The following is a 72,089-nucleotide window of genomic DNA, read 5'->3' on the forward strand; positions in this document are numbered from 1 at the left end:
CGTTGAACAATTAAAGCCAACCGTTCAGCAGCAGATGAACGTAATCAGAAAATAATAAAAAGACGAAAACTTTGAAGAGCAAGCAGCTGCTCTAAGATGATGAGGACATACCTGTGCGCCTGACCGAGTTGGGTTTTCCCAGTGCTCTCACCGTCAAGCGCACCTGTACACAGGGTGATTCAGCGAACACTTTCAAGAATGTTTAATGATTGCCTGTGGCAGATAGCATAATTCTAGTTCATGAGCTGGCCTACTCGAAGAGGTGGACATTACTTGCACAAAAAATTTAAATGCATAGTCGACTAATTAAGTAAGGTTCACTAATTCAGTTTTTAACTAATTATCTTATCGCCCCTATTGGAATTTACAAATTCTAGCCTTGGAGTTCGCAAGGCGCGAATTCGCAGGGTGACACCATTTTCGAGATAATGATTCCCGAACTTTGCGGAGAAATGAATTGGCGTTCCAGTCAGTTTCTTAATATAACGTCGTTTCATGCATTGAAGCACAAAATTAACTGGATTATTTAGGTCTTTTCTGAAAAAGCGCGGCATGACTGACTGTGGAATAAATCGAGATTTATGCAATCGACGACTCACCAGGAAATGCGCAATGAATCATCCTGCCGCCTAGACTTTCAGTGTAGCTTGCGCGTACCATGGCATAAAGGTATGTATGTTCGACACCTTTACTGGCAGTGCATCAAAATTCTTGACTGAAGTGGATATGTATGATATGCCCTGTCCAGTATTATCGCCAGCCCAGACGGACTGCTGGAGCAACGAGCGACGGCGAATAGGTCCGAAATTGTAACGAATAGCGCCTTGGTGTTAATGTACAGGTATATGCAAGAGGGTTTACAAGGCACTCTTAATAGAGGAACGAAAAAAACACCTCCCAAGCACTCCGTACAGATGGTTAACCAGCGAAGCTGAAACGTGCGGCCCCGGTTTTTAGCAGTGGTTTAATGTCGACGCTGTATTGAAGCGTTTTTCAATTATTGGTTACATGTTTGTGTTTCTAGTGGAACGCAAGCGCCAATGGCGGGCGGATGGTGCTAACCACGACGCCGTGCTAACTCGAGATATGGAACGCATGCGACAACGGCGAGCCGAGGAGGAGGCGTTGCGGACAGATCAGCGTCAACGGGGCAATGGCGGGAACGCGTTCGCCTGGGCCAACGCCCGCTTTCGGCGGGAGTTTCTCGAGCGGCACTTTGGCTTCGGCTGCGACGAAACGTCCACGTTGAAATCGCGAAATGGAACGCAAGCGCCAATGGCGGGCGGATGCTGCTAACCACGACGCCGAGCTAAGTCGAGATATCGAACGCATGCGACAACGGCGAGCCGAGGAGCCGGCGTTGCGGGCAGAGCAGGTACGACGCAGAGAACGACGTCACTAACGGCGCTGCCAATGGCGCGCGCGCTTGGGTGCGACGTAGAGAACGACGTAACTGACGGCGCAGCCAATGGAGACGTTTAGCGAAACATGGGACGAACGGTTTTTCTTTTCGCCTAGCCATATACAGATTTCGCTGTAAAAGTGCTGTACCTGGGAATTAAAAATGCTGTTTTGATCCTGCTTGGAAAAACTTTAACCTGGTGGGCGAAATTGTAAGTGAGCTTATCTGGATACCAAATGTTCTACTGTGGCAGCAGTTAAATGCTCGAAACTGGGTCTGCCTTGTCCATCCGTCCGTCCCGTCTGCCAGACCTGTCCGTCCATTCTGTTAGGCTGTCGACGGCCGTTGTCGATGACAATCCACAACATGATTTTTATTGCGATTATATGGACCCTCCAGGCGCATTTCTGCCATCGCCGTCATCGTCGCCGTGAGGTTTCGTATAAAGCCCACGGGAGATAAAATCGTCGCCATGCGCCGTATACTGTATGTGCGTGTGAAAGCGTGCGAGGGTGAGACAGCGATCGCGGCTCAATCTCGCGCACGCAAGGACGGGAAGCGGGAAACAAGCGCACCGTCTTCCAGACGCGCGCAACGCTCCTGGTGGAGAGATAGGGAGGGGATGGGCCGCCGCGCGCGCTGTGTTTTTCGCGGCGTAGTTCGCGTTGATGCGAGCGGCGGCAAGAAGTTTGCCGATATTTATAAGTTTACCAGCCGATAAAACTGTAAGGGGGTTTATTTACAAGCAGGGTCTACGTAACAACAGCCTTGGCCCAAGAGCATCGGTCGCTGTCTCGCACTCTCCGGGCTGCCGGACGTCGTCGTCCTCTCTCAAGAGTTCGTGACCCTCTTCCCCACTATATTGGCCCCGGCGGCGAAGAGGAGTCATCCTGGCGATTCAAGGTGCTGGAAGCACAAGAGGGTCGTAGTAGGGCTTTAAGCGGCTCACGTGGACTGTTTCATGACTGCGGCAGCGTCTTTCGGTGGGAGGTGTCACAGGCTCGACGACGTCGTTCACCGGCGACTGGCAGTGTACGATCCGGTAGGCACCATGACATTTCGCTGCAAACTTTCGGGAGAGACCAGGGGTCTGGCATGGAATCGAAAGCCACACGAACGAGCCAACAGGGAAGGTAGGGGCAGGTTTAGCCGGGTCACAGCGTTCTGTTTGGAGACCTTGTATCACGGAATGTAAACGAGCGTGCTAGTTGGCGGCACTCTTCGGCACATTGAGCGAGTTCTGAGGCTGGGCGGTATTCGGACGCATCCGGGCGGTACGGAAGTATGGTATCCAGTGTGGAAGAGGGCTCACGTCCGTATAGGAGAAAGAAAAGGGAAAATCCAGTGGTTGCTTGTGTGGCTGTGTTGTAGGCATATGTCACAAAAGGAAGCACCAAATCCCAATTAGAATGGTTGGAGTCTATGTACATGAAGAGCATACCACCAAGTGTTCGCTTAAAGCGCTCCGTCAAGCCACTAGTTTGTGGATGATAGCTGGTAGTGGTGCGATGAATAGTATTGCACGCACTCAGAAGCACTTGGACGACTTGCGAAAGAAACACACGCCCTCTGTCACTCAGCAGCTCGCGTGGCGCACCGTGGCGAAGAACGAAGCTGCGCAAGATGAACAAGGCAACATCACGAGCTGAAGCTGTTGGAAGAGCAGCGGTTTCGGCATGAGTGAAATAACTTTTATTAGAGGTCCGGCGACGACGTGAACTCGTCGCGCACCCGGCTAGTCCCACGTCGGGACCGGCAGGTCTAGCCCACCGGTTTCGGCATAACGAGTGAGATGGTCGACGGCCACAATAATCCACCGATTGCCGGCAGGGGTGCATGGAAGGAAGGGGCCCGTACAGGTCTATGCCGAGTCTATCAAACGGGCGAGCACACGGCAAATGTTGTAATGGCCCAGGCGCCTGACAAGTTGTCTTCCAGCGTTGATACTCAATGCAGGAGCGAATGTGCTTGCTGATGTGTGTGTACATTCCCCGCCAGTAGAATCGCTGGCCAAGTCTATCATAGGTTTTCGAAACGCCAGCGTGCGCGTTTTGTGGGTCGGCGTGGAAGTGCGTGCACAGATCGGAGCGTAAATGGCGAGGTTTAGCAAGAATCCATTTCCGATCATCTGGCTTATAGTTGCGGCGGTACAACATTGCGTCCCGGAGCGCATAATGAGCTACCTGGCGACGAAGGGCACGAGAGAGCCGTGGGGCAGGTGTCGTCGAAGGCGCAGATAGAGCGTCGATGAGTGAGGCGATCCAGGGATCCTTGCGCTGTTCGGAAGGCATGTCAGTCATATTGATGCTGGCGAAGGAAGTTGCGGAAAGGGAAACAGGCGCAGCGTCAGAAGACAAGGGCGAGCGGGAAAGTGCGTCGGCGTGCATGCGACTGTGCAGCGTGTGCCGCGCAGGCCTGTGAATTTTTCAATTCTTGTTCATTTTCATCAATCCTACTTCCAAACTTTAGTATGCTTTCAAATGCGACCTAAACACAAAAGAACATTGCGTAAAACGCGATTAGGTTAGACACATAACTGCAAGTGATTTTAGTCGATCATGCCCGCCATAAAGCTAAACTTTGAAATTTGAACACAAATTGCAACGCATTAGAAGAAACCTTTTAATATCCCAGCAAAAATGAGCAAGAAAAACGTAAGTATGTATAATTTACAACGCATTGGAGATGTAAATTTTGACAGAAATGACAGTCTACGTGAACTTGTCACTCGTGAACTCTCACTGCGGCCATTGATGGGCTCGTAGCTGGAAATCAAGAGCTACAAAAGTACATTTGAAACAGGGAGAGTACATTCGTGTTCACTGAACACTTCTTATTTCCTTTCTGAAAAACAAAAACGTAAAATATGCGGAGCTACACATTGATGACGTAATTAAGAGTTCAAGTAAGGTTACAGGTAGCACGCGTGCTTGCAACCTCGCATGCAGCGCTTCTGAGAAGCAGGTTACGGTCAGTCGACAAATAGCTGACAAAATTATGAATGATCAATTTATCGGCAGTGGCACACTCTGAGCGACACACTCGACAACTAGACCAATTAGCGGATTCTCCGGCAGCGCAGAAACGTCAGCGACGGGCAGCGGAGAACCACCCCACTTATGCAATTTACAGAAAATCCACCGCCCAGCCGGTGTCCGGCTCGCCGGGAAGCTTGCGATGTGCTCGCGCCTCAATTTCTGTTAACGCGTCTCGATATGTTAAGCCATCGATATGCTTCTCAAAATTACACTCAAAGATTTATGGTCACTCTTTGTGAGGTTTAATAACGACCATTTTATTACCTGTTCACCTTTCATGGTGAACAACAGATGACACTAGTTGTATCAGATATCGGTTCTCGTAGCATCGTTGCTCGATGCCCACGTTCACAAGAGCAAATGCTAGACAGGGATAGGCTCGTAGTGTGAAATTATTTACTTCGGTAAATGCCCCTTCTAGCCAGTAATGTCTGCCGAGCATATACGCACACAATAGGGAGCACACGCAATGCAGAACATCTACATTAATTAGGCGCTAAATACTACCGCAGACACAGCGGTACAATGTACAAATGCCCACGATACAATCGAACACAGCAAAGCCGTTCACAGATTGCATGTTGGTGCACCGCGCGACTGCGAACACCGCTCGCTTGACGCCCCTGCACAACAACGCCAATCATCTTACTCAAGTTGGAGATTAATACGCCGTAACCACATTGATGCGCCACTAACAGCGTTCTAAATGATGAGAAGAAGCATGGTGCAAAGTGCACAGTCGCAACTCCCAGCTCACCAAACCCTTGCCCGAGGCAAAGTGGCAGCGGGCACGGAGAGAACGGTGCAGCTCGCGAATATAATAAATAAATATCGTGCGAATTTGGCACTTGGACACAATAAACAGAACAATCAAGAATTCAACAGTCTGGCGTTAAAACTTGTTAAAAAGGCTCGAGGCTGACTATAATCTTTATTTCGATCAAAGCTATACTGCTCGCGTAGAATGTTCTCGCGCGCTTTCACTTAAAATGCACCGTTCAGACAATTTTGCGCCAAACATGACGCACGCGGACATCTCAAATCATGACAAATAAACAGTTAGCCGCCATTTAATAAGAGCGAACCATGACTAATATTCCTAGCTATGTATTTAAATCGTCCATGAATGGCAGGGGAGGGGGCCGCAATAAATGCACCAATCATATGGAAATGCTGTTCCTGAGCCGTCAGACCTTGGTGGCTTTTCTCTCGTAAATTCGGCACAGTCGCCCTCTGTATCCATGCGCCACACGCAATGTACGCCAAGAATGTCTGTAGAAGTGAACATGGTAAAAAAAAAAAAAATTCTGGGGTTTTACGTGCCAAAACCACGATTTTATTATGAGGGACGCCGCAGTGGGGGACTGCAGAATAATTTGGACCACCTGGCGTTCTTTAACGTGCACCTAAATCCAAGTACACGGGTGTTTTCGCATTTCGCCCCCATCGAAATGCGGCCGCCGTGGCCGGGATTTGATCCTCCCGCTAGTGAACATGGTGATACACAACAACTTTGACAATTAGACCGAAGGCTCTTTGCTGCAATGAACGCACGTCGTGACAGTCCGCCAGAGAATCCACACCGAAAATGGCCGAGAACAGTCTTCAAAAACCCCACGGTCTTCATCAGCCTCCTCAAGAAAGGTTTCGTATTCCCCGCAGGGCGGTGAGGATGCGCAGTGTTGTAATTCCTCGCCCATGCTTCGTGCAGATCACGTGATATATCACGGTTATATGCGTGATCGAAAGTCCTGCGTGCGACCGCTCCGCGGGATGTCAAGCGTGTTATTTGCGTTTCTCACGCGAACGCGGCTCGCTCACGCTCACACAACATCGAACCATGACACGCAGTCTTGTCCTCACGTCTACATGAAGGAATGTCACGCTTATTTTCGGTCACGTGGTGCTTGAAACGTCAGACATGTATCATTTACATATGGGTCACGCTTAAACTTACTGTTTAGCGTGATATTAAGCGTGGAATTGTTTAGAGTGTATGCTTGGGTATTGTGAAAACTAGAGCTAACACCTGCAGCTCCTTTTGGGCAGCTTAAAAAATATCTGTTTATGTATCGTAGCATAGTTGGTAACTAGTAGGCCTGCTACAGAATTATTATATACTGAATCAAGTATTTGACATTAGATGTCAGATTAGATGATCATAATGATGGGTCGCAAGAAATGTCGCTTAAAATAAGCGAACTAGGAAGTTGGGCTTTTCTTGTGTCATCCTTGTTTGCTTTTTCCGCCAGAATGAATGATACGCAGCCGCTGCAGCAGTAATAGTGTGGACAAGTATACCAACCACTTAGGTCAAAATTGATTGTAAGTGCGCAACAGGTATTATATAGCTTCTTCAGACCCTCCAATAGGCCGTCTAGCGCATCTCCTTGCAGGCCGCGTAAGCCGACTGGACCCGAACATTTGCTGAAATTAAAATTGTTGGGCCCCGGCCACATCCGCTGATGGCGCGGAAAACTACTCGTGCGCTAATGCAGTTTTTGAAGAACGCCGGCCTCAGTGACCGATTGTAGTTTTGCGTGTGTGTGCTATGCTCACTCTCTCCCACTTTTTCGCTTCATTTACCCCTCCGCGCAAAACCTCCGCTGCTTGACGGTGGAGGACATCTTGCACCCCTCGGGCTGCACATCGAGCCACGGCAAACTTTTCCGCGCACTGCTGAACTTTGCCGAAGGTGTCCTTTTTGTACCCTTTGACTTACTAGGCGGCATAAAAAGAGTGTGAATGTGAGGTATTGGGTGACACTCTTGAACACCTACCAAACTATATTCCTTCCTTTCCTTTACGTTTTTGCAACCACATCACGACAAAAATGACTGGCTACCTAAAGCCAGACTCATAAATATATTCGCATTGCAACTCGATCGGTATACTGAGTACGGTCTGTGGCTGTATACAACCAAAAAAGCTTATATGCCCCATAACTATCATATCCATACCATGGGAACAAACGGTGTCTTTATGTATAAACCGAAATGTGCACATGGGATTATTTCAGTGGTTCCACCTGACACCACCAGCAAAGAAAGAGTGGACGCAGTCGTGAACCAAGCCCTGTCGAAGGATTCCAAAATCAAAGCATACGAGAAACATCATCTATTCAAGGACACAATTATCCGCAAATTCCACTTCATCGGGATCTCGCCGCACGTGCCATGTGTTATATAGAGGGCGCAACCCCAATTACGCTGCACTATACTGCACAGAATCCGGACCGGATCTCACCCCTGCAGCGTGGGGTTTCAACACCGGGCTGCCATAAAGCGGTTGACAGGAAACGCTATATCTGGCATTGGTGGTGCTTCAATGCCGAGAGGAAGAGGAGATTTGCTGAACTGGGGAAAATAGTATTTTTACACGTGTGTGTGCAATATCCGGTGTTTTCGAAAGAGGCAGGCGTAGTGCGAAAGAAGGTGTCGCATCTTCTCGCGTTTTTTGCGCGACTGCGAGCTACCGAATGAGTGGTAGCGCGACTCATGCTCTGGACAGATATATGCTCGCGAGGATAGATTGTTGGCACTGAATGAAAGGCTAACGCCGCCGGAAGCAACACCACCGCCACCACCGCTGCCTATTGGATTTAGATGGATGGATGGATGAAGAACTTTATTAGTGTCCTTTAGGGCGCGTGCTAGCGCGCAGCGGGCCGCTCCCACGTCGGGACAGAAAGGCCGAGCCTCTCCGCCGCGTCGTGGGCCCGTTGGACAGCCCATAACTGTTCTTCGAGGTTGGGGCTGCGTAGAACCGCATCCCAACGTGAAGAACTGTTGCTTTCATCGCCGCGTAACGCGGGACACCGCCAGAGCATGTGAGGTAAGCTCGCTAAGTCATTGCATAGTGCACATGTGTTTGTTGTCTGAATTTCGGGGTACATTTTGTGAAGAAGTAGGGGGTTTGGGTATGCCCCCGTCTGTAGAAGCGTAGAACCGCATCCCAACGTGAAGAACTGTTGCTTTTATCGCCGCGTAACGCGGGACACCGCCAGAGCATGTGAGGTAAGCTCGTTAAGTCATTGCATAGTGCACATGTGTTTGTTGTCTGAATTTCGGGGTACATTTTGTGAAGAAGTAGGGGGTTTGGGTATGCCCCCGTCTGTAGAAGCCTTAGTGTTAAAGCCTGAGGTCTATTGAGTTTACAATGCGGGAGGGGGTATATCCTACGAGCCAAGTAAAAATGCTTGGTAATTTCGTTGTACGAGAGAGGAGAGTCCCGATAGTCAGTACGCCCAACGTCACGCTGCCCGGTGGTACTCGTAGCTACGCGGTTGATAATCCCTCGCGCAGCATTGTGTGCCGACTCATTGAGGTTGGGCGGGGCACCCTCGATCTGTCCCATGTGGGCTGGAAACCAGATCACTGTGTGTGGCTTGATCTGCTTGCTTCCTAGTATCCCTAGGGCCAGCTCGGATATGGTTCCTTTGGCAAATGCCCGAACGGCTGATCTCGAGTCACTGTAGATTGATGTCCTCTTGTCATCCAATAAGGCCATCGCTTTTGCAGCCTGCTCTGCGGTCTCAGAGGACGTCGTCCGAATCGAGATTGCGTTCGTTACTTTACTTTCATGGTCTACGCTAACCGCAGCGAAGGCCTGTCCGTCGGCGTAGCGAGCTGCGTCTACAAAACTGTTCTCCGAAGCCCGTTCACGAGCCTTTTCCAGGAGGGCCTTCGCGCGCGCCCGACGTCTTCCCACGTTGTGTTCCGGATGGACGTTTCGTGGGATCGGGGCGACAGTGATGCGGTCCCGCTGCTCTCGAGGGATGCTGCAGAACTTTGTTTTGACTACTGTGGGGGGAACGCCCAGCTCCTGCAGGATGTGTCTTCCAGCTTGTGTGGTAGATAGCCTGACGAACTGGGCCCTCTCCTGCGCTTCCGCCAATTCCTCGAGCGTGTTATGCATGCCGAGTTGAAGTAAGCTTTCCGTGTGTGTGTATATGGGGAGGCCGAGGGCTCTCTTGAGTGCCTTCCTGATTAATGCGTTGAGTTTATCTCGCTCCGATCTTTGCCGGTTGTGCATGGCCGCGACGTAAGTGAAATGACACATTACGAACGCATGCACCAATCTCACGAGGTTGTCTTCTCCGAGGCCTTGCTGCCGGTTGGCCACTCTTCTTATTAATCTGATGGCATTGTCCGTCTTCTTAGTGAGTCGCAGCACTGTCTGGTTGTTAGAGCCACTCGACTCGACCATCATGCCGAGAATCCGGATGGCATCCACCCTCGGAATATAGCCTCCGTCGTTTGTCCGTAGTTTGATGTCGCATTCGGCGAGTGGCTTCCATCCCTTTGGTTTGGGGCCTCTGCGCTTGGGTCGATATAGTAGCAGTTCCGACTTGTGAGGTGAGCACCGAAGGCCCGTGGACTCGAGGTATCTCTCGGTAGCATCAATCGCCTCTTGCAGGGCCGTCTCTACCTGTCCATCACTACCTCCCGTACACCAGATGGTAACGTCGTCTGCATGCGTATATGGTATGACTGATACCGTCGATAGCAGAGAGTTTCCTGGATAGACCAATCATGGCGAGGTTAAAGAGGGTTGGGGAAATGACTGCCCCTTGTGGCGTCCCCTTAGACCCCAGCTTGATCATGTCTGAAGTCAGGTCCCCGATCTTAAGGGTGGCTTCTCTGTCTTACAGAAAAGATTTCGTGTAGGAATGGAAGTGCTTCCCCAGGTTAAGGCTCGAGATTGTGTCTAAAACGAACGAGTGAAGAATGTTGTCAAAGGCCTTTTCCAGATCTAGACCTAGTATGGCTCTCGTGTCCCGCGTACTAGAGTCAATAATGTGATAATAATTGGATTTAATGTCCCGCGTATTAGAGACAATAATGTGATAATAATTGGATTTAGAGGCCATGGGAAATACCGGTTGCTTAAGTTAACGTGGCTAAATAGTTCATAAATGCCAGTTAGTTACGAACTGCTGCTCGTGGCATATTATATGCACCAATTTAATAAAGTAGCCAGCGTATACTGACGGAGCCATCTCGACCTGGCCCGAAGAGCGCGCCAGACGGCCGTGGCTCGAGGGTTACTGGACTGAGAACTCCACTCGTGCGCAGAGCTCCCGCAGGTATCCCTCACCTAAACACAATAAATGCATCATTTATCAGTCTTAAAGAAGTGTATGTCGCATCAAGGCTGTCTAACGATTTTGAAGAAGTTAATTCACGAACGAGAAGTCAAGGGATTTTCTTTAGTTAACCTCGTGTCGCCGCAGTTATAGAACAACCATTCAAAGAGCTCTCGGGGTTTACAATGCGGATCCAAAGTGTTATTATTAGGGCAGGGCGTCGACAAAAAAATTCAGCCAATAAAATGGACATTTAATAATTTAGCAATTGTACGGTTAACAGGTTGGGTTGTTTTCTGCAATCGACGTAAAATAATAACAAAAAAATTCTTCGAGGTATGGCTTCAAATACAGTTGTTTGAATAAAGCTGTCGCTCCAATTTGAGTGCTGAGTTGTTCATCCTTAGGGATACCTTTTATACCATATACTATTCCAGTGCTAGCTAGAGTCGCGCAGAAACAAAAAGGCGCGAACGCATAGAGAAATACCAATGTCGAAAATCACCAGAACGTTCACGACTACGTCTTCGTGCTCTCACGGCCGTTTCGTTAACTTGGTATGCACCAAAATTGGCATAATATGACAAGCGTGTATGACGAGCATAAATGGGAGGTCATGACATGAATGTCATGACATGCGTGTCATGTAGGTCATGAAACAGTCGCATACATCTTGGTACTCTCATGGTCGTTTCGTTAACTTGGTAGGTACCAAAATTGGCATAGTATTACAAGAGTGCATGACGAACATAAATGATAATTCATCACAAGAATGTCATGACATGCGTGTCATATAGATCATGAAACAGTCGCCTAAAATGACCATGTCACAGCGAAAAAAGATTAACACTCAGAAACTACTGAAATGGGTTCGAACGTGGGTAAACACTAAGGGATGATGGTAGAAGTCATAGTCATGAGTATATTGTGCTATATATATAAATATAGTATATGGCTAGTTTCTGACCCGAAGTGCGTGCGTAGACAGGGTGTGTAGAAAAAAGTCGCAGTTTCGCCCGAAAGGTGAAGCATCGATTGCGATAGCCAATTAGTAGACAGCTATACGAAGTAAGGATGGTAGTTTTATCGCCCGCATAAAGTTGTAAACATTCGCCTACTAACTAAATAGACAAGCAAAGTGTCACGCGCGCATAGGTAAATATGAACACATCTAGCTCGATGACCGCGGAAACTCGGTGTGAAAATGCCGGAGTGAGAAAGCGCGCCAGCAGCAGTGGGCAAATTGACATTCACGCTGTCTCTCCTCTCGCTTCAACGCGAACCAAACGTCGAAAGCACAGCGCATACGAAGCTACCGGCGCTCGGCGCAAGCACTTTGTCTCCATCGCACATCGCTTTGAAACTTCGCCCACATCGCAGATCGCTTTCAAGATACGGAACCCGCGCGACCGCGCTGTGAGCAGCAGCCGACGGATATAACGACCCCCCCCCCCCTCCCTCTCCGTCGCCTCGCCCCCATGCCTCGCGCGCAAAGGAAGACCGCGCGCTTCCGGTCTGCCTTCCTCCTTCGCGTGCACTACATTGAGCCGCGATTGCCGGCTCACCCTCGTACGCTTTCACTCGTACACAGAGCGTACGGCGCACGGCGACGATTTTATCGCCATTGGACTTTATACGGAACCTCACGGCGACGACGACGGCGACGGCAGAAATGCGCTTGGAGTGTCCATATAATTGCTATCGCAATAAAAGTCGCTTCGACAAAATTTAATCAACAGTAATCTTCTGCACGCCGGCGGTGCTCCATGGCTCCGGAGGGGAATGTCATTGCATACCCACACATGTGTGCGCCTCTTTTTCTTGTGACGTCGACATCGCTCTAGCGACGTTATCAGCAGTTGTACTTTGTCCTTGCTATAGTAGTCCGCACTGAAGAACGTTCATGGAAAGAGCGCCGGCGTGAGCAACAACGTAACTGGGCGCGAAAGTGATGGGAAGCCGCTATAACTGATCGCGTGTCGTCCGAAGGATCCATAACGTCGGATAGCCGCGCTGTGACCGATGAAGAAGAATATTGTGCCCGTGATGATCGCCTTCGCGAACAGAAGCGGGAATGGGCGTGAAAGCATTGGTAACCAATTGCAGTACAGCACAGTGACCACAAAGCAATGGTTACCATGATGACAAAGTAAAGAGGAAATAAAAAAACGATAACAACAACGAAGTTATGTGTATGCGTCTTTATTTAATCAATATAGCAATTAACCATATATAACTCAATATAGTTATCAACAAGTACAGCTTCACTGGTCTTCCATCTTCGCATAGTGCAAGGGCTTTGAATTTTTTCTTCACACTGTGAGGCTTCTGTCGCAATGACCGTATCTATACAGATAAACTCAATAAATGGTCTTGTAATAGGCCATTTAATATATTGAGAGAGAAGTTTTGCGTTCTTTGGGTAGGTGTCATCATATCATATCATAGGCTCTCACGCACATCACAAATAGGTGGAGCCTCCCAGATACGTACATTTGAGGGATTGAACAATGTTTCTACAAAGACGTTCATGTGCTGCTGAAAGGTTGGCCTTAATTGTTCAACGCAACCCTGTCGTATGTTGCTGCCCATGTTCTCGTTTTCGCTCGACGAGGTTATCGACGAATGCGCGTGTGCTCTTGGCGCGGCTTCGGTGGATACTGCATTAAGCTGTGCGCATACGACGCAAACATTAGTATTGTTGTTCTTGTTAAAACGATTAGTAAATTACCCATAAAAAATGTGACAGCCCTTCGGCTGGGGTGGAGATGGAAGACCAGCGAAGCTGTACTATGGTGGGAATTATGTATTTCCAATTATGACTATTAAGATGTGATGGTGTAATTGGTTATTTGAACTATTAAAGAATGAGAAATATATACATTTCTCTACTCACGAACTGACTCGATCTCAGTAGTTTCCTGGTGACGCTGTGTCAAAGTACCCCTGGAAGTGCAGTCACACCAAAAATGTCGAAGTGAAATTATAGGTCAAAATGTGCTCCATAGCACGTCCGCCGGAAACAAGGCATCGCATTCGCGTACTATAGTGCTGGTTATCGCGTCCTTCTAGAGAGAAAACACCTGGCGCTATATTAAAGGCTGGCATAAGAACTGCTGCGTGCACGCTGGCAGTGCGGAAACTAGTTGTTAGCGAAAGACAGACAATTAGAAAAGCAGGCGGCATTCCGATAACAATACTGCAGAGAAAACAAGAACGCTCTGTATATGCACTCGGCGGCACATAGACGGTTCAAAGCAGGCATCGACTAAATACTGCGCTTGCGTCTCACGCCTTTAACCTGAGTAAGTAAAATTTCATTTGCTTGAAAGGAATCCGTAACGACAACTAACTTGCGCTGTGATTTGTGGGTCGCGCGTGGCACCTCAGGACGTGGTAGCTCAATCGCGGAGTTCTTATTCCTAAAAAGTAGGGTTCCAAATCGGCGGGAGGCCTACAAAGCTGTTGAATCCTTTTGTGGCATAGTAATCAACTCTATTGTGTAAAGCTACTGCCCTGTCTGCGTGTGATACGGTGTGTTGTTATTCCTCGATGCTCGATTTTTCTTCTTTTGTTTTAATTTCTTCAAGCAGGTCGGCTAGCTATCCATTCCAGGAGACATCTGCTAGCCTGCGGATCTTTCTCTATTGTGTGGTGTTCATGGGTTGTTGGGCTGATATGGCACGAGCCGTAATAATGTCAAGCTAATAATAATTATTATTAAACTCTCAGATCCCCTACTCTGCCTGCCATGAGTGCACAATGGTGGGAGGAAACCGATAAGCGGCACGGTGAATCGTTGCTCTGCGATACAGACAGTTTTCCCGTTAAGAAGACAACGGTAAGCAATGTAATTAATTCGCCTTCATTAGTGACCTTGACTTGCTCCTTCTATGTTTCGTTATTGAGAGAATAATTTGCGTTCTCTCGTGAATGTTTAAAGCTGCTCTTGGAGGAAGTTGATTTCAACTCTGTGTGATGCCGTTTCATTCTCATGCCGTTTTACTCATCTAATAGTTCAAGGCACGACAACGCTTAAATGGCGCACAGTCTCAATTAATAGAAATCACAAGAATAATGTTTTTTTTTACACAAGCATTCATAAACTAAGCAGCACAAGCAAGTTTTTGCGCGTTGAAACGACTAAATATATATTTTTATTGGGATACCAATTATATGGACACTCCAGGCGCATCGCCGTGATGTTCCGAATAAATTCAGAGCCCTTCCAGTATGTGAAGAAGGAAGACCAGCGATGCTGTACTTGTTGATAACTATATTGAGATATATAGGGTTAATCGCTATATTTATTGAGTAAAGACACATACACATAACTTCGTCGTTGTCCTCTCTATCTTCCTTCCTATCTTGCTTTATTTCCTTCCTTCTTTCTTGTCCCTGTCTCATACCCGAATATCCATGGCTCATACCCGTATTTCCGATGCGGATATGCGCCACACGTGATTTCTTTCTTTACTTCTCACTTTCTTTCCTTCTTCTTTCTTTTTTCTGCGGTTTTACGTGCCAAAACCAGTTCTGATTATGAGGCACGCCGTAGTGGAGGGCTGCGGATTAATTTTGACCACCTGGGGTTCTTTAACGTGCACTACATCACTTTCTTTTAACAACGGAACTGTTCAAGACCGAGGTTGAGCCCTGCCGATCGTTGATCAGTAGTAAAAGCAGCGCATAGGAGTGGAGATACAGAGAGCGAGATAAATAAAGGAATAAATAAAACAAAACGAACTTTCTTAGCGAGGCGGGATTCGAACTATTATCCTTACTTCGTATAGCTGTGTACTAATTTGCTTTCGCAATCGATGCTTCGCCTTCCGGGCAAAACTGCGCCTTCTTTAATTAAACTCTTCTGTTAGAGTTTAATCATTTGCGTTACGTATCATGCACAGGTATCTGTTCGACATATTACTCATAGCAAACATATACTGTGGTATATATGATTGCAGTGCATATTCCGCAACATAAGTTACAAATGCGATGTACTGCATGAAGCAGTATTTCTTTTCTACGAACCTCAATAGCGCAGCTTTATTATTTGAACAAGCACCTAAAATATGCGCTATCATTTTTAACGATGGCGCTGTTATTAAGCTTCGTTCCCTCCTTCCATAAATTCAAACTTTACTGTTGTCGGAGGCACGCTAATTTTCTATATCTCTCGTAACGAGAACACGTGCTTTTAAATATCGAAAAGCACAGTTGGCTGCCTCTGTGCTTCTCATTTACTTAGCCGGAGATGGAACACAGGCCGCGAAGCCCACCTCTTCGTTTTCGTCGACACTCCGCCAGGCGCGTAGCCAGGGGGGGGGGGGGGGGGGCTGTAGGGCTTCAGCCCCCCCCCCCCCCCCCCCCCCCGAAATTTTTTCGTGCTGTCATGCATCGCCGACCAAAACAACCACCGGCGCCGGAAATTATTGTGGATTTTGTCTACAATGTCTTTTTGACACTCGAAAAGACATTTCGGCGCGAAAATTGCGAACTCGGGCTGGATTTCGTGGAAACGCCCATGCACCTGGAGTCACATAACGTAAGGAGCCCCAGCCGAGCACAAAGTTTCAAGGGATTTTCGATAGCGAGCGGGCGCGTCGCGGCATCTCGCAGCGGCACCGGAATCAACGGAGCGCATAGATTTTAATTCCGAAACTTGATGTGTATAAAGTTCTCATACACTTTTGACGCGAAAGCGCACTGACATTTCCAAAGGCGTGCTTCTGATTTTTAATTCTGGAACTTTCTGGGTTTAATGTTTTTATAAACTTGGGCCAACATGCACGCACTCGAACGCGCGTGTCTAAGCCGCTCCAGAAATGGAAGCACGCGCTCGCAATCTTGCACGCACAGGAAAATATTAAATATCACCGTGACTGTCAGCTGGCATCTGATAATTTTCTCCAAACATTTTCAGAAAGCGCGTCCAATGTGATCGATAAGCTGGACCAGGGCAGGCAAAGTAAAATAAGAGAAAACAGAAGAAACTCAACGGCCTATTTAATTTGAGACAGTTCTTTTTTTGCGGGCGGCAAGGTCTTGCTCTCCGTGGCGATAGGGACACTGGTCCTATGGATTTAAGTAAAGCCCCCGCTGAAAATACTGGTATTTCCAGAACGCTTCTTCGCATGCGAGCTGATTGTGGAGATACATATCTGAAGAACCATTTGGAAAGTTGTCCCAGTGATGCCTCGTATTTAAGCCCAGATGTACAAAACCAAATTATAGAAATGTGTGGTGAAATTATCAAAGAAAGCCTAGATGCAAAAGTGAACGCTGCAGGCTGCTTCTCCGTACTTGCTGACGAAACGACGGATATTGCTGGAATCGAACAGCTTACTGTTTGTGCAAAGTACGTAAACAAGGATGTCAACGATATCGAAGGAAGGAAGGAAGGAAAATAAGAGGTGAAAGGCAGAGAGGTTAATCAGGTTAAGTGTCCGATTGGCTACTCTGCACAGGGGGATGGGGTAAGGGCAGAAAATATTAGAAAACAAAAGAAGATTAAAACGAAAACTAAAAGAAACGTATCAGTCCGCACATTCTATCGTTTTTCACTAAGTCCTGTTTCTTTTAAAAAGCGTAATAGCGCTTTTAAAGCAGTTCGTTCCGACGTCGGCTGGGACCAGGGACCAAGAATTGTGGCTTCCGTAAGAGGACGGCTGTCTACCTTGTCGAGCGTGGTGCTGAGGAAACGATATCGAAGTGTTTTTAGGTTTCAGCACAGGAATAGATGCCCTCTCTCATTGAGACTGCAGGTTATATGTACATGTGTACAAACTAGAGCACTGCACGGGCTCGGGCTTACCCGAAAGCCCGGGCCCGGCCCGGCCCGTGGGCCGGGCCGGGCCGGGTAGAGCAGTTTTTTCACGGGCTCGGGCCGGGCTCGGGCACGGCGTGTGCTTTTTGACCCGGGCCCGGGCCGGGCTCGGGCTTTCTGGTGGTGTGCGTGTAACGTGCAGCGAGTTATTCTCGGGCGTCTCAACTCTGACAAACATGTATTTTTCGGTATCGGGCCGGGTTCGGGCCTGAGGTAAAGGGGTGGCGGGCCGGGCCGGGCGGGTAACGTAGATTATTTCCGGGCCCGGGCCGGGCCCGGGTCTCGACATGAAAGTTTTGTTCGGGCTCGGGTGGGCAGCCCAACGTAAAAACGGGCCCGGGCCGGGTCCGGGCTGAAAAAATCGGCCCGTGCAGTGATCTACAAACTGCTGCATATTCTAGTCGCCCTTCCAGTGCCACTGCCAGCGCAGAGAGATTTTCAAACATGAGATTACTAAAAAAACCACTTGCGCTTTACAATGAGGAACGCATGGTTATGCTGGCGGCCTGGCGCTTCTATACGCCGACAGAGACGTCGCCATCAACGTGTCCGAAGTTACTGAACGCTTCACTAAACCTCCCCGCCGAGTAAAGTTTATCGTTTAGATAGCGAAGCAGCAAAAATCAATGCCTGTAAAAATATCTGTTCCTTCACGTTCCTATATAAGATCGTAATTATGAAAACGTATGACTGTTCATTAGCTTTTAAAACCACAGAAATTTTCACCGTTTGTTGTAACAGTTAGCATGATAATCAAAATTATCCTGGGAATACAAAAATTACGGGGACATCAATAACCAATTTTAACAAACCTTGCTCTTTGAAAGCCCGGCACACGCGGCGTTTCCCCAAAACGCACTCGGATGTTGGGTAAATCAACTTGCCGCATCATCTGTGGCTTTCGGTTGTCCTTTTCTTTCCCTTTTAGCTACATGGATTTACTTCTTTTTTTAAACGAAGCAATAGCCTTCTTTGAGTTGGGTGCAGAATAATTGTTGCCGCTGTGCAGGCAGTTAAAATACGCGTTTTCGTATTGCTTTCTGCATTATTTTTCTCTTATTCTAGCCACATGGTGCTGTCGCGATCGCAGCATGGCCCAAATGCATATCACAATTTCTGAGATCATAGTTTTGTTCTTGTCTGGATCAGAATCAGAATCAGAATTTTATTATTAAAGGTTGGGATCGTCTGTCTTTATACTCGTATGCGTGAAGTTTACTATCTGTGACTGCGCAACATGTTTATTTGTTTTGTTTGACGCATTATATACAATGACGTTTCCTTAGATACGTAGATTTATTGCAGACTTATACGTATATTTAAATATCTTGTTGCGAGGTTTTGTGTATACAAGCAGTGAACTTGGTTTCACGCGACACTTTCTTGCCGTTTATCTTGCCATTTGTATATTCCATTCTATCTTCGCATTTCTAATGTATATTTTGCGGAACTTCTGCTTTTTATATGTACTCGTTGTTGCAACTATAATTTCGCTGCAATTACAATATACGAGCGGCAACATCTGCTGCTGCGCAATCCGTTGCTGCTGCTGCTGCGCAATCCCCCCCCCCCCCCCCCCCCCCCCCCGAAAAAAATTTCTGGCTACGCCACTGCACTCCGCTGAACCAGTGTTTGCTTTTCGCTGATCAGGTGGCAAACTGAATATTCCCTCCGGCGCACAGAATTAAGACGTCGCTAGCTGTATGTCCGCTCGCATCTCCGACTGGATGCGTGTCTGTAATTAAAACAGAGCGGGTCGACCACAAACCTTGCTGCCAGGTGGTTGAGGTACTGTGGGGATGCGCGACTCTCACACGTCCCCTGATGTTGTTTTCCCCGCATGGCTCCCATCTCCTGTAATCCGGCTTTGCCGCGTAGATTTACGGCGGCGGAGTTGCAGCGTATTACTAGAGATGGCACTAGTGTTGCGCTGCTAACGCCACCTGACGGTAAGGGGGGGGGGGGGGGGTTATGCGGGCGAAAAAAGGAGAAGGCTGTTCCTCTTCGGCTTGGGGTCTGTGAGCGATGCGGACGTCCGGCGCGTGCGCCGATCCACGCTTCGCGAGACCGTCTCGCGTGGCTAGGAGCAGGGCACCGGTATGGACGAACACGGAGCGTTCGAACATGCCACCGTTCGCGTGACCGTACACGTGAACGACTAGGCGATGGTGTCACAGCATGGGGCGAACATATTCGCTCGCTATCCGGTCGCGGTGAGTCGGACTTCCTTGACTTGTCGTGCGCCCATGTGAATGTTCTATGCATAGTAATTCAGCTAGCGTGTATTAGTGTATGAGAGGTGCAATAAATGCCTTTATGATTGTTTGCACTGCTATGTTGTCGTTCCTTTGTCTCAAGAGCACGTATGAGACCCCACAGTACGTGCGTCGTTAGACCAAATTTCCTTGAGAAGACCGCGGTGACGGGGAAGGTTGGAGAATGTAGAGTGTTGGTAACTTGGTAGGTCGAAAACGGGGCACTACATACTTACACAAATGGCATGAAATAGGGCAATCTACAGCGAAGCAGTGATAGATATACATGCGCCAAATGTAGTCTGATTCATGGGATCGCGGAGAACCGTACACAACAGAGCGACTTATCGACGTCGCTGGGAGGGTTTGTGGGCAGACCATACGGTCAGAAACTGCCAGTGTAGAGAGCGTCATTTACCAAACGAGTGTTGCCGACATGCTGATATGTTGTTGCCATATAAGAATAGACACGATATGAAAATTTCGGCCAAATAAAGAACTTTGCAAATGGTAGGACACGAAATTGCGACAACCCGAGTTATTCGTGCTCTCCTGGCCCGTCAACAGTGTTTTACTGTTTTTCCCGTCACAGATGAAGGCAATAATAAAGGACGGAGTCATCCACTCACCCTATCCAGACGTCCACGTTCCATCGAGCTCCCTGTTCGGCCTCCTTGCGGAGCGAATGCTGAAAAGCGGAAGCAAGGCAGCGATTGTAAGTTTACCCCGCAGACCACCTCATCTTTTATCGCAGCCAAGCAGCCGATTCTATGCTTCATGCCTGCCATTTACTTCCTCAAACATACGCAAGGTGTGATGCCCCGGAACACCGCCTTGTATCTGCTCGTGTTCAGATTTACCACATTTTCACTTCCTCCCTGCCCTATTTTCTCCCCCGCCTCCTACCCTCAATGTGAACATATGTTCAGACACGAGCCTCTACAGAGGAGGTAATTACGCAATCCTCAGGAAGCTTTCCTTTTCCACGGCCCATTAGCCTATCAGTCAGTCCTTGAATCAATTAACCAGCGTATTGGGCGTGTTAAGTACGATGTACAATGTACAAGGTGGTGGTAATGGTGATTGTGGTGGTGGTTGTGGTGGTGGTTGTGGTGGTGGTGGTGGTGCTGCTGCTGCTGCTGCTGCTGTTGTTGTTGTTGTTGTTGTTGTTGTTGTTGTTGTTGTTTGGGAAAGAAGTGTTCCGGATTCTCCTCTAATTCCTCCGCTACTTAGAGCTGGAATGGGAGTGGTAAACCCTTTGGGCGGAGTAGCAGGGCGAGGTACAATTTGTGGTGCAGCGGCATGTTGCGGCCCGGTTCAAATCTGTCCTCGCCGTTAGTCTTCTCTGTAGGTGGAACGCATTTTATTCGAGCAGTTAACAAGAGAGTTGCTTGCTGTGTGCCCTAGTGGCAGCCCCTAATCCGGGACGCCATCGGAGATGGCTGCTGCCCGGGCGCGCGCCACCAAGGAGCGTTGAGCTTCCAAGGTAGAGCAGCCGAGCAGGTACTCCTCCCAAACCTCTCTAGTATGGATGGGGAAAGGGGATGAAAAATAGAGTGGAGCAGCGGAGCACGAAGCCACGACGTGAAGGATGTCGGTGAGGACCTGTCAAGTCGGGTACGTGCCAGAGATTCGTGCCGGGCGACCGCCGAACTAAGGAAAGCATTGGTCTGAAGGCGGCGGTAGTAGTCGTTCGTCCGCTTTTGCCAGCCCGCGTGCGGGGTCAGGGTAGAGTTGGCGCGAAGTACGATAATGATCCAGAATCTCACGGTGGCGTGTGAGGCTTGAGTTGCCAGGAGCCGACTCAAGACATGGAGGAGCAGCGGCCTGGAGGAGAGAAGCGCGGGCACCGGCATTGGCCGCCTCGTTGCCGGGCAGACCTGTGTGGCCTGGGCCCCAGGCAATTCTGATGGAGTGAGGGTTGAAGCGCCAGGAGGCGGCCCGAAGGAGACGAGACGCCAGCGGGGTGATGGATCCCTCGAAGTACGAGAACAGGCTGAGCGCGAATCTGTCAAGATAGTGTGAGTGGTGGGGTGGGAGGCGGCCAAAGCGATGGCAAACTCCACAGCATGAATTACAGTGTCGGCTCTAAAGGAGAGGCCATCGATTTGGTTACCCTTTGTGATCCCAGCGGCCATGAAGTGACCGGAGGGGGAAGGGCCTGAGAAGTCTACGTAGAGTACGCCGGGGCGATCGGAGTGGCGCGCCTGAAGATCAGCAGCACGCGCTTGCCTGCGACCGGGGTGTTGTTCGGGATTCATGTTGCGGGGAAGTGGCTCCACCCATAGCTTCTGGAGCCAGAGTTCCGGTACCGGGGAGAGAGAAACTGGGTCAGAGATTGTCTTGAGGCCAAGTCTGTGTAGCAGTCGGCGCCCGGAAGGCGTCTGCGACAGACGATTGAGTTGGTTGACGCGGTGGGCTTCCCACAGCTCCGCGAAGGAGTTGTGCACCCCCAGGACAGCAAAGCGGCGGTTGAAAGTGGCGATGGGAGGGTTAGCGCGCGCTTGTACGCGGAGCGGAGAAGAATATCCAGCTGGTGTTCGTGGTGACGACGCCGGCGAAGGTAGGGTGAGGCGCAGAGGACCTGATTCATCAAAAACGCTTGGGCCAACCGGAGGGACTGGGTCCCTCGGAGGCCGCCACCCTTGGTAAAGACCCGTCGAATTATACGACTCACTTTTTCACTCGTGTGTCGGAGAGCAGCTATGGTATCCTTAGGATTCAGGGAGGACGAGAGGTGAAGCCCGAGAATCCGAAGGTCCTGGACCGACGGGACAGGGCCGGATGGGAGGGAAATCGCGGGTGGTGGTAGGCGGGAGACAGACAGAAGGGCCGATTTGGCTATAGCGAACACTCCAGGCCGCAAGAAGCGGCGTAAATGTCCACGACAAGGGCCGCCTGTTGTAGGCATTCCTCGATTCGAGCCGGAGAGCCTGGTGTTCGGTGTTGGTCCAAAGTGTAATATCGTCAGCATCGAGCGCACGGTGTAGCCCCTCGACCTAGTGCAGAAGGGATGGGAGGTTCAGCATGTGTAGAAGCTATGACGGGTTTTAGGTTCTACCTCACTTGATAAGTCGAGCTCGAGCGGAGCAATAACCGGCAGCGTTTGCGAGACTTGACCTACCTGCAGCTAGCAACACTTCACCTGCTCATCGTCCTCAGGAAGCGTGACTGACCATTATTAGCATTTTTCTGAAACTGTCACTATGGTTCTACCATCACGCTGCTATTTCATCAAAGATTTGTCGTTTAATTAAACGACAAATCTTAGTGCAGCACGCAAAGATCAAACGTCGCAAATAGAACACATGTGGTCGAAAGTTCGGCTTGCCAATATTGCTTGCAGTTGTCTCCGACAAAAAAAAAAAAAAAAAAAAAAAAAAAAAAAAAAAAAAAAAAAAAAAAACCGCTGAATTCATCTTGTCGCCAGTAACCTCCAACGTTCAGCCCCGCGCTTTGCACTAAACACCTGCGATGAGAAATGATGCACGGGCAGGTGGCTGTAGAGCTTTTTAGAGCAGTGTAAACGACGCCTGGTGCCACGAGTCTCCAACAAGCAGGCAATATCGAGACCCCGAAAAGAGGAAACGGGGGTAGCGCATTCACCTACGATAAAAATCAGGAAATACACCGGATGGAGCGTGCGGACCGCGCATGTTCGCTCACTGTACTTTCTTCTTTTTTTTTTGTCCTTACAAATTTATTATCACATGTGCGAACGCACTTCAAATTTAATTTTAAAGGGGTAACATATATCTTACATTCTTCTGCTGATGAAAAAAATTATTGCTACCAGCCGTTATTATTGTTACACGGTGCAATGTACTACTGCTTTGTGATTGAAACGTACTAGAACGCCTCATAGCTTGCGGAATATCATGCATAGTACGTGCAGTCAACGTCAAAAGTTTACGTACAGTGGGGCCCAGCGAAACAAGAATTGGTTAATCTGTCTTTCAGAGGATCCGCCGTGGTTGCTCAGTGGATATGGTGTTGGGCTGCTGAGCACGAGGTCGCGGGATCGAATCCCGGCCACGGCTGCCGCATTTCGATGGGTGCGAAATGCGAAAACACCCATGTACTTAGATTTTGGTGCACGTTAAAGAACCCCAGGTGGTTCAAATTTCCGGAGTCCCCCACTACGGCGTACCTCATAATCAGATCGTGGTTTTGGAACGTAAAACCCCACAATTTATTTTTTTTTCTTTCGGAGGAATCGGTGGTAACACGCAAGTGAATGTGTGTTCTGTGAAGCAGTGGCAACTTCGTTGCACATTCACAAATACAAGTCCGTAAATGTGCCCAGTCTTTTGTTAACTACAGTTTCGCTTGAAGGACGAAGGAATGACATCAATAGCAAGCACCGGAGTCCAGTGCTACTGCGCAGCGTGAAACGAAGGCTACCAGGCGTCATAGGTATATATATATAAAGCCCTTCAATACTGCTATTGAAAGCGCGTAAACTGGTGATGGGTCTTTAGGTATATCCGACGCGACGGTGAGTGCGTACGACTGAGAGACCGGAGGAATCGCGCATCCGTGCCCATAGACATGTTAAAATGTGAGCAGATTTTCGGCTGCAACCAACTGGTTGGTCGCAGCGTCGCAAGGTCGCAGCGATTGCTGCGATTTTCCGTCGAAATTGTGCCGAGAGCAATTTCGCGGTCTGCTTTGGAAAATGGCGTCTCGCTCAACAAGAGCGATGCGCGCGGAGGTGGATTGCTGAATCCGGTACGTACGCGAAGGGAGAATAAAAAAAAAAGAACTTGTGCCGCAGATTCGATTCTCCCATTTCTATGCGTTCGTTGACGCGCTACGTAGCAAACGAAGTGCATGTTCACCTTTGCTTCGTATGCTGTAGACACACCTATGCGAGTTCCCAATACTACGAGGTGTTCGATCCCCAAGAGACGACGTGGCCTTTTCGGGTCGTCACAATTTTAATTTGTTGAGTACTATACAAAAATCGCGCGTACGGAGCAGTTGAAATAATTGCTACCTCTGCAAGGACAAATGACAAGGCAGCAAAGTATACTCGAAGTTTCAATGTTGCGCTGAACGCGCGACCATTCTTTTCCTGCCGGTTTTCCACACGCGTAAACTTCCCGCTGCATCTTGAAAGGTTATCTTGCCTCACTTGCTTAATAAAGTTGACATGCCAAGCGTGCAGGCTATCGTGATGAATTTTCTACAAGAGCATATTTAACTCCGTGGCTTGAATAAACAAAGTCAATTTGTTTTCGAATACTCCATGCACGTTAAGTTGCATCTTCTATAATGAAGATTTTTTTCCTACTCAGAAACCAGTAAGCCTTGAATATATTGCGGACTTTTTGTCCTATTGACCCTTGCTTTGAACCTCAATCAACACCCACCGTGGTTGCTTAGTGGCTATGGTGTTGGGCTGCTAAGCACGAGGTCTCGGGATCAAATCCCGGCCACGGCGGGAATGTTGCTGTGTTTGGTACAAGAATATGGCCAGGAGTAGGCACCGCTTATGCGCAATCACGAGCGATATACAGACATAATTTCTCCAGAATTCGGCAGCACGCGCTAGAGGGTCTTCGCGGCACAGTCTGCTTACGCTTACGCTTTTACGATTACGCGCTTTCAATAGCAGTATTGAAGGGCTTTATATATATATACCTATGACGCCTGGTAGCTTTCGGTTCACGCTGCGCAGCAGCACTGGACTCCGGTGCTTGCTATCGCTGTCATTCCTTCGTCCTTCAAGCGAAACTGTAGTTAACAAAAGACTGGGCACATTTATGGACTTGTATTTGTGATCTCGTTGGGCTGGCATGATGACGTCGCTACTGCCGAATTCCGAACACTGCATAAACGGTGAGGGTAGCTGTATGATAGGTCATCTTGCAATTTGTTGTAGCGCAGGCAGAGCGACACATAGAAGCCACATGAGACAACAGACAGCGCTGAAAAACCAGCTGCGAACAGCTTTTTACGTACGTCATGCATAGGAGCCGCCGTTGTGCACTCCAAAACAAATTTAAACTTCAAAACGTTTTTAAATTACAAAACACACGCATTGTTTGGTCCTAATAAAGAGTGGTCAATTGCCTTGTAACGCGCACGTCTTTTTCAATGCATTAAAAGAATTATGCAACGTGTGCGACAAAACCTGGCAGCAAGCACCCTGGGTGGGCGTCGCATCAGTCGCATTGTTGAAATAGCAATCATGTGAATTGAGCCCTCTAAAAATCGCATTGTGACGCGTGCGACCGCACCGATTGTTTTTCGTTCCACTCGCAGCATGTGAAACAGCCTGTATGCTGTAGATGCGAGTGAAAGCGCGTGAGGGAAGCGCGCTTTCACGGATAGCGAACGCACGGCGGAGAGCAAATGCGACGTCTTTCATCGCGTGAAAGGCCGTGGGGGGGTGGGAGGGAGGGAAGGCGACGTTGTGCTGCGGCCCCAAATGCGTAACTTGCGACCGGGCGCAAGGGGAAATGGCGACTCAAGCTCGCACGCGAAAGGAGGAAAGCGAGAAGGCAGCGCGGGAGCGAGGGGGTGTGGCTTCTACTCTGCCAGCAACTGTACTTGTACTTTGCGTGGCTGCGGGCGGTCGCGCGCACCGTATCTTGAAAGCGATCTGCACACAGCTCCCACCTTTGTATGCGCTGTGCTTTCGCCGCTCAATTTCTGTTGAAGCGTTAGACCGCACGAACCTTCGCTCGCTGCTGCTGCCGCGCTTGCTAACGCCATCGATTTGACAGCGGTTGTCTGCGGTCATCGAGTGTGGTCTATTCATGTTTGCTTGTGCGCGCTGACACCATGCTTGTTAATTCAGTTAGTAGGCGAATGTGTCCAAGTTTATACAGTCGATAAAACTACTATCCTTATTCCGTATAGCTCTCTACTAATTTGCTATCGTGCTTCGCCTTTCGGGTGAAACTGCGACTTTTTTTCCTCTTCAAAATCTACCTCATACCGCTACCTATGACTGTAAGAGATCCTGTCGTATCAATCTCTTCTCTTCCCTGTTTTTTTCCCACCAATACTCTAAACGTACCCTGCTTATCTCGACTGCTGACCGGTTGATGCTTCTGTCCACTTCAAACCCAAGCGCTTCTGGAAGGTGTACGTTACCTACGGTCCTCACTGGGTGAATCCCTTCACATTCCATTAGGATGTGCTGAGTGGTCTCCAATTTTTTTGCTGCAGCATACACATGCCTCATCTAGTTCCGAATATTTGCTCCAGTATGTTTTTATCCTTAGGCAACTTGCTCGAGCCTCCAATAGCAAGGTACTGCCCATTCTGCTATCGCACAGATTTACCCGTCTAATTTATTTCTTCTCATTCTTGGAAATCTCCATGGTCCTTTTTGTTTCCATTAATTGCATCCAATTCACTGTCTCCGTTTCTTTAACTTTCTTTCTGATGACTCCTGGTTGTCTATTTGTAGTTTCAATCACTCATTATTTGGTTGCCAACTTTCTTGACCTCTTCCTCCATTCTACGCCCACGCTTTTCATGTACAGGTACTTGTACCCTTTAGCCGCCCATTTATTTTCACCCATGTTCCTGAGTATTTATTCAAAACTGATTTTCCTCTGTGCTTCTCTGCTTTCAAAAGAGACCCAACCCGTGTCACCCTGCACATCCTCATTTGTGATTTTATCGTGGGCTCCCAAAGCCAACCGGCCTACCCATCTTTGGTTAACTTCCAATCCCGACAGCATATGCGATTTTGCGCACAGAATAGCATTGCGAACGTTAGCGGTGGTACCAGTACTTCTTTCCAGATTCCATGCACCACCTCGTAATTATTGTGTCCCCACAGGGCTCTATGTTCCAATATTGCTGCATTCCGCTTCCCCTTTATTTTCCGGTTATCTTCGTAGGTGCTTGAGTATGTCTTTCCTCCGTTTATGTATACGCCGAGGTATTTATATTGCTTGACTATGGGCATGGCTTGCTGTTGAATTCACATCCCGTAATTACTCGCCTCTTCTTTAAAGATCATAATTCCCGATTTTTCTGTCCTAACAGAGAATTTATCAGAAAACGGCAAAGTAGCACCGTCTCGCGGGAATGCCTCGATATTTACGTGATGATGATTGCGTGACGTACGTGCATGAAACATATTTTCGCTGGAGTTCGTCAGACGACACTCTCGTGTCAAGAGCTTAATATTTCCGTAGCCTGGGCACGAAGCGTGACATTCGGATTTCCAGCCTGCATATAGTATACGCGAACAACATGCAGTGGTACCTTGCTCAGCGAACTCTTCGGAGAGAGATCTGGGCTTTTCTCACGACGTTTATCTCTTAGAGTAAACCCAGTTACTCGGAACGATACAGGCGCATCTGTGCGTAACTGTACCGGCGTGTTTGCTGGGCCGCCATATTCCTAGGCCACTATTATCCCTTGTCTATAGCCTCACTCTCTTCTCGAATCGCTGTCGGTGTGTTTTCCGGGTCCCCGTTTTCCAGAATGACTCAGACTGAACTACGAAGTGTTTGTAAACGTGCAGCCTTGAATTAAATACTGGAGCAAATAGTCCGCCTTCCTCCACCACCTCTCTCTAGATATCGAACATCGCCCTTTCCCGGTGATGATAGTTTTCGACATTGACAATCCTTTCTAACGTGTGTTATTTTCTCCTGTGTGTTTTCGCACGATTAAGCAGCGTTCGAAAATGAAATAGTAGGTTTTCCATAAGAAATAATAGAAAATTAAGTGTTGGCTGAACAAATGCGTCGTTGAATAAACCCACCCACAAAATTATACAAGTTCGTTCAGCGAACCACCACTGTATAGTGTCGTACGTTTTTACTGGGTACAGTTGCAAACTGCTTGGAAATTCAAGTTCTTCCTCAGACCTCTTGGTCCGTAAACTTTTCAAACCGCACTTACTGCGATGTGCACTGTACGTCTTTAAATACTGTGAGAATAGTTCTTGAACGCGTTCTAACTCGCGTAAAAAATAAAACTGTCGTGAACTCCATGTATTCGCGTGTACATTCAGCGCCTGGGCTTGTGAGCCCTATATGTAGTCCCTGCCTATGTTCGCACTATTTCTTCCAATGTCTTGATGTGCGCATCAACCTATAAGTTGACCAAGCAAGCTGTCGTCTTATTTCTGCCATTTTATTATACTCGTCAGCTGTACGGTGAAAAGCCGGTGTCCCACATCGAGTTGCTGCAGCGCCTTCGATCGTGCGCGGCTGGCCTGCAAGTTCTGGGTCTCGGCAGGGGAGACCGCGTCTACGCGCGCTTCTGCAGCTCCAGCGTCGATGGCCTGGTCGCGTTGTGCGCCGCGATTTTCACTGGAGCCACGGTCATCCTCGCCGGAGACTTCACGCAAGGTATGCTGCGCTCGCCGTGGGTACGCAGGAATGTGCCCTCCCCCCCCCCCCCCCCCACCCCCCCTCTTTCTCTTTTGATTATGGGTATCATGTGAGAGGACCGAACACAATAAGCGTATGTCTAGACGGACGTTAGGCCAATCTTCCTCATTTCTCGAGGCTTTCCATTCCGAGATTTCATAGCGCTTTTCAACAGTTGACATCAAGCGTTTTTCTTTAAATCAGCTAACAAAACTAAAGGGTATGTAAGAACCCGCAGTGCCTTGCCTTGCTGTTGAAACATTTGGTCAGTTTACGCAGTAAACCCGAAATGAACTTGGGTTGTTCCTTGAAATCACTTCCAAAGCGCTGTTTCCCTTCACGAATGACACGTGCATTATTATCGTTCCCCTCATTACGTCCCTTCATATGATGACGAAAGTGTCGCGAAATAACATTGTTTATGCAAGGAAACTGTCAACCAGTTAGGCATGTTCGAGAATACTGAGATTATTTGTCTCTAACATTTCCATGCCACTCATCTTGCACCTAAAGACGACGGCGGTGTCCGCATCTTAACCGAGAGAAATTGTATGTTCCCCGAATGCAAGTGGTTATACGAATGTTGTGTCATAGTATTTTGTTACGGAGCATGATGACGACAACAAGGTTAGCATACGCTTAACAGTGTTGATAAAGATGGCTTGCAATTGGTTCGTATAGATACATAAAACTCATGGCAAAAAAAACAAAAAAAAACAGGAAGTGCTAGACCGTCCACGTGCCCCCGAATATCAAGAGTCAGAGAGAGAGAGAGAGAGAGAGAGAGAGAGAGAGAGAGAGAGAATAGAAGAAAGGAAAGGCAGGGAGGCTAAACAGACACACGTCCTGTTTGCTACCCTGCACTGGGGAAAGGGTGTATAGGCATGAAAAGAGAGGAGAGGTGATAGAGCACAGTTTCGCGCACATTTGAAAAATTTGCACCGAGTCTACACACGGTCGCCAAGAACTGTCGACTGCAACAACGCTTTCGTGGCTTTTTGTCCCATCGACGCGTACGGGCCTGGCCGAAGGATCTTGATTTCCGAAAATGGTCTAGAATCCAGGCGGTTCAATGCTGTCCGGAGAGTTTCACGCTCGACGTTGTACTGGGGACAGAGACGTAGGACGTGTTCAATTGTTTCTCTAGTTCCACAAGAATCGCACATCGGCGTATCCCCCATTTCCATGCGGAGAGAGTAGGCCTTTGTAAATGCCACCCCGAGCCAGAGGCGGCACTTTTGATGGCACTTGCAGCTTTAAGGATGGGTCACGTTTGTGAAGATGACACTTCGGGAGCAGTCGCGTAGCCAGAAATCTTGTTGGGGTGGGGCCAACGTTGCAGCGCGACCTCCTCCTTGTAGAATTTGTCGAGGGATCAAATACATGAACAAACTGCATTGCCATTGCCAGTGTCATTGCATATTACATGCTGCAAACGAATTCTTGAACGCTACACACTGTCGAGACAAGTGAAATATGCATTTTTTAAATAAAAGAATATGTTCGTATGTCCCAATAATTGCGGCAGAAATAACTAATACCAATGCTTTCATGTTTGTTTTGCCTACTTAACAAGTAAAGAAAATATCACACGAACTTTAGAACTATCTCAATTCGAAACCAACAAAGCAGTGCATGTCGCTGATATGAAAAACGTAAAGGCCATGAAATCAACAACTTGAGGAGAAATATTTTAATGAATCCTTGTCATTCAAGAACCTTGTTTACATTTTTGTACATATCCAACGGCCAGGGAAAAATCTTTCGTTTCAATGTATTGTGCAGGAGCAGCTGTCACCGGTCGTGTATTGTAAGTAATTGCTCGAATTAAATTATTGTCCCAACAAAGAGCACATATAAAAAGCAGGAGCTCTGCAACATCATTGGGAATGCAAAGATACAATAGAGTATACAAATGCGAAGATACAGCTTTATAAATGGCAAAAAATGTCACTGGAAACAAAGTTAACTGCATGTATACACAAAACCTCGCCATGAGAGATTTAATTATACGTATAAGTATCCAATGAATCTACGTATCTAGGCAAAATTCACTGTATATATGGCGTCAAACAAGGCAAACAAACATACTGCACAATCACAGGTAGTAAACGTTACGCTTAGAAGGACAGACGATCCAGGCAAGAACAAAACTGGGTAACAAGGAAGGGTATTGCTCTGGTTCAAAAAAGAAGTCAAAGCAGGTAGCTAAAAAGGAAAGAAAAGGACAAACGAAAGCCACAGATGGCGCGGCAAGTTTAAGTACCCAATATCCGACTGTGCTTGTTGGGAAACGCCGCATGGCCGGGCTTTCAATGAGCAAGGTCGGTCAAAATTGGTCCTCGTAATTTTGGTATTCGCATGATACTTTTGATCAATATGCTGACAGTTACAATGAACGGCAAAAATTTTTCGGGTTTTAAAAGCTTATGAACAGACATGCGTTTTCATAATTGCGCGTTTACGGACCTGAAAGAACAGAGCTTTTTACTTGCATTGATTTTTGCTGCTTCGTTATCTAAAGACAAACTTCTCTTGGTGGGGAAGCTTAGCGAAGCGGTCAATGACTTCGGACACGTTGATGTCGACGTCTCTTTGGGCGTGTAGAAGCGCCAGCCCAATCATGCGTTCGTCATACATTGTAGAGCGCAAGTATTTTTTTAGTAATCTCATGCTTGAAGATGTTCTCTCTGCGCTGGTAGTGGTCACTGGAAGGGTGACTAGAATCTGCAGCAGTTTGTACACATTTGGATAGAACCTGCAGCCGCAATGAGAGAGGGCATCTGTTCCTGTGCTAGGCGCGCTGTCTTGCTGCTTTATTCGCCCACTTTGTCCACCATATTCGCAGTTCTCCCAAAACAGCCCTCGCATCCACGTCCTACGCAACAACGGCCAGGATATTTTCTGCTCCTTTCTCTCGATCATCTTGCATTGGTGGTGTTGCGGATGATACGATTACAGAAAAAGTCCCTTAAGATTGTCCTGTGCTTTTCGAGCCGCTGGTGCATGTAACTGTGCTAATTTACGCGGTCCATGAATGGAATGAACACAGTTCTCCTGAAATATTCCTCAGCATTTTCTGATGCAATGATCCCACGATCCTGCTGTCGGACGCCGGCTCGTCGGCTGGTGATTTCCACATCCAGTTTTTTTTTGCCAGTTCCTGTACTTGTGGAAATATTTTTTAGAATGAAGCAGTCGCATTCTTGCGGTCATTTTCAATGACCTGCTGTACCGCATCTCTGTCAACAATGGCGGCGCTCATGTCGGTGTTCCTGCTCTGCAGCTTCTTTGAAAGAGGCAGAGTCACCGCTAACACATGCTCCGCCACATGCAGGCTTAACAAGGAATGCCGGTGACAAAAGTGCCAACGCTAGACTATTTACCTGAACTGTACTTTCGCCATTGCAGTTTAAATTTATCTTCTCTAGTGCCGCGATCACCGGTTCAAACAGATTCACAAATGAAAGAACTGCATCATGCTTTTCAACCCAGCGCGTTTCACATAATCCCAAACGTCGCTGCATGTGGACTCAGGACACATCAAACTTATCATTTCAAGAAAATTGAAGAGGCTCAATGTGTCCATGCGAATAGAACTCAAAGCAGAAAAAATAAATAAGAACGTAGTTACCTTTAGATTGCTTTAGTGTCTTGAGACGGACATTTTGGCGCAGGTGAAAAAAAAAAATGTTGATATTCTTTTCTGTGACATGACGACACAAATGAACCACCACAGCGCTTCGTCTCAGCCGACCTCGCTGCGTGCTTTGTCAGCTTGTCTGATAGTGGGTTGATATGGCTTGTCTCGTTGTATGGTCCGATGTACGACTTTAGAAAAGTCAATGCACCTTTGCCATCAAAAGTTTATAAGGACGTTAAACCCATAACATTCCGGAATTGAAAATCTACAGCACGACATTGGAAATATCAGTGCACATTTCGCGTCAGAACTTTACACCCATAAAGTTTCGGAATATACATCCATGCGCTCGGTAGATTCCGCGGCCGCCGAGAGATGCCCCGACGAACCCGCTCGCCATAAAGCCCCTTGATAATTTGAAAGTACCGACACTCTCCTCCCCGCCGCGCTTTTCTCCTCGATTCTCCTCGCCCGCCGGCTGCGCACGCTGCGCACGGCACGCTATTGCACCTGGGCTCCTGCGGACAGGCCGCAGAATTCGATGGAGGCGCATGATTTTGGGCCAGTTCCGCGCCCCAGTGGCGTAAAAAAATTTTGAAAAATGGTGATAACAACATGGAGAATGCTTAAGGCAACGTTTATGAGGAGGTTGGTTTCAACTTAAAGCCGTATGAATGACACGCTTTGATGTAAAACGAGCTTTGAGGCGAGTTCTATACTTTTATTTTTTCTGCCACATGATACGCTGCTTTACTTTGTGCGTCTGGTCTAGTATTGCTCGTGGCAAATCGCTCTGTGTTTGGCGGTTTTTTTCTTGCATGTGCGCGCATGCGCACCGCAGGTATTATATGCAGCGTGCTTTCTTATAATGAATTACTGGCGAGTGCATCGTCCATCCATGTGTTTGTCTCAATGTCAAAGTAGCTTTTGAGCTGTCGTTTCTGCATTGAATAGGACGGTTTCGCAATTTCAGTGCGACGAAGCGGTGCCGGCAACCACTCATCGCCCCCAATAACAGAAGCTGAGGAAAGGTATTTACAGATTATTCTTTAGGCGTCGGTGTCAATGAAGCTTAAAAAATACTCGGTGTACCTATGGGAGAAGGCATTCTATATTTTTAGGCGAAAGAAACGCCTCTGGATAAGGTATTTTGACAGTTCACACCGACATACCGTTAAAATATGTTGTAGGATAGTTAAAATTGTGATTTTGATTAACGAGGCGCCCTATTGCCGACGCAGTGCAGATTGCGGGCAAGCATGCGGTGGCGACAGGCTCTGCATAAAGGATCATAATGTCGTTGGCTGCGTCGTTAAGCGACCGAGATCATTATTGCTGAAATTATTAGAAGCGGGACAGGGAACACGCAGCAGCAATCACTTACTACTGTCAGTTCGAGGTTCATGCCGCTGTCGAGGGGGCTTCCTGTGCTTCACGACAGGTCGGTGGGAGAAAATTGTTGGAACTGCGTTGGGCTTCAGCTTTTTTTTTCCAAGTTCTTGTAATATGCGCGGCTCAAATTGGTCTTCAGTTAAATGTAGCTAGAACATTTATCGAAGAGTTAATCACTCAGGCAGGATGAATAAAACCTCCGTTATACAAGTACAAGTGGCTAATACGCTGCAGTGCTAAACATTATTGCCTACATAATATTCCCTGCATTGCTACATAATAACCATAATCATTATTTATTGCTCAACCTTCGTAATCAAAGCGCATTGATACAATGACATCGGCTCGTGTTACATGGATGGAAAAGGTTTATCCACAGAACAAAACCGAAGAAAGGTGATTGCAACGCATTCGCTGTTAGAGCGAAGATTCCCGGCTTGCCGCCTAGAAGTCAACAGCAAGGGTGCGCGATCGCCTCCTGCCTATTGCCTGTCTCCGTGAGAAAACCAAATAATAATCGTCAACCACTCGCGCGTGCATGGCAGCCCAGTTCAAAACAAATTCAAGAACTGAAAAAGATTACCAGGTGTCCTTAGCTGCCGCTTAAGAGACGCGAATGCGAGTCTTGTAAAATCTACTGTAATTCACCTCAATCCACACTAATCCACTTTCACGCACCTTATTCCACCTTAATTCACTCTAATCCGCTTAATACAGCTTAATAGACCTTAATCCACCTCAATGCACCCTAATCCTCCTTAATACACCTTAATCGACCTTAATCCTCATTAATCCACCTTATTCGACCTAAATCCACCCTAATCCTCTTTAATACACTTTGATCGTTCTTAATCCATCTTAATCATCCTTCATGCACGTTACTCGACGTTAATCCACCCTAATCCTCCTTATTACATCTTGATCCACCCTAAACAACCCTAATCCAACTCAATCCTCCTTAATCGACCCTAGCCCTCCTTATTTAACCTTAAACCACCTTAATCCAATCATTAATCAGTCATGAATTTATTTTTCTAATGATTAATAATCTATTATACACGGCTGGACATGATTTGGCTCGCTTCTGGCCTTCATTAGGTCACGTTACTTTCTTTACCTCATATGCTAACCTTGAAACATATCCAACTAAGGGTCTCGTCTTAAAATGTGGACTAGCTGGCGCTCATCACCTGCAATACCACGGGTATACTTCCCACTAATTTTTTTCAGGCCCTGCATTCATTGTATTTAAGTGACTGACACACACATCGAAGCTGTAAATAGCTCCTTTACAAGCTGCTATTACGATTTTCAGTAAAACAGGCAACGGATCCAAACAATCGCGAAAAGTGCGATCGAGAGGCTGTATCTTCGGGTACACTTGTTCAGTGGAAAGCAGAATCTATAATGCTGCATTTCCGATTGAATAACAGTTGACGACGTGCGAGGTGATGGAGTCCCAGCAGAATATTCAGCATTCTGAGGAGAACCCCATTTTTATGCAACGTACAAATTGCCGCAACAAAAACGCTAATGAGCAGGCAGGAAGAATTGAAAAAATGCAGCATCAGGGGATGCTTTGATATGAGCAATAAGAAAGGCGCCTTTCCTCGCCAACAATACTGTTCCTTGTCGGAACAAAGTTGTTTCGGCCAATGTTGTGCAGCCACTGCTTCTTGCGCAAGCCATCACTCTTTCCTTGCGGTATCGCAAAAATTGTATAACTATCATCACGCTTCTTGCTGCAGTTACATGCGCAACAGCACGGCATAGCGCTAGCAGACAGTGCACGAAACAGCGTGCAATGTTAGCGTGCGAAGTTCTCTATACGTCGAGCCAACCGAGCTAAGGCGCAAAATGGCGCGAACGAAAAAGCAAAACACAAGCAAAACGCAAGCTCCGTCCTTTCCAAGGGCAACGGCAGAGAGACCAATCATCGTGCAGGAAAACGGGCGCAAGACCGTCTTCCGCGGAGGGGACTCCGAGGGGCGAGGAGGAGGCTAGGAGCTCGCGCGCCGGCGGCAGATTACAAAGAGTGGCGGTACTTTAAAATTATCAAGGGGCTTTAGCTCGCCATCGAAACGCCCTTGAAACTTTGGGCTGGATCGGGCTCGTTGCGTTATGTAACTCCAGGTGCATGGGTGTCGGCACGAAATCCAGCCCGAGTTCACAATGTTCACACCGAAATGTCTTTGGCAGCGTGAAAAAGACATTGTAGACAAAATCCAGAAATATTTCCGGCGCTGGCGGTTGTTTTGGTCAGCGGTGCATGAGAGCACGAAAAACTTCCGCGGGAGGGGGGTTGGCTGAAGCTCCATAAGCCTCCCCCCCCCCCCCCCCCCCCCTTCCCTGGTCACGCCCCTGTTCGGGAGGTTGGGAGAAGACCAACATTTGTGTGTCATAGCTTTAGCCAGAATATGAAGCTTTCTTGCAGCGTGGGTCCTGGATAAGGGGATTGGAACTGGTCGAGCAGACCGGGTGGCTTCGTAGGCGAGGTCATTAGTCCAGGTAGCCACTGAAATATAATTTCATGCCCTTTAGCGATAACTTTATTATGGTTTTCTCTTTTCTCACATGTCAGCTGCGCATGATTACTATGATAAAGGCAAAATGCAGACTCTGAAGTGCTGCTTTAGGAATCACAGAAGATGACCTCATTTCTGAGGTGTCTCTTGCAGGAGGCATATTATAGCAGCACGCAGGGCAGCAATCTCTGCCGCCGTTGATGTTGTCATGTGTGACAGTTTGAATTTGATTGTAGTTTTCCTAGCCGGAATCACAACAGCACCTAAAGAGCTGGTAGATGGGACTGAACCATCGGTATAGATGTGTATTCGGTCCCCGTATGTCTCATTTATTAATGAGACAGTCTGTTTTAGAGATGTTTTTGCGTGATTGGTTTCTTTTTTACACCCGGCTCATAACCCTGAATATCAAAGTGCTAAGAAACCTGCCCCGCTGACGCACTGCAGGAAGCCGGCCAGATGCCAAAGAATGATGTCAATATTTCCATGTAAAGCGGTCACCTCGGAAGCGGCCGCGTAGTTCCGTAATTTAACTACGCTGGATGTTTAACTTCAATCATGTTCCAAACGTGATATCTTCGTTGCGTTCGGGCGAACAAGCTGAAGAGCTCTCGCAAGCTTGCTCTTCGACAAGCTGTGAAAGCCCCTTTTTGTTATGCAAATGTCGTGTCACCTCGAAATTTTCTTCAAAAGAAACATATACTTCGTAAACGCAGTAGCCTAACTCAGTGGCTTCTGTTATCTGATTTTTTTTTCCTTTTCGCTCTCTGCCGTCGACAAACGGCGTACTATCTTCATGGCCGTGAAGTGTTTACGACACACTTTAAATCCTTTTGTTTTTCTCCAGAAAATCGTGAATCCAGAAAATCCAGAAAAAGCCAGCGTCACCGACGAACGCTGCGTGGTCACGCGTGTATAAATTACAGAGACTCGGCTGCACAAACGAAAAGCTTATTATTACGTTGATTGTTTAACGCTGCTAGTTCCCGCGTAGTTATTAGTCTTTATAATAGCCGAAGTAGCACTTAGAAGTGTACTCGAGGGGGACAACAGTGTTCTTGAAGAGCCGGACACAGCAGTAGTTCGCTATCAAAAGTCAGCGACTTTTGATAGCGAAGCTGTTTAAGCCGGGCGTAATGTGTCAACCGCGAACAGAAAATGTGGGCCAATCCTGGCGGTTGTGCGGAAAGGGTCCAAGCGCAATGGCACATGCCCATGTGAACTAGCGTAGCTGAGCTTGTCTATGTCTAGCTAAGCATGGTTGGGACTACTTAAGCTTAGTCATTCATGGGTAGCCAATTGATAGCCAATCAATAACTAATTGATAATCGATCAATAATCAATATATTCCGGGAAATGCTGGATTTTGACTTGGTAGTGCTTGGCCTAGCCCAAATACATGGCCAATGCTTTGCGATAGCCAATAGATAGCCAATCAATACCTAATCGATAATCGATCAATAATCAATGAATTCCGGAAAAAATACTGAGGATGACTTGGTTGGGCTTGCCTAGCCGAAATACGTGGCCATTACCTTGCGATAGCCAATGGATAGCCAATCAATGGCTAATTGATAATCGATCAATAATGAATAAAGTCCGGAAAAGCATAACCCCTAAGGCCAGGACAAGCTAGGTGCCAATCAGCTCCGATGTTTCTTTAGCCTTGCGCCACTAGTGCAAGCTACGCTAATGTTTTTTTCTTTATCCATGAGAAAGAGAGAGACAGAAAATTTTCAATGATAAGAAAGGCAGATAGGTTGGCCAGAAGCCCATAGCTCTAGCCAGGTGATCTGCGCTTTTTATCCTTCAAGTAAACGAAATGCTGCGGTTATAGGAGTGAATATTAATTAGGTGTCACCCCTATGGCTGGACGACCCTGTATACACCAAAACAGCGTTCGCTCAGTTTACACGATGCCAGTAGTACTAACCCCAAAGCCCATTTTCCTCTTCAAGAAAGGGAAAGAAATTTCTCTTAAATAGAAGGACCGGCGACACGGCCCAGTATAGGTCGACGAAACATAAATTCAATAGTGCAAGAGCGTTGCTGTACGTGCTTTGAAATGAGGTGAGCTGTGTTATCGCCAGTGGCTGAACACGTGGTCATCGCTCCAGTACTTGCGTGTGCGAAATAGCTGTTTTGGCTCCATGGCCTCACTTTTCTTGCAGCGGAGCACCTGGCCAGCATCAAATCTTTGGACATCACGCACTTCCTCGTCGATTCTGGAACAGCAGAGAGACTAGTTCCTTTGCTCCCGGAGCTGAAACTCAAGGTGATTTCACGCTGTAAACGATTTTTGTGTGGCAAGCTTTCTTCCCGTGCCAATACTCGCATGCACTTTCTTTAAAGGAGTAGATACACAAACAAATTCAGCGGCTGCTTGTGCATAATACAAAATACGTATAATCAGTTGTGTTGTACTGTGTCATCTGTGATCAATGAAGGACAAGTCATTCAAGCTCAAAAAGTCAGCACCGCATCGATCTGACATGTCGGTATACAAAAAGACCGACTCATGGGGCAGTTCGTATTTTATGGGAGGTGTTTACATCAGAGACTGATTGATTAAACGTTGCAACTAATTGCTACCTAAATGGCCTAGGTAGATGCACAGATACACTTTGTTGTTCAACCAGCATCGGCAAAAATAGGAATAGATGTACCTACATCTAATTTTTTGGCCATATGGAACGCTTCTCAAGGTGCCGCGCATGGTGCACTAGACGGGATGCGTATGCACATAGCGCGCGCACAACGCGTGATTTATAAGAGCGTGGATTTGCTGCTTCTTAACGCGAAGCTTTCATGGGGAACACTCCTGGACTCTCTTGGCTATGGCTGGATGCTGCTGTCTGGCCGAATAGCTCATATGCAGGACAGCAACGGGCCCTAAGAGCGCAGCTCTTAGGCGCCCATTCCTGTGGTAAGCGTCGGCGTCGTACCTCGTAACCGAGCACAGCGAAAGATGAGAGCGAACGTGAAGCGCAGTGGGCGAAGAAAGGCGGCGAGAGCGAAGACAGCGTGAAGGGGAAGCGCAGGAGGAGGCTGCAGCGGAACCATGAGACAGAAAAGGAAGAAGAGGGTATTGCGAAAGCGTGAAAAGAAAAGAGTAGTGCCGGACTATGGCGACGATGGCTGCGAGATGGCGCCATAGTTGTGGGCGTCGTTAGGATGCCTTGATGCGCCCGCGCTCGCCCCCGCTCCTTTCGCGATGGCGCGCGCATCGAGGACCTCTACGCGTCTATTGTTCACCAGAGCATTGCATGAGTGGAGGTCTAGCTGTCTGCGGCGGATGCTGTGAATCGCGCCCACGCGTCAGCCACGCGCTGCCTCTCGCGATCTCCCGATTAGCGAAGCAGTTGCGCCAGACTTCGCACCGTTTGGACTGTGCCGCACGAGACAGATTGTGCGCGCAACCTAATATATCGCGCAATGAAAATACGTATAGATCTGCGCTCAAATTTCGCATTAGGCAGTATTATAATCGTCGGTGAATTTTTTTACCACCTTTTTTTTTTGCTGGCCTACTTTTCCACGGAATTGCGCAGTGAAGCAACAAATAATACCTAAACATCCTCATTTCAACAAATGCACGTCACCAAGAGCACAATCGCATTAATAAAGCAAACCTTTCTCTGGCTTCTAGTTCTGGGGGCTGGCACTTCTAATTGGCCGTTCCTTCGTCGACTAAAGTGCAGTTTACCGTTGCACTGCCTCCAAGATCGGCCCGCTCTAGCCGGCGCTCCTAGCATGAATACAGTGTCATAGCAAAGGGGGCCAATCCTGGAGACCATATAATACGCGGTCGCATGGGGCGGTGGGGGTCTCCGCGTCTTTCCGTCTTCCCTGGTAAGCAGTATAGTCACTGTGGTAGAAAAAGCTCTGCATAATGTAATCGGTTGCATGGTATTTATTTACCCGCTTCACGAAAGCTTCGCTTTTGAAACTTCAACACGTCGGTTGGATCTGGAAATGTTTTTCAGTTTAACGAGAACGGCTCATTCACTTCTCACTCCTTCTCTCGACAGGGCAAGCTGTCTGTGGACCAGTTGCCGGGATTCGTGCACGTGTCGTCTCTGCAGTGGGGGAACGAGGCGTCCTTCCGCGACAACTGGGTCGCCACATGCGAGGACGATGTCGCCCTGATCGCATACAGCAGCGGGACATCCGGCCTTCCCAAGAACATAGAAATACCACAAAGATGTCTCCTCTATTGCCTCGTCGCTGCCGAGTGAGAAACGGATGACATACGTATCGAGGACGCAGGTGGAAATTGAAAAATAATGGTTTCGGTAGTCTAAAGCACTCGGGATTGCACCCCGTCCGTTCGGGTCTACTATGCATAAATATTTCGTGAACCATGGGAGTCGTAAAATAATCTGTTTCGTTGTGATCTATGAACGTGCAGCGTAACAAAAAAAAAAGAAAAAGAAAACTAAAGAAAAAAAAAGAAAAGTGGTGATTTGCAGTAGACCGACGTGCATGCTTGAAGTGCACCTCGTTCAGTTCCTTACGTCGCGCCTATAGATCGCTTTTGTAGAAGGGCAATTCGCTTTCTTTTTTTTTTAAATGCGAAGCATTTCTTGCCGGCGGCTCTGTCCGTCGCTCCCGCGTTCCACACGCCCACAGCGCATGCGCGTCCCCTACCCTCTCTCTCCTCTGCTACGTTCCCCCCTTTCTCTCCTCTAGGAAACCTCTACGGAGCGGCGCCCGCGTGCCACACCCCCACAGCGCATGCACGTCCCCTCCCCTCTCTCTCCTCTCCTACGCTCCCCCTTTCTCTCCTCTAGGAATCCGGAGCGGCGCGCTCGACAGGTGGTGTGACAGCTGCATACGCCGCTGGGGGCCCCACGGTAGTTCCGCGGTATGAAAATGACAGAGCGCGCGCGCCTCATTCTCTCTCCTGTGCAGCGCTGCGATGAGCGCTCGGGCCGCTGCCGCGAAACCATCTCCCCGCTGCTTCGCATCCACACATGGTTCCCTTTAGCGGGAGATGGAGTAATTTTTTTTATCACTCCTACGGCCCAAAGACCCTGTCCCCCAACAGTGCGTTGAAGATATCTTACATGAATACGTCTGTGCCTCTGGCTGCCCAACTGTTAAGAACAACATTCAGAGCCGATGCCGCCGAGCTCTTTCCCGCTACTGAAAGCTAGCTGAAAATGGAAAGCGCACCTTGTTTTTTCTATTGGTTGAAACCACGTTAAAACTACTTCAAAAGATTGCAAATAAGAAATGCATTAGTCCCTACTACCCAGTCTCAAAAACATCCGCTATATGTAAACTACTGGGAACATTATTCATAACCACATATCGGAGGTTCTCGAAAAACAGAAAATACTAAATGAATATCAGCAAGAATTTCGAAGAGGGCTTTCCACTTGCACGCACATTATAGAAAGTTTCCATGTTTTTGACAATTCAAACACTAATACAAACCAACTTGATGCAATTTTCATGGAGTTCGAGAAAATTTGTTTGTGTGTGTGTGTGTGTGTGTGTGTGTGTGTGTGTGTGTGTGTGTGTGTGTGCACGCACGCGCGTTTGCACAGTACTCGACCACCTCTTTTTAAAAACCACGCCATAGAATAAATATAGTAGAGGGCATATATCATCAACATCAACAGCCTGTATTTATGTCCACTGCAGGATGAAAGCCTCTCCCTGCAATCTCCAATTACCCCTGTCTTGCACTATAGCTGATTCCAACTTGCACCAGAAAATTTCCTAACTTCATCACCCCACCTATAGTTATCTGCCGTTCTCGACTGCACTTCCCTTCTCTTGGTATCCATTCTGCAACTGTAATGGTCCACCGGTGTTCCATCCTACGCATTACATGGTCTGCCCAGTTCCATTTTATTCTCTTAATGTCAATTACAATATCTCATATCACCGTTTGCTCTCTGATCCACACCGCTCTCTTCCTGTCCCTTAACGTTAGGCCCAACATTTTGTTCTTTGTGCAGTCCTTAACTTGTTATCGAGCTTTTTTGTTAACCTCCAAGATTGTGCCCCATATGTTAGCACCGGTAGGATGCAATGATTGTACACTTTTCTTTTCAACGACAGTGGTAAGCTCCCAGTCAGGATTTGGCAATGCCGGCCGTATGCACTCCAACCAATTTTATTCTTCTGTAACTGTCTTTCTCATGATCAGGGCTCTCTGTGCGTAATTGACCTAGATAAACGTACTCCTCTACAGACTCTAAAATATGACTGGCGATGCTGTATTCTTGTTTCCTTGCCAGGCTATTGAACATTATATTGGTCTTATGCACATTAATATTCAACACCACTCCTACACCTTCTCGGTAAAGGTACTCAATCATTTGTAGTAATTCGTCTCATTGTTTCTGAATAGGACAATATCTTTCTTTTCTTTTCCTTTTAATTTTTGGGGTTTTACGTGCCAAAACCAGTTCTGATTATGAGGCACGCCGTAGTGGAGGGCTCCGGAATAATTTTGACCACCTGGGGTTCTTTAACGTGCACTACAACATTAGCACACGGGCGTTTTTACATTTCGCCTCCATCGAAATGCGGCCGCCGCGGCCGGGATTCGATGCGGACAATATCACCTGCCTATATATATATATATATATATATATATATATATATATTGTAACGAATGATTCAAGGACTTCTAAGATAACTATTTATTGGGGGCTAACTTGTGCCCGGCAAGTAAATAAATTAAATAACTGCAGCGTTCCCAGCAGGCGATCAAGAAGCCTTCTTTTCCTCGAGCGGCGCTTCACTTCCTCTTCTTTTGACAACGATCACATATATCCGAGTGCGTGCGGCGAATGCACGTGCCATTACGCCTTCGTCTTTGTTGTTCTCACTAATACGCCGTTGTCCTCTTGGAGGGCGCACAAACCTGCGCGCGTTATTTAAAGACGGTTTTTGTATTGCGTCAATATATTGTCACGTAGTAGTGTTGCTGAAGGAAAACAGTAGTAAAACTGAGTATGACGAAACTCATTCTTTATTGGGCGATCCTGTGCCCACAAAAGTAAGCTACACTCGAAGCATAACGATAGCGGCGAACATAGTCGGCGATCGTCGAAATCTGATCAGCGGCGAAACGCGTCGGCTTTTATACATGAGTCATCGAAGGTTCCAGAATATTCCCTGGTGCCCGCGTGTCTTCCAGAAGGTACTAGATAATTCGCGTCGCTTATGCAGTCAGATTGCATAAGCGTCGGTGACCACAGACGACGGATAGAAACATAGATAACGTTCGAGAAGCTTCCGATACATGCAGGCGCATCCTGCGCCAAGCGATAACGCTTAAAATTTGGGGCCGTATTCTGAAACGTTTCACTTCGGTGAAATTTCTTTTTTGCTTTCAGGCGCGCGCTGATTGGCTGGCTGAGCAAAATTGAATGACGTTGGCTCAACCAGCCAATCAGCTCATCCAAGTTTGCTAAAACAGCCAATCATCGCACGTCTGAAAGCGAAAAAAAATTTCGCCGAAGTGGGACGTTTCAGAATACGGCCCCTGTTAGCCGGTGGAAAGCGGTAACCGGTGAAAGATAAACAAGTACATGTGTAATATATATATATATATATATATATATATATATATATATATATATATATATATAAATATATATATATATATAGGAGGGCCTATATACGTAAGCGTAATTATAGTGCTTAAATTATAAATCGAGGGGCAGTATTCGTTAATTCCTTATCCACGCATGTTGAAGGATATCTGTGTTAAGCGACAGACAGCTCAGCTGCTCACTAGACGCGGCGATGCACACAAATTATAAATTTGGTTTCATTCTGATTGATTGATTGATTGATTTCTTGTCAGGTGAGGGCGCGGGTTCGATTCTTGGAAATGGTGGCCGCATTCCTATGGGGCGCAATGCAAGAAATCTAGTGTAGGGCCTTTTGGGTGGGCACATTAAAGAACCCCACGCTGACAAAATTACCATATAGCCATTCAAAACGGTGTCTCTCACCGCCATATTATGGCCTTGGGACTTAAAAGCCACATTTTGTTCATTTTGATCTATTTTTACGTAGGACAACTCAGCCACTGACGTGCGACGACATATGCGTCACTGGGGCAAACATATGCACGTACATTGGGTTCACGCTCTACCTCAAGGGACTGTACCTCGGCGCCACATTCCTGATGATGGAGCAACACCAGCGTGCACACGGCCTCGCCGACGCCATTGCCAGACATAAGGTTCAGAGCAACGTATTTCTTTTGACATTTTCAGCGAGTAATCCTCCATGCTCTAGATACGATAAACGATGCATCCAGCCACCGCCCGTCGGTTTCCCTGAGTGTGAATAGGGCATTTTTAAATGCAAAGCATTTCTTGGCAAACATTTGCTACTTTGACAGTATCTGTCCGTCCGTCCGTCCGTCCGTCCGTCCGTCCGTCCGTCTACGTCTTTGTGCTCTCATGGTCGTTTCGTTAACTTGGTGTGTACCAAAATTGGTATATTGGTATACTATGACAAGAGTATATGACAAGCATAAATTATATGTCTTGACATAAATGTCATGACATGCGTGTCATGTAGGTGATGAAGCAGCCTCCTACGCCTTGGTCCTCTCATGGTCGTTTCGTTAACTTGGTAGGTACCAAAATTGTCATAGCATGACATGAGTGTATGACGAACACAAGTGATAGGTAATGACATAAATGTCATGACATGCCTGTCATGTAAGTCATGACAATGACCCAGCAAAAATATTAACACTCAAAAACCACTGAAATTGGTTCGGACGTGAAGACGAAGGGAAAGAAACTATAAAGGATGCTGGTAGAAGCCATAGTCACAAGCATGACTGAGCAAAAATGACAATGAATCAGCGAAAAAAAGATTAACACTCAAAAGCCACTGCAATGGGCTCTGACGTGGATACTAAGTGAAGGAAACACTAAAAGATGGCGTAGAAGTCATAGTCATGAGCAGTACTCAGCAAAAACGACAATGACTCAGCGAAAGAAGATTAATACTAAAAAACCACTGAAATTGGTTCGGACGTGGGCACTAAGTGAAGGAAAAGGATAAATGTTGACGGTCGAAGTCATAGTCATGAGCATCACTAAGGATTTCGCCGTAAGGTCTCTTAGGTGTTGTTAAAGGGAATCCCGAGGACTCATGACACTTATGTCATGACATGCACGTCATGTAGGTCATGAAAGAGCCGCCTAAGTCTTGGTGCTCTCGTGGTCGTTTCGTTAACTTGGTGGCTCCCTGTACATTGCTTCGCATAACATCGATTCCCACAGGGCGTGGGATCTGTCGGCTTTTTTTTTTTCACACTGACATGGTTTGAGCAATCTTAGCAGACAAATAGTACAGCATCAATCTTGCATATATGGCACAGGTATAAATATAGCATACTCATACATAAACATATGCGGAACATCACGGCGATGGCGAAAACTTGCCTGCAGTATCCCATGTAATTGCTATCGCAATAACAAAAACTGTACTAGGCAGAGAAACAGGGACGCGGAGAGATCACGTGCGGGTCTTTCCACAGCACTTCTGAGAGCCTTACATATTCGCGCTTTATCTCCATAACTTCTACTTCGCACAGTGTACTAAAATATCCCTGTATATAAAACGCCGATCCACTCCGGCTTGCTGCACAGGCGACGTGGTTCATGAGCACACCTCTTCGCGCTCTCGGCTACGCGCAGCAAGTGCTGAAGAGGGGTGACGGACCTCCACCTTCGCTGAAGAGTATCTTGCTAGCGGGGGCTCCTCTGTCGGCGGCCGTCGCTCAAGAAGTCGTGGCCGTGTTACAACCCGACGAGATGCGTAACGCGTACGGCACTACGGAGACCAGCGGCATTCTGACTCTGCCACCACGCGGAGAGCGCTGCTACGACCACGTCGGGTTTCCATTGCCCGGAACCAGGGTCAAGGTACGTGACTCTTATCTCGATAAACGTTATATATGACGGATATTTCGGCACTCCAGATTCCCCTGACGTGCTGTAAGTACAGCCTTTTGTCAAAACTATGCGGGATGCTCCTCGTCTGCGTCATATACCTCGTCCGGCTGTGCGGTGCGGTTGCCATGGTGCTCCCGACAGTTTAGACCTCTGAATGGCTCGAGTACTAGAGTTCTCTCCATCCTTAGCTAAAAAACTGCTGGAAACAAAACGAATGCAATTAAGAAATTTAGCCCTCAATCGGTGCCTGTGAGGAACCTCATTCGATGTACTTTGGGTGAATTAATGTTACGTTTCTTTTAGTTTAGGGAGAGGGGGCGAACGGGTGCGTAGACATCCTGTTGCTCGAATCTCACATGCTGTATGTCTCATTCCGCACGACAGTGTGCTGCTTGCGATACTGGTCACTTGCACGACATATTTCGCTCGTTTTTCCAAATAACCTTCTTGGAAGCCAGCGTGATGCGATGTCATCCACTCTCCCTCATTGCGCGGCGTTTCCGTGCTGCACAGATGATCATGCAATATCCAACAAGCCTAAACAACTACTCTGTTACACTTTGCAAACCTGCTCACAAAACTGTCCATTTAAGCGCTTTGCTCACTACATGCGTTTAGTATAACACTTTCAAGACCACTCTTCTCCGCTTCCGACGCCACTGTGATTTTACGACTATAGCCAACTCTATTCGGTCAAACCTAATAATGTCTTTATTAGAACCTGATGCAAAAGCTTCAACTATACGAACTCACGGTCACATTCCGGTATAGGTTTCGGAGTTATCCAATACCTCATCAGGCAAAGGGCCCTTTCTCAGTGTATGCATCTGTCACCAGAGGCAGGAAAATTATTTCTGAACCGCCACGTTATCATTTTATTTTCTTTGCCTCTGCAGCATGCTGCATTCCCGCACATACATATCTTGTACAGCACGAAGAGGAACGACGCAGAAGAATAGAGTAGCATAGCACCTAGCAAACGCGCGTAACTCACGAAATGAGCGGTGACCAGCAGCAAGCGTACTTAGGACTCCTAATCGAAAACTCATTAAGTTCAATCAAGGACTACTTAATGCCATCTCGATCAGCTGGCATTCAAGTATGCAACGTTGCCGGGTGGCTTGATAAAGTTTAGCAGGCTCAATGAACGCTGGAAAATGCTCGTACGGGATTGTATGAGTTGCTGCTGTACTAATTAACATCGGCAAAGAAACCGAGAGCAAACGTTGATTGTTTTATGGAATTTCACAGCGACAGCTGTTACAAGAACTTTCCCGCTGCACATGCGTCGGCACCGCAGGCCGTTGTCAGATAGCATTTTGCGAATGATTATCGCGTCCGTTTGCCAGAGATAATAAAAGAGAACGTATTGGGCCTTCCAGCCATCTTGTGATCCGAGATTTTCACTTCGCCAAGCTGAGGCTTCAACCAACAGCGGGACGTCATTCAAACATCAGTCTCAAAGTGTCAGTGATAAAAGCACATTCATGCACGAAGTGCCTCGGGCTTCTTTATGTGCGGCAATAATAATTCAGGATAAAGAACTTAGTGATGCGAGTGGCAAAAGCACAGTATGGGACAGGGCAGAAAGCAGAAACCGTAGTTCTCCCATGCAATGTGATCTCGCGCCTTTGTGAACTAATTACACAAACGAATATGCGCAGAACACTGCGAAAGTTACTGCACGTAGCAGTGGTCTAGATATATTGCTGTCGCTGCCCTTAACTTTTAATAAAACCATCTCTTTCTTTCTTTTTTCAGGTCGTTGACGCTGGATCCGGCGCAGTGTTAGGGCCTATGGAAAAAGGCGAAGTTCTAGTGCATTCTCCTTCCGCTATGAAAGGGTACTACAATATGGCTGACGAAACGGACGCTGTTATCGATGCGCAAGGATGGTTCCATACAGGTAATTGGGATCCGAAAATTTGCATGCACGTTCTATGGTCCCGTGTGCGAAGCAACGCGAAAATCCCCGTGACGTTGTCAGCGTGGCTACGAGATATTTCTAGCGTCAGTCACTGTTCATCAATTCATTATCGGCAGCATAAGCCAGCAAAATTGCTTAAAATGGTTGATCTTGCCAATGCTTGCTGCTTGCATCAGTATCTCGGCGGATATACTTGCGAACAAATGTACAAAGTTTGCCTTGTAGTAAATGTCTTGTAGTAAATGTAGTAATTTTGTCTTGTCCTATGCCAACTTTTCTTCTCACTGATTTCATGCTGCGTCCATATTTTACTGCTTCCTCAATCTTTTCCATGTCATATTTTCGGATATCCCTTACTTTCTTCTTGTTGATCAGTTTCGAAAATTCAAAGAGTTCTATCTGATCTCTCGAGTTTCACACTTTCATGTTTCGCCGCTTCTTTATTATGTCCTTTGTTAGGCTTGGGAGAGCTTACCTACTGGTTGTCTTGGTGCCTTACCTCCTACTTCAATTGCTGCTTCTAAGATCAGCCTAGTCACGGTTTCATTCATTACCTCTATGTTGTCTTCATCTTCCTGTTCTAAAGCTGCATATTTGCTTGCGAGCACCAGCCTGAATTCGTCTGCTTTTACCCTTACTGCGTCTAGGTTGGCCTGTTTCTTCTGGACTAATTCTTTCTCTCTTCAAATTGAGAGAAATCCTAGACCTCACTCACCTATGGTCACCGAACTTTACCCTACACAACACTTCTATATTCTGCACTATTCTGGGATCGGCAGAGAGTATGAAATCTATTGCATTCCTTGTTTCTCCACTAGGGCTTTTCCAGGTCCACTTCCTATTGCTGCGCTTCCTGAAGAAGGTATTCATTTTTTGGAGTCTATTCCTTTCCGTGAATTCTACCAACATCTCTCCTCTAGTGTTCCTAGAATCGATGCCGTAGTTGCCAACTGCTTGCTCACTAGCCTGCTTTCCCCCTACTTTTGCACTGAAGTCGCCCATGACTGCAGTATACTGAGTTTGCACCTTTTTCATCGCTACTTCAACACCTTCATAAAACTGTTTTATTTCTTCATAATCGTGACTGGAGCTGGGGCGTAGGCTTGTACTACCTCACGGTGGAAGAATATTTAGGTGTTGACACTGCGCGCGAGCGAGCGTCCAGATTATGTTCGGCCGCGCGCGGGCGCACCGAGTAGCTCCGCGGCGAGCAGATAGATGGCGCCGCGGCCAGCGGTCCCAGCTTAGCGGCGCCGGCGGCTTGGCATTCCTCTGCCTCCGCAAAATTTTCGTTCATAGTGGCGCCAGTAAAACTCAAAGCGCGAAGGAAATTCGTTATTTCAGATTAAGGTGATAAATGTACCAGGCAGAATGCTTTGCTAACATGAATGTATATTGTGCAGGGTGTGAATGACGTGAACACGGATCGATCGGGCAGCACTCAACGCCCACTCACATTCCGTTCGCGCGCACATTTTGTTGCGGCCGATCTAGTCATGCATACAAGCATAAAAAATTAAAGCGTAAGCCCGCGTGCTACCCCTCGATCAGAAGAAAATAGTGACTGCACCGGAAAATTCAAACTCAGAAAACCGTTCAAGCATCGTCACGCGAATTCAGTGTGGGCGCGATATAATTTAAGAAATGAAACGGCGCAAGCTTGCGATATGCAACGCACTAGAGCAAAGTGGGTGTTCATGGCTAGAACCTATGATGAGAAAGCACATAGCTATGTAAAGAAATCTTTCAAAAGATAATTTATCAGGCGGGACGAAGGCAGGCGTTTTATCTTGGATTACAATATCACTAATACAGGTTACTTGTGAAAATCTTTTTTATTTCAATTCCACTTAACATAGACTTATTATTATTATTAACATATTATTAATTTGGCTTTCGTCGTTTGGGGAGCGAGTGACTCTTGCAGGATCTAAGAGGTGACTTTGTTTCTTCTTAAATTGCATATGATAATGTGCCAATGTGAGCGTATTTGACAATGCATGCTACAGCCTGTCCACAAATACACTTATACCCAGCACACAATAATCTCATAGACTTTTTATTTTTTATTTTGCAAAGACAGAATAATAAAAAAAAATGTGCATGAAGCAGTTCGATAATTTTAATAGAGGATAGCCTTCCCAGAAGCTTACGCTCTCATACACTCCCACAATGCAAAAATGTTGAATAAAAACATGCAAGCGTGTAATATACACCGCACGCGCATTGTAATAAACAATCAGTATCCAGGATGGCACAAATTTGAAAATCAGGCGCACATCTGCACAGAAAACAGTATTATACAGGGTGCACAAAGATTTAAAAACATGTAAATATCTCGCAGCTCAACAGAACCAAGGTAATGTTGTTTTCCGACCCTTGGAGATACTGAGATTATTTTTTACATTTGGCCTAATTACATGATTAGTCTTAATTAATTAATCAACTTCTCAGGTACTATAACTATATTAAAAGTTTCAATCAGAAAATTGCAGAGCAACATGAAAGACACCTGATACAGCTTTCTATACTCAATACACGCTACGTAGAAGTATTTTTCCGAGCGTGAAAGAAGCCCACGAATACACGCAAAGTGCCTCGAGGCAATTTTGAGTCTATTCGCGGGTTTCTTTCACGCTCGGAAAACACTTTTATGTATCACGTCTTGAGCACCAGAAAGCTGTATCGGGAACTTTCATGTTGCTGTGCAATTCTCTCGTTCACACTTTTTTATCTAATTATTGCATTAGAAAAGTTGATTAATCAGTTATGAAAATAATTATCTAATAAGGCGGAATGCAAAAAATAATGTGAGTATCTCCAAGAGACGACAGACAACATTGCCTTGCTTCTGTCCAGCTATGTGACATTTTCATATTTTTAAATCTTGGTGCATGATAGTTAAGACACCCAGTATATATCTTATACAAGCAGCAAAATTTGCACAGACTGTTGTGGCATACAGCAGTTTTTGTGGCACACAGGAGGTTCTCTCTTCCGCAGCGCCTTTCGAGGTTTATTTGACTGTGTGAGGTTCTTTGGACAGTTCGGAAATAAGGTGGGAACTGTATTTGCAGACAGAACAGGGCTCTTTGGCGCGTCAAGTAGCACCATTTTATCGAGCTCCGCGTAATATGCCGTCGATATCATATCCTCTGAAAAATGCTTGGTGTAGAAGTGGTCAGTAGGCATTAGAGTTCGGTCTGCCCTCAGATTTACATGGCGCCACTGCTCTAGACGACCGCTGTCGGACGGCGCTTTGAATAGAGGCACACGCTCCGCACAGGTTTGGTATCCAGAATTGCAGTTCGTGACGAAGCACTTTCTACCCATTTCAAACTCTCAGAAGGCCGCTTCAACCTTGGTCGAGGGCCCGTGGCGACAATACACAAGCACAAGATGAAAGGCGCGTGAACAAAAAGTGTGCCTTCAAAACAGCACGGCCGCACATGCAAACACAAAGCGCACAAAGACAGCGAAGCACGCGCCTTCCCGCCGAGGCTGGGACCGCATACCGCAGCGCCCTCTACGACGGCGCCGAACCAGCTGCAACCAGGCCGAACATAATCTGGACGCGAGCAAGCGGCGCTTTCGCGCGCGTTGGGGGGAGAGTGTCAGCACCTCTCCTTATTCTTACACCGTGTACTACCTTCATTCCCCTCCTCTCTCTATCTCATCTTTCTATTCCCTCTTTCCCGTCCCCCAGAGTAGGGTAGTCAACCAGACGCATTTCTGGTTAACATCCTTGCCTTCCCTTTCTCTCTTCCTCATCCTCCTCCTCCATTCTGTACCTAATATTCAGCTTTATTACGACGACTGCTACCCTCTAATTAATGCTCTAGAATTCATCAATGTTGCCCGCTATGTCCTTATGGACTACAAATCCTACCCCGAATTCTCTCTTATCCGGAAGACCTCTGTAGGACGTGGACGTGGCCGAAGACGTCTGGAATTAGGACGTGGCCGTTAGTCAGCACTGTATAAGCCTCACCAGTTCTTCGAACCTCACTAAGGCAGGAATTATCTAATCCTTACTGGGAGCTTACTACTGTCATTGAAAATAAATGCGTAGAATGATTGCATTTTGCCGGTGCTAACATGTGGGGCAGAAACTTAGAGGTTAACAAAGAAGCTCGAGAACAAGTTAAAGACCGCGCAAAAAGCAAGGGAACTAAAAATGTTAGGCGTAACGTTAAGAGATGGGAAGAGGGCGGTGTGGATCAGAGAGCAAACGTGGATAGCCGATATTGTAGTTGACATTAAGAGAAAAAAAGTTTTGCTTGGCAGGCCATGTAATGGGTAGGGCATAACGGGTGGACCATTATACTTACACAATGGGTGCCAAGGTAACTGAAGCATAGTTGAGGACGGCAGAAAATTAGGTGGGGTTATGAAATTAGGAAACTGGCAGTCGCAAGTTGGAATCAGCTAGTGCAAGAGGGGGGGGGGGGGGGGGGGGATTAGAGATGGCTGGTATAGGGGCGTTCGTCCTGCAGTGGACATAAAAATAGACCGATGGTGATGATGATGATGATGATGATGATGAGTCCTTATACAGGGTGACGGGATACTGTGCGAACACTAGGTGCATCGTGACACATCTCGAGACATGATACACCGAGGGCTTCAGCTATACAAATACTAGGTGTAACCCGGTATCGCTCGAAAACAAGCTCCTGTGTAATAGCTGCCATCTGATGATCGAAGTATTGCAACAGAAGGAGGTCGTTGCGCTCTACGTATATTCCAGCAGTAAGGAAAGTGCGCGGATGTCAATTTACAGTGAAGCCGTCACCATCATTAGGTGTGTACAATGTACTCACAACATCCATTACAAATCCTCGTTTCAAACTTAGGCTTCCGATGTCGAAAAACGTATTTCGAAGAATTGCAAGTAGCACAATGTTCTCTAGGGAGGGTGTCTGGAATGTGAGGATACATGTGCGGACGAAATTCGAATTGTGTGACAGAAATATGCGGGTCGTAGGAAATTACCAAAATCCTGGTAGTTGCGCTGCGGAAGGGGGGGGGGGGGGGGGGCGCTTGCTGCAGACATTGACTATGTGGGGAAAGCACATTTTTTCTGTAATTATGTACGGTAAAGCAGGGACAGATTAAGATTTAGGGAGGGGGGGGGGGGGGGGGGCTAACTCAGCAGCGCAACGCCGTAGCCACCAAGCCATATACCGCGGCGGGTCAGTGGGGTGAACACACTCGCACAGGAATGTTTCTACCGACGGTCACAGGTAGTCGTGCAGTTCCACCGCCTTCAAAAGGAGCCGTAGAGACATTGTGCCTTTTTTCCATGCACGAGGGCTTCGACCAATGTTCCAGAATATTTTATTACAGCGCAGCTGTTACCCTCTAGTTGGTTGGCATTTTTCGTGCCCGCGTCCATCAGCAAAAATATGGGCCGATCCCGGCGGCATTGCAGGGCCAGTACCAGTGGCTCGTACCCTCTTAAGGCAGAGGCTTCAAGCACTGAGCAGAATGAAGCGAACAGTCCATACATTCCTTGGAATCACGCACACAACATACCAAACAGTATATGTTTCAATAAAGAACAAGGACAAAGCAAGCATCCGAATCACATAATTAATGATAAGGCACTCCTGATAGCAATGCGAAGCACGTAGCGCTCCCCGCATACGCCTCCCGGTAAAGATTACTGTTGCGCAAGCTGCCGTGGCGACTGGCAGATTGCGACGTGGGAAGTGACGTCTCTAGCCTTTCGTGTATGAAAGAACCAGCCTAGCAACTGATTTCAATGTTGTTGCCATATTACCATAACTACCATTACTACCATTACTCTAAAGCATTAAAGCATTACATACCCCCCTCAGCAGTTGTACAACAGCTTCGCTGGACATCTACTTTCGCAAGGCCGTGATGGCCAGTCATCTTTTTTTTTCTTCCAATACCAATATGTCATCAAAGCGGCTGAGGACGGCGTATTAAGTTGGGCTTGTTGGATGCACGGAAACTAGAGAAACAATGGTCTAGTTAGAAAAGTGTAATGCTATGAGGTCTTCAAATGTCAGTCGGAACGCACGCCTACATCGCGCAGGCGACATCGGTTTCTACGACGAGGACGGCCGCCTGTACCTAGTTGACCGGGTCAAGTTCACGCTGGACTGCTTCGGCAGGAAAGCGAGTCCCTGCGAAATCGAAGACTGTCTCATGGAACACCCAGACGTGGCCGAAGCCGCCGTGCTGGGAGTGCCTAGTGCAGTCGCCGGCGTGGTGCCTGCCGCCATCGTGGTGCTCCGGTCACGTTGCGAGAACAGGGGCGAAGAGCTGGCCGAAGAACTCAAGGCCCACGTCGCGGGTGAGTTACCGTGGTCGTCTGCTCGAAGGAGGCTCCCGGGTATGCGAGTGGAACATTCGGGGCCGGGACGTAAATGTAGCGGGATCGAGAGAACCTAATTGTGAGCGCTCGCTTCACGTGCCGGTGTTACTGTGGTGCCCTGATCGATTCTCAGCGCTAGGGTGGCATCGTGGAATATTGCGTTTTGCCAAAGTATGACAATATTGCAATACGCAGACTGCGTTAATTTCGGCTCACGCAAGTCAGTATACACTAGTTCACATAGTTGATAGGGTGGACAGTCATCAAAGTGTCTTCAACCTATCCCACATGCGTTCTTTTTATCATATCGTCTTCTTTCTTTCTCTTTCTTTCTTTTATTTTCATGCAATAGAAACGGTTTTTGTGAAGCAGTTAAGGACACAACAATATATAAAGCCTGCTTGCCCCGCCTGCCTCTGCAATCTTCTTTCTTCAAGAAGAGACGGATTTCTTTCGTATCAGAATTGGATGCGAGCTTTCCTAACCACAGCACTCTTGCATTTTAGGTGCATTTGAACAGGAATATCGGAGTTTGCCCCGAGCTAAAGCATTTCTTTCAAAGCGCACCTAATTACCGGTGCTCCTACGCTAACAATTGAGCAAGCTACCTGTTTGTACTTCTTAAAAAGTAGAGTATAGCCCAGCAAAAACGTTGAGGTCTGTGCGAAGTTTGACGCGGCGGGAAAGGGCAGTGCGCATGCGTCACGTTTAATACCCAACAGTGCCCATCGTACATCAATAAACTACTGAAAAAATGAAAGTGTGCATATCACATAGCTTGGCATTGTGGGCGGATGAGTGAACGTTAGTGCTATGGACCACCTCCATAGTTACTGCGACGCACTAGCAACAATAATCATTCGCGATGCCGCCGGCCTTCCGGGTCACAGACCCACGAAAGGGGAGTACGATGGTTTTGATTCTGGAAAAGAGTGGCCATGAAGGAAAGGGCGCTTTCATTGCTTCCGTAAAAATTACGGTAAACACTTCGCAATTATTGAACTGCCACGAGGAAGCGTTTCAGAAAGGGGAGCAATGACAGAGCAAGAGGATTTCTGTCGCGCCATCTGGAGTCACGTCCGTTCGCATGTTGTTTGGATAGCATACTTTTGTTGAAATTGCTGCGAAAACGGGAGCACAACATGGGAAGTCTTTTACGACGTCAATAAAGAATTTTTTTTTTACTTTCCTATGCAGCTCGTCTGTCCCGGTGGAAGCACCTTTACGGTGGAGTCTACTTCGCCGACGTCATCCCAAGAACCGAGACGGGAAAGATACAACGGCGCGACTTGCCCACACTCATTCTTGCGCTGGATAGAATCGACCGTGGGGCAGTATTGCCACCCAGAGAGTAATTGCCTTCATTAAAGGGTGTTTTTTTTCCCCGTCACTTTCAGCGCTGCGTAGCCTTATAAAGTTGTCAGGCTATTTTTCGTCCATATGTAAGGTCTTTTTCGAAGTTTCACCTTTGTACAGCGTAAATTCAATCATTGGCTCTAATAACGCCCCCGAATTTGTGCACTCTGCACAAATTGTTAACATTAAAACTGCAAAAACACTACCGTCAAGTCGGAAACGCTGTTTTTAGGATAAACACGGCTTTTCTAAACGAATAGTAAGGACGTGTTCTTAAGTCTGCGATGCTATAATGGCGTCACACATTGGCATGTACCAGTCGAGATTTTGCTATTAGCTGGAAGCAACCTTACCTGGCAGCATGAGCTTAAATGAGAACGCCGCTCCCTCATTACTTAGGTCTAATTTAATCCGGAGCTTCTAAACGCATTAAGGAAGATGAAGCGTTACGGAGCGAGCTGTTTTGAAGAAAGCGTTCAAAGCAGCGTCATTGCAACGTCTCAGCAAATGGAACTTACTTGTCGATCATGGAGCAAGGAGAGATACACCAAACCATCTGCTTGTACTATTGAAGAAAGGTATCTTTGAATGATGCGAAATAAATGTGGCTTGACTTAAGTTCCGCTGACCGATTACGAAACAAGTAAAGTAGCATGACGCTACGCTCATCAGAAAGTCCCATTGTGCCCACTCACGCATTCATTGGAAACACGCATACGTTGAATGCGTGATTCCAATGAATGTATCCATTGTTCGCTTCACTTTGCTGTGTGCTTGTAGCTTCTGCATTACAAGAGGGATGGGCCATTGCATTTTTGCTTGCTTAGGGGGCATGAGCCATTGCTGATGATGACAATTTTTGTATCACTGGAGTGGACGGCGTTTTTTTTTTTTGTCAAGGCCATCGGGGGTATGAGCCACTTAAGGCTTTCGCCTTAATTATTCCGGAATCCTCCACAATGGCGTGGCTCATAAAATCAGACCATGGTTTTGGCATGGAACACCCAAGAATATATTTTATTGCGATAGCAATTATATATGGACACTTCAACCGGATTTCTGCCGTCGGCGTCGCCGTCGTCGTCGCCGTCGCCGTCGCCGTGAGGCTCCCTATAGATAAAATCTTCGCCGCGTGCCGTATGCCCGAGCGTAAGCGTGCGGGGACGCGCGCTATCACGGAGAGCGAACGCACTCAATCTCCCACGCGCAAGCAAGGAAGCGGGAAGCCAGCGCCGGAGAGAGCGGCGGGGGGGGGGGGGGGGGGGGCGCACTTACACTCTGCCAACAACCGCGCTCGTCGCTCGCTCGCACCGTCTCTTATCTCGACACGGCTCTGACCTTTATGCGCCGTGCATTCGCCGCTCAGTTTCCGTTGAAGCGATAGACCGCACGTACCTTCGCCGCTGCGGCGTATCCGCTTGCTGCCAGAGTTTTGACGGTCGTTGTCTGCAGTCATTCAGTGTGATCTATTCATGTTTGTTTGTGCGCGCTCACACCACGCTTGTTCATTCAGCTAGTAATAGTCGGGCAACATTTTCCAACGCACGCTACACATGCAATGCTGCCCGGATCGGCAGTGCAGCGCTACAGGTGTGTCCCTTCGCACGCGCTGCCCGCGGGAAGCGCTTCTCATCAACACCACCGTTTCACACGCGCCTTCTCGTGGTCATCGAGTCTCTCTTCATGTCCGTCTACTTACGCCGCAGCACACCTGCTTACTTAATCAGCTCATGTTTACTACAATTCATATTTCTACCAAAGCCGCTCACCTTACTTCGTATGACATTGCTGTGTTGCTATCGCATTCATTGCTTCGCCCTTAGGGCGAAACTGTGACATTTTTTTTATACCGTGCTTCAGCAAACACTGTGGCTTCAACTGGGCGAACGAGAAAGAAGGGAAACCGAGGGGCTCCAATTTTGCTGATCATGACCATATAAAGCCAACAGACAATGAAGCCAAGGAAAGCACAGAGGAAATTAGCTGCGGTTGAAATTTCTACCTTTCAATTTGAACCGCAGCTAATTTCCCCGATGCTTTCCTTCGGTTCATTGTCTGTTGGCTTTATATAGTCATGATTCACCTGGGCGAGTAGCATCGGCACCTCTCTCTTTTCAATGCTATATCCCTTTTCCCCAGTGCAGGATAGCGAACCGGACGTGCGTCTGGCTAACCTCCCTGTCTTCCCTTTCTGCTGTTGCTGGCTCTCTCCTTGCCAGCACAAGTCTGTCAACCGGCACCAGTAGCAGCCTGATGAACACGACATCAGGGACACTGTGACAAAAGAAAACCTGAACTCACTATCCCAAGTCCTTTCAGCCTTCAGTGTTTCGCTCTTAATAAAATTAAACATCATCCTGAAATATGCATGAAAATAACCCATAAAGTGTGTTCTTCATTCGAACAAGCCAAATCGCATGAAAAAATGTGGTGGCCTTGGACGCTATAACGTGAAGATATTCCAAACTTTTCTATTCCAATTCTGCAATCAGCCCACCACGATTGGTCAAAACATATTCGGGCCACTCCCAACTTCGCCTGTCTGCCACGCGACGTCACGAAAACCGCGATAGCTCCCCATCTGATATAACGTGTACACACTGATTATGCATGATTAAACCGCACAAAAGAAAAATAATTATTCCTGATTCGACTCCTTTTCACTATTAGTCATCTGCTGTTGGTCCAATGTTTTCGGACTGCGCCCACTTCGCCTGTCAGTCACGCGACCTCACAAAACCGCGAAAACTCACCGCGTCAAAGTGACGTGTACGCGAAAATAATGCATTAATATGCCGAACAAAACTGAAAAATTTTCTGAATAGCCAGAGACTGCCCCAAAGGAATAGAAGATGGCTGCCCGTCGATCGCTCAGGCCCTCGCTACTCGGACCTGCCGTTGAGCATGTAATTATTTGCGCACGATAAATCTTTTTGCGTGGCAGTAAAACGTTATCGAGCCATTTCGGCGTGCATACGACATCGCTCTGCCAACTCTTCCTGGCTGAGGATCTGTTTTAGCGGCATTGTTATCCTTCCGTTGCACGCCGCCGCGATTTTCGACCACCCATCGCAAGCTAAGTAAGGTGAAGCGGACCAATCGGAGAAGCCGGCACCATCCTCTTCATGCGGTAATCTATTTTCACTGTGCTGGCTCGGCCCCATCGAAATCCTCTCCACGAGAGCGTGCTCCTCGCGTCTTGTCAGCCAATTTAGATGAGAAAAACCGCTGAGTGTAGACAATGGTATTGGTTTTGAAAGCGAACAAAGGTGACCTCCTATAAACGAGGAGAGTGTTTGATTGGGTTGTTCAGACAATGCTGCGGGTCATCGCCCGATGCTTGCGTCGGTGGTTACGTAAATTTGACGTCAGGAGTTTGGAATCAAAACAGTTTGGAATCATTTTACGTTATAGCGCCCCTGGGCACGCGCGGTCTCTGGCACTGCTGCTCCACCTACACGGGCGGAGTCCGCCTTAGAACAGGAAATAACGCAGATCAGACAGATGCTACAACAAATAACGCGGAAAAATGCGACGTTAAGGGAATAGATAAAAACGCCGAAAAAGGAAAACGCAAAACTTAAGCATCCAAAAAAGACAGAGATAACGCGTAACACGCCCACAGCTAGTACGGCGTCAACACCAAATCAAGCTCCGCCGACGCCCGTACCCACGCCGATGACTGGAGAGACGCCGCCGCATAAGCGAAGAACACAGGAAAAAGCAGACGAGCAAAGCGAATCTGCACTCGGAGAAGTAAAAGGCATGTTCCAGGAAATGTTCGCAGGTCTTCAACAGCAATTCATCCAGATGCACGCAGATATAAAAAAGCAGATAACGCAGATGCGAGTGGAAATGTCGCAGCGGTTCGACGTCATCGAGGGTAGAGTAGCGCAGCTGGAAAATGTGTCGAAAGAGGCCCGACCCGCTGGAGCCAGGCCGGTGAAGAGCAAGCCGTACAGCAGACCACCTGCGGCTGAGATCAGCTGCACGGACTCGAGTAACCAACATGGCGCTGCGTAACGAGTACACGATTTGGCAGTGGAATTGTCGTGGGTTTCGCCGTAAGAGGGGCAACCTGCAGCAATTCGTAAAAACCAAGCAAGCACCGGACGTAATCGTTCTCCAGGAAACTGGGGCGACCGCAAAAATATCAGGATACAAATCATATAGCACTTCAGATGAAAAAGCAACAGTAACCACACTGATACACCGAAACATAGTGGCTGTAGAACACGACACCGGCGTACGAAACATAGACCACGTCCTACTCGAAATCATACCTTCCCGAAAAAAAGGAGGGAAGTCTATTCGTGCTGAATGTATACAGCCCACCACGACAAAAAGTAAAGTTTGGCTCGCTTTTCCGCAAAGCGTTAAATGTGGCGGGAAGACAAGCGCTGATCATCGTGGGCGACTTTAAAGCACCACACGCTGCCTTGGGTTATACCATCGAGAAGGTTAAAGGCCGCAACCTGTGGTACGATGCGCAGCACGAGGGGCTCACGCTAATCACTAACCCACAAGACCCTACCAGAATGGGCAAGAGCGTCAACAGAGACACTACACCGGGCCTGACTTTCATAAAGAACATAGCCATCTCGAAATGGGCCAACACGAACGTAAATTTTGGCAGCGATCACTACATTCTGAATACAATGCTACAAGCAGGCCCGCGTAAAGAGAAAGGCAGGAAAATAACGCTAACTGAGTGGGACACCTTTCGTAAGCTACGCGAGGACGATGCGACAGAAACCATCGAAGACATAGAGAAGTGGACAGAGACACTCCAGCGTAGCGTACAGAAAGCCACCAAAAACGTTCCCCAAGAAGTAGGCATGGAAATGGACAGCAAACTCCTACACATCTGGGAGGCAAAACACAGCTTACAAAAGCGCTGGAAAGGTCATAAGCACAACCGGAGCCTAAGAAAGAGAATCGTGGTGCTCGACAGAGAAATAGAAGACCATGCGAATCGGCTATCTCATCAGCAGTGGGAAGCCATGTGCACTCTAATGGACAGACAGTTCGGAATTTCCAAAACTTGGAACATAGTCCGAGGCCTCCTCGACCCAGAAGGTACAAAAACAACCCAGAGACAAAACCTGCAACGGATACTACAAAACCACGCAGGTACAGAGGCAGAACTCCTACGAGAGGTACGCAAGATATATATAGGAGATGCAACAAATACACGACTACCAGAGTACCAAGGGAAGGATAACGTCGACCTCGACGCCCCCATAACGGAGGCAGAGATTCGATACGAACTCGGACGACTCAATCTGAAGTCCGCCCCAGGTCCCGACGGTGTAACATATAAAGTACTGCGAAACTTAGACGACGAATGCATCAACGCTCTCACAAAGTACATAAACGAATGTTGGGAGAAGGGGACCATACCCCAGCAATGGAAAACCGCCCAGATAACATTAATACCCAAACCTGGCAAAAAGCCACACATAGAAAATTTGAGGCCAATCTCATTGACGTCGTGCATTGGAAAGCTAATGGAAAAAGTGGTTCTAATGCATCTCGGCAAATACATGGACGATAACGGGCTATACCAACACTCCATGATCGGCTTTAGACCAAAACTCTCGACGCAAGACGTCATGCTGCAAATAAAGAACCAAATCATAGACGCCGAAACACACACCCTGGATACAAAAGCCATCCTGGGTCGCGTTTGATAGCGTCACCCACGAGGCCATATTGCGCAACTTGCAAAACCTCGACATAGGCCAAAGAGCATACGACTACGTGAAAGATTTCCTTGCTAACCGTAAAGCCATAATCACAGTCGGGGACGCGAAATGAAATAGAATTAGGCAATAAGGGAACACCACAAGGCTCGGTGCTTTCCCCGTTCCTATTTAACGTGGCGATCGAAGGACTTCAGCACAGTCTGTATGCGGACGACATCACCCTATGGGTGACGGGCGGAAGCGATGGCCCCATAGAAGAGATTTTACAGCAAGCAGTCAATACGGTAGAGCGATACGTGGAGAACAAGGGCCTAAAATGTTCTCCCCCAAAATCGGAGCTACTACTCTACAGACCTACAAGCAGAGGACTTAAGCGCAATCAAGAGCGGCCCAGCATCACAATCTCGGTAGGGGGTCACCCAATTCCCCCGGTACAACACCTTAGAACACTGGGACTCCGAATATCTGAAAACGGTCATAACGGAGAAGCAATAAGAATACTGGATAACAGCACCCAGCAAACCATCAGGTTTATTCGAAGAGTGGTCAACAAGAACTACGGTATGAAGAAACACAACCTAGTGCGGCTTATCCAAGCCTTTGTCGTCAGCCGCATAGTGCATGTGACCCCATACCTCAAGTTACACGTGGCGGAAAAACAAAAGATAGAGTGCATCATCAAAAAGGCATATAAACAAGCCCTCGGCCTACCGATCACCACATCTAACGAGTAGTTCGAAGCGTTAGTAATGCACAACACGCTAGACGAGCTCATTGAGGCTCATACAATCGCACAATATGAAAGACTGGCGCAAAGCAACACGGGAAGACACATCATGCACAAGCTCGTTATCGCGTACGCTGGACAAAGCGGGGATAAATACGACATCCTGAGAGAAATCAGAGAGTGCATCATCATACCCCCATTACCCAGAAACATGCACCTCGAACATCACCGAGAGTGGAGGAATGCAAGATCGAAAGCACTGCATAAGAAGTTTCAAAATGATACGAACGTGGTCTATGTAGACGCGGCGGAATATGCAGACGGTCGACACATGGCAGTGGTCGCCTCAAATCCATCGGGCCACTCCCTTGCCAGCGGCATCATTAAAACAGGAAAATCGGAAATTGCGGAAGCAGCGGCCATAGCGCTGGCGCTCGCCTCCACAACGGCCAGCGTCATAATCACTAATTCGAAAAGTGCGCTTCATAACTTCGCTAAGGGAAGGTTCTCGAAAGAGGCGCTAAGGATCATGAGTAACTTTCGCGGGGAGCGTGACGTTCATGTCATATGGACGCCCGCCCACTCCTCCCTCCCGGGCAACGAAACCGCACACATCCTAGCTCGAGAGTTAGCGAGCCGAGCAGGAGCAGAAACAACGCGGGGCCCGAGTAGGGGAGAGAGACCACATGGTCACTTACAATGAAATCACCAAACACTACAGATTAGGGAGGCAGCATTACCTTCCACCACACTCCTCATTAAATAAACAGCAGGCGACAGCATGGCGCCTACTACAAACAAACACCTTCCCAAATCCGATCGCTTTTAATCATTGCTATCCAGAGCTCTACTCAGATAAATGCAAAGATTGCAATCAGCGGGCGGACCTCAGACACATAATCTGGGCTTGCCCCAACAAAGTGGAGGGGCCAAACAACACATATACGAACGCGGAGCAGTGGGAGACCGCGCTGCTCAGCTCAGACAGCGAGCACCAACTGAAAGCCATCAGGCAAGCCGAAGATGCCGCTAGGACCCAAGGGCTCCTGGTCGCAATCTAAGGGAGGGGAGATAAACTCCTCTTACACTTGCCGTTTTCAATAAAAGTTGTTTTTCTCTCTCTCGGTAAATACCCCTTCTAGCCAGCAATATGTCTGCCGAGCATATACGTACACAATACGGAGCACACGCACTGCAGAACATCTACATTAATTAGGCGCTAAATACTACCGCACATCGACACAGCGGTACAATGTAAAAATGCCCGCGATAGAATCGAACACAGCAAAGACTTTTACAGATTTCATGTTGGTGCACCGCGCGACCGCGAAGACCACTCGCTTGACGCACCTGCACAACAGCGCCAATCATCTTACTCAAGTTGGAGATTAATGCGCCCCAACCACATTGATGCGCCACTAACAGCGTTCTGAATGATGAGAAGAAGCATGGTGCAAAGTGCACAGTCGCAACTCCCAGCTCACCAAACCCTTGCCCGAGGCAAAGTGGCAGCGGGCACGGAGAGAACAGTGAGCTCGCGAATATAATAAATAAATATCGTGCGAATTTGGCACTTGGGCACAATAAACAGAGCAATCAAGAATTCAACAGACTGGCGTTAGAACTTGTTAAAAAGGCTTGAGACTGACTATACTCTTTATTTCGATCAAAGCTATACTGCTCGCGTAGAATGTTCTCGCTTTACTCTAAAATGCACCGTTCAGGCAATTTTGCACCGAACATGACGCAAGCAGACATCGCAAATCATGACAAATAAACAGTTAGCCGCCATTTAATAAGGGCGAACCATGACTAATATTCTGACCTATATATTTCAATCGACCATGAATGGCAGGGGAGGGGGCCACAATATATGCACCAATCATATGGAAATGCTGTTCCTGAGCCGTTAAGCATTGGTGGCCTTTCTCTCGTAAGTTATGTGCAGTCGCCCTCTGTATCCATGCCCCCCCCCCCCGCGTTGTACGCCAAGAATGTCTGTAGAAGTGAACATGGCAAAAAAAATTGTGGGGTTTTACGTGCCAAAATCACGATTTGATTATGAGGCACGCCGCAGTGGGGGACTGCAAAATAATTTGGACCACCTGGCGCTCTTTAACGTGCACCTAAATCTAAGTACAGGGGTGTTTTCGCATTTCGCCCCCATCGCAATGCGGCCGCCGTGGCCGGGATTTGATCCTCCCGCTAGTGAACATGGTGATACACAACAACTTTGACAATTAGACCGAAGGCTCTTTGCTGCAATGAACGCACGTCGTGACAGTCCGCCAGAGAATCCACACCGAAAATGGCCGAGAACAGTCTTCAAAACCCCACGGTCTTCATCAGCCTCCCCAAGAAAGGTTTCGAATTCCCCGTATACGGGGAATACGGGGAAGGAGGCGCAGAGTGTTGTACTTCCCGCCCATGCTTCGAGCAGATCTCGTGATATATCACGGTTATATGCGTGATCGAAAGTCCGCGCGCGACCGCTCCGCGGGATGTCAAGCGTGTGATTTGCGTTTCTCACGCGAACGCGGCTCGCTCACGCTCACACAACATCGAACCATGACACGCAGTATTGTCCTCACGCCTACATGAAGGAATGTCACGCTTATTTTCGGTCACGTGGTGCTTAAAACGTCACACATGTATCATTTACATATGGGTCACGCTTAAACTTACTGTTTAGCGTGATATTAAGCGTGGAATTGTTTAGAGTGTATGCTTGGGTATTGCGGAAAACTAGAGCTAACACCTGCAGCTCCTTTTCGGCAGCTTAAAAAATATCTGTTTATGCATCGTAGCATAGTAGGTAACTTAGGCCTGCTACAGATTAATTATATACTGAATCAAGTATTTGACATTGGGAGTCAGATTAGATGATCATAATTATGGGTCGTAAGAAATGTCGCTTAAAATAAGCGACCTAGAAAGTTGGGCTTTTTTGTGTCATCCTTGTGTGCTTTTTCCGCCAGAATGAATGATACGCAGCCGCTACAGCAGTAATAGTGTGGACAAGTATACCAACCACTTAGACCAAAATTGATTGTAAGTGCGCAACATGTATTAGATAGCTTCTTCAGACCCTGCAATAGGCCGTCCAGGTCACGGGACATACCAGTTTCTCAAGTTAACCTGGCAAAACATTTCATAAATGCGAGTTAGTTACGAACTGCTGCTCGAGGCGTATTATATGCACCAATTTAATAAAGTAAGTAAGTAAGTATTTTATTTACAGTAAGCAATATACAAAGCTCACTGCAGGGGCAGGGGCTAAAGGCATTCAAGCCTGACAAAGGTCCCTGTCCCTCCGCAGTTCATGACAGCTCACAGCACTTTGAGTTCAAAACAGTCAAAAAGTATTCCAGTACATCAGTTTTAGAAAAAAAAATGGACAACTAGCAACTTGCAAGAGTACACATAACAAATCACATAAACAAGAGAAAAAAGGTTTACATAACATCTTTAAATAGTCGTGCAGAAGAGGTTGTGCACGCCAAAATATACAGATACACAAAATAAATTCCTAAAATTGGAAACATAGAATGCATGAGGATGCAATAAAATTACATTATTCATGAAAACACTGGGAATACTAATTCGCGAGTGATTTAAGCATTGGTAGAGGCATGAAAAAGCACAAGTTAATGTTGATACTGTATACATGTGGTAATTAATAAGTTCTTTGTTTGTTTTTTTAAATGCAGCACTACTAGCTTTAAAGTTCAATCTATCTGCAATGATATTCAAAACATGATGTGTCTGATACGCAGCACTTTGTTTTCCATAATTAGTCCTTATTTTAGGTGCTCGTATCCTTTGTTCTCGTAAACTGTAGTATGGTTTTTCGATGCCGCTTTGTTCATATAGTTTATTTTGTTGAATTACTTGGAGCAATTTAAAATAGTACAACTGATCAACCCTGAGCATGGAATGTTTTATGAACAGTGGAGCAGTTGGCAGGTCTTGTAATTTTCCCCTGTAATTTTCGAAACAGCAGAATATTTTTTTCTGCACAGTAATAAGTCTATGGTAATTTCTTTGCGATGTTGTTCCCCAGACTAATATCCCATAAGTTACCTTAGAATGAAAAAGTGCGTAATACATATTTAATTTTAACCTTAATGGGATTAAGTGTACTGTTTTGTGAAAACAACCGACTATTCGCGCTAATGCGGTAATCAGGTGATTTACATGTGTGTTCCAGTTTAATTCTTCCTGAAACCACACACCAAGAAATTTTTGTTCCCTAACGTGTGTAATACAATTTCCTTCAAATGTGACGCTTATTTTACTTATGGGCTTGTTTATAGGTCTGAATATCATGTAGGTTGTTTTTTTGGCATTTAATCGAAGCTTATTTTGCCTTAACCATTCTGAAAGATGCCTTAAATAGTTATTTACACTGACTTCAAGTGATATTAAATTGTCTGATGAAAAGAAAACGTTTGTATCATCTGCGTACATAATAAGTTCAGGGGAATCAGGAATTTCTACAATGTCATTTATATAAGCAAGGAACAATAGTGGCCCCAGTATGGACCCTTGGGGGACTCCTTGGTTTAACTTTATCTTTGTAGACATTGTGCTATTAATTTGCACGAATTGATAGCGATGTTCAAGGTAACTTTTGAAGAGTTGAAGTGCCACTCCACGTACTCCATACCTCAACAATTTATGAAATAATAGTTCGAATTGTATGGAGTCAAATGCTTTTTGAAGATCAAGAAAGAGCCCAAGAGTGTACTTTTTCTTTTCCATATTATCGATTATCTTATCTTTAATATACAATAGAGCTTGTTCCGTTGACTTATTTTTTTGAAACCCATATTGACTCTTTGTTATTATTTGATATTTATCAAAAAAAAGATGCAAGTCTATCGTAAATTACTCCTTCAAATATTTTTGATATTGTTGGAAGCACAGATATTGGTCGATAGTTTGCTAGGCTATTGATATCACCACCTTTATGTACTGCAGTGACTTTTGCCACCTTTAACTGTTCCGGAAATATACCGGCAGTGAGGGTGAGGTTGATAATATAGGCCAACACATCACATATCAATGGTGATATCAATTTCAACTCAGCAGAGCCTATTTCATCAATCCCTGATGCAACATTGTTTTTAAGCTTTTTGATCAAGTTTTCTACTTCAACCGGATCTGTAGGTACCAAAAAAATAGAATAGGGCACAGTAGACTTATCAGCAGTCGGGGCACTTTCCTTAGTTCCATCGGTTGCAACATAAGAGCCCGCGTTTATAAAGCGTTCGTTCATGGCATTGGCCAACATTTCGCCGCTGAGTGTTTCGCCATTAATTGTTAGGTCCTGTGTCCTATGACGGCCTTTATTCCTGTTCGTAAGCCCATTTATGACTTCCCATAATTTCCTCTGATTGTCGTAAATTTTTTCAAATAACTTTTCATAGTAAATCATTTTAGCCTTTCTTATGTCTGAAGTTAAAACATTTCTATACGTCTTGTATTTAGTGAGCGCATCTGTCTCTCTCGAGTGGATGAAATCGTGGTACAACTTATTCTTTATTTGAATGCGCCTGTAGAGATCAGAATTTATCCAAGGCTTTCTGCATTTTTTATTTCTGTCACGTGAAAACTTCTGAAGTGGAAATGCTGCGTCATAACTGGCACGCAACAGTTTTAGGAAGGCGTTATAAGCTTCATCAGGGTTATTTTGCCTATAAACAGTGCTCCAATCTAGGTTCTGAACTAAGTGAAAAAAAATGTTCCCGAGTTTTGCTGTTTTTAGTTCGATGAGGAAATGTCTGGGTTTTTGGTATACGGAGGTGAGGAGTAGATGCCAGAAAGAAGACAGGCATATGATCACTTATGTCATACGAAAAAACCCCGGTTTTTACATTCTGCGCATTTAAATTTGAAGCACATATATCAAGCAGCGTAGCGCTAACTGATGTAATCCTAGTAGGTAATGTTATAAAATTTGCACTTCCATATGTAAGCAAAAGCGTTTCAAATTCTTTCGCATAGGAATCATTGGAGCGGAGGTCAATATTTATATCACCCATAATTATGCAAGGAGTATTCCAGAGAACAGTTGATGATAATACAACATCAAGGAACTGAATAAACTTCTTTTTGTGGCCACGTGGTGGCCTATATACACCAACTACTAAAAATGGTCCAACACACATGGTCATGCATTCAATATCATCATTCATGACAGAATATTTATCAAGCAGTTCACAAGAAAGCGCATCTTTAAAATAAATAGCAAGACCTCCACCTTTTTGCTGTTCACGACAAAGGATTTCATTTCGATAACCTGGAAAGAACGGTGCATCTTCTTTACAAGTGATCCATGTCTCTGAGAAAACCAGCACATCAAACCCAATTGATAGGGACCGTAGAAAAACAGTAATGTCATCGACTTTTCTTTTAATGCTTCTACAATTTATATGTAATGTAGAAAACAAGTTCTTGCTAGAGCGGAATTCACTATTAAAGTCAGCAACATTATAATATTTGCGGTTATTAACAGGATTAGTCATAATAAACTGTTTTCAATTTCGTATTTCACGTTGCATGTTCAATTCCCTATTTTAGGCAGGCTTGCCTCATCCGCAATGTGTATCACTCGTGAACCTTCATCTTTGCGTGCTAGCACTTTGCCACCAGATGTCCAGACAAATTTCCAACCAGTTTCTTTCTTTTTCTGTATTGCTGCTGCAAGCAAAGCCTTGCCCCTCTGAGTCAAATCCTCATTTACAAAAATGGGTATTTTCTTCTTATCCCCAAACACAGAACTATCCAGCCTTTTCTTCCTACACTTCGCCAGAATATCGTCACGTTTTGTTCTTTTGACAAAACGAACGATTACTTTCTGCACACCTGGTTTAGCAGTGTGAATCCAGTGGCATGTGTCGATGTCAGCCGGATCAATCGTCGTGCCGACAGCTTCCCCTATCTTTGTTACAACAGCCACTAGATCATTTCCCACCGGGACACCTTTTATCTCAAGATTGTTGAGGCGCTGATACTGTTCCAGCTCATCGCATTTTTGTGACAGTTTCTTATTTTCTGCTTTTAGTTCCATGTTTTGCCTGATAAGCTCTTGCATTTCAGCCCGCATATTCTTAATATCAGTGGCTGCATCTTTCACCTCACTGCAAGTTTCAGAGCAAAATGTTATGCTGTCTTTAATTTCCCTCATCTTAATTCTGAAATCTCGCTTGAAGTTTTCAAACGCTTTCGACAGCTCTTTAAGATCTTTTGCGTCAGCTGCGTCCTTTTCTGCATCTTTTCCGGCATTCTTTGCGGAGTCTCCCCATTAGCAAAGCAAATATACGTCACGCAAAACAAATACACTTCCCGCTGTGTTCGGCAGCAGTGCACAAGAACAGAAGCAAATATAAGAGCAATTAACACTAATTCTCACCTGCAAAAAGCAGAAGGTGTTACGATTTGCACTGTCTGTGCACCGCCACCGAACTGCGTAGCCAGCGCAGTAGCCAGCGTATACTGACGGAGCCATCTCGACCTGACCCGAAGAGCGTGCCAGACGGCTGTGGCTTGAGGGTTACTGAACTAAGAACTCCACTCGTGCGCAGAGATCCCGTGGGTCTCCCTCACCTAAACACAATAAATACATCATTTCTCAGTCTTAAATAAGTGTATGTCACATCAAGGCTGTCTAACGATTTTGAAGAAGTTAATTCCCGAACGTCAAGTCAAGCGATTTTCTTTAGTTAACCTCTTGTCGCCGCAGTTATAGAACAACAATTCAGAGAGCTCTCGGGTTTACAATGCGGACCCAAAGTGTTATTATTATGGCAGGGCGTCGAGAAAAAATTCAACCAATAAAATGGGCATTCAATAATTTAGTAATTGTACGGTTAGCCGGCTGGGTTGTTTCCTGCAATCGACGTAAAATAATAAAAAAAATTCTTCGAGGTATGGCTTCAAATACAGTTGTTTGAATAAAGCTGTCGTTACAATTTGAGTGTTGAGCTGTTCATCGTTACGGATACCTTTTATACCATATACTATTCCAGTGCTAGAGTTGCGTAGAAACAAAAAGGCGGGAACGCATAGAGAAAGACCATTGTCGAAAATCACCAGAACGTTCATGACTACGTCTTCGTGCTCTCACGGCCGTTTCGTTAACTTAGCATCTACCAAAATCGGCACAGTATGACAAGCGTGTATGACGAACATAAATAGGAGGTCATGACATGAATGTCATGACATGCGTGTCATGTAGGTCATGAAACAGCCGCATACGTCTTGGTACTCTCAAAGTCGTTTCGTTTACTTGGTAGGTACCAAAATTGGCATAGTATGACGAGAGTGCATGACGAGCATAAATGATAATTCATCACATGAATGTCATGACATGCGTGTCATGTAGGTCATGAAACAATCGCCTAAAATGACAATGTCACAGCGAAAAAAGATTACCACTCAAAAACCACTGAAATTGGTTTGGACGTGGGTACTAACTGAATAGAACACTAAGGAATGATGGTAGAAGTCATAGTCATGAGCATGACTTGTCAAAAATGACAATGATACGGCGAAAAATACAATACTACTCAAAAACCACTGAAATTGGCTCGGACGTGGGTACTAAGTGAAGGAAACTCTAAAGGATAGTGGTAGAAGTCATAGTCATGACCATGACCCCCCAAAAATGACAATGACTCAGCGAAAAAAGATGAACACTCAAAAACCAGTGGAATGGGTTAGGATACCGTACTAAAGAAGGAAAGGCTAAAGGTTGATGGTCGAAGTCATAGTCATGAGCATGACTAAGACTTTCGCCTTAAGGTCTCTTAGGTGTAGCTAAAGAGACTCCTGAGGACTCGTGACATGAATGCCATGACATGCGTGTCATGTAGGTCATGAAACAGCCGCCTACATCTTGGTGCTCTAATGGTCGTTTCGTTAACTTGGTTGTCTGCCCACGCACTGCATCACATAACATCGATTCCCACAGGGCGTGGGATTCTGCCAGCTTCTTTTTTTTTTTCGTTCCTTAGACTGAAGTGGTGGAGTGTTTTGCTGTGGGGATTAAACTTTACATCCTATCCGAATTAGAGTGATGTGCCGAAGGACTTACATGTTTCGCACTACTCTATTCTACCACGAGACTTTAGAAAGCCGACATATTTTCACTGAGTAAAGAAAGAGGGCCTGAAAAAGGAGTGCAAGAAAGGAAACTTGAAATATATTCAATCAAAGAGAAACGAAAGACGAACAACAATGAAATGTTTGCTTTTGACCTGCAGAACAAGAGTATAGCACATTCAACTTCAATGCGTTAACACTATAGTTTCTCAGTGATCTTTTTTTTTTTTGTTCTGTTGACTTTGTACGTTGATAGGAGGTCGAAAAAAGAAACTCTCATTGGTGATTTCATTTATTTTTGACGCTATTCGACAGCAGTAAGAGAAAATAAGACATACCCTTACAGAGGAGATTTAATATTTACCAAATAAAAAGGTCACAGGCCTCCGCGGCACACGCAGCACAGTTACAGCGTAAGCCGGTGGAGCGGCTCAAGAGT

General features: G+C 46.8%; 1 protein-coding gene across 1 annotated transcript; it reads left to right on the forward strand.

The window, feature by feature from the left end:
* Window positions 1-21,200: 21,200 nt before the first annotated feature.
* LOC119442528 (uncharacterized) lies at window positions 21,201-56,133 on the forward strand. Its single transcript, XM_049663013.1, has 9 exons — window positions 21,201-21,206; window positions 28,740-28,941; window positions 38,694-38,797; window positions 40,554-40,756; window positions 44,572-44,740; window positions 46,170-46,445; window positions 48,237-48,381; window positions 54,470-54,730; window positions 55,949-56,133. The coding sequence occupies exons 1-9, from the start codon at window positions 21,201-21,203 to the stop codon at window positions 56,104-56,106; spliced, it is 1,524 nt and encodes a 507-aa protein (XP_049518970.1). The 3' UTR covers window positions 56,107-56,133.
* The last annotated feature ends 15,956 nt before the right edge of the window (window positions 56,134-72,089 follow it).

Source organism: Dermacentor silvarum, chromosome 2 (assembly GCF_013339745.2).
Source record: "Dermacentor silvarum isolate Dsil-2018 chromosome 2, BIME_Dsil_1.4, whole genome shotgun sequence".
NCBI classification, from domain to species: domain Eukaryota; kingdom Metazoa; phylum Arthropoda; class Arachnida; order Ixodida; family Ixodidae; genus Dermacentor; species Dermacentor silvarum.

Coding starts and splice junctions, on each gene's coding strand:
- LOC119442528 (XM_049663013.1), top strand. Junction 40,757..44,571: donor TATTGCCTCGTCGCTGCCGA/GTGAGAAACGGA, acceptor ATTTTTACGTAG/GACAACTCAGCCACTGACGT. Junction 44,741..46,169: donor ACGCCATTGCCAGACATAAG/GTTCAGAGCAAC, acceptor CTTGCTGCACAG/GCGACGTGGTTCATGAGCAC.